This window comes from Achroia grisella, unplaced genomic scaffold (assembly GCF_030625045.1).
Source record: "Achroia grisella isolate CSIRO2021 unplaced genomic scaffold, CSIRO_AGI_Agris_v1 utg770, whole genome shotgun sequence".
NCBI classification, from domain to species: domain Eukaryota; kingdom Metazoa; phylum Arthropoda; class Insecta; order Lepidoptera; family Pyralidae; genus Achroia; species Achroia grisella.
Genome location: NW_026713016.1, coordinates 4,712 through 76,800, shown reverse-complemented (window position 1 = coordinate 76,800; position 72,089 = coordinate 4,712). Strand labels below are relative to the sequence as shown.

At 35.6% G+C, this 72,089-nt stretch overlaps 2 protein-coding genes across 2 annotated transcripts; one reads left to right on the top strand and one right to left on the bottom strand.

Moving 5' to 3' along the window:
• Positions 1-16,842: 16,842 nt before the first annotated feature.
• LOC131850488 (uncharacterized) lies at positions 16,843-48,668 on the top strand. The gene is made up of 7 exons (XM_059200720.1): positions 16,843-17,071; positions 40,378-40,521; positions 40,887-41,048; positions 41,633-41,809; positions 42,065-42,208; positions 46,062-46,306; positions 48,600-48,668. Exons 1-7 carry the CDS (start codon positions 16,843-16,845, stop codon positions 48,666-48,668), a joined length of 1,170 nt encoding a protein of 389 aa, XP_059056703.1.
• Positions 48,669-66,346: 17,678 nt separating this feature from the next.
• LOC131850458 (heat shock 70 kDa protein cognate 4-like) lies at positions 66,347-71,418 on the bottom strand. Its single transcript, XM_059200679.1, is given in 3 exon segments — positions 66,347-67,604; positions 67,606-68,210; positions 71,402-71,418. Coding segments are annotated over 2 exon segments (1,701 nt in total). The 5' UTR covers positions 68,158-68,210; positions 71,402-71,418; the 3' UTR covers positions 66,347-66,455.
• Positions 71,419-72,089: the final 671 nt, after the last annotated feature.

Genomic DNA, 72,089 nt, shown 5'->3' with positions numbered 1-72,089 from the left:
CTGGACATTTTAGTGAGAATGACTACTCATTCCACTCGACCACGTCACAGCTACAAGTGTGTTTCAATATATAGTGAGTTTCAATCTAGCTGATACTAAAAAACTGTGTGACAAATGCCAATTAATATTTCTGACATAACTTCTGGTGATAAAAACTTTAGAATATAAAATAAATTTCTTATTCGCTGGTTACAACAAAAACGCCAGTAAAAAACAAAAATTAATCTAAAAGATGACGTTACGATTACCCCTTGTAATATTGGATCCAAGTCAAGTGGACAAGCCAAATCTATAGAGGTCGCAGTGTTACAGGTCTTAGCACCTGACAACGGATGCGATACAATTCTTTTAACCTCTCCACTTGATACTATAACACGCATATATTATACATATGAACCTTCATTTGAAACAACCTATCTAATTGCTAAAAACTGCGTTGTTGTCGTTGACTTTGTTTTATACCATCTACTTCTTTTAAATATATATATCTCAAAGGTGACTGACGTAGTGATCTATCAACGCACAGCCCAAACCACTGGACGGATCGGGCTGAAATTTGGCATGCAGGTAGATGTTATGACGTAGGCATCCGCTAAGAAGGATTTTGATTAATTCTATCCCCAAGGGGATAAAATAGGGAATGAAAGTTTGTATGAAACTTTGTCAATTTTAAACCGATCGGGCTGAGACTTTGCATGCATAAAGCTACTATGACATAGGCATCCCCTAAGAAAGGATTTTGATAAATTCCACCGCTAAGGCGGTAAATTAACGCGAGCGAAGCCACAAGCAAAAGCTAGTGTAAAGATATAAACGCATACAAGTCATATTATGTTATAGAAGTATACAGGTATAATATTATGTTAAACAAAGTATAATCCTTTAACAAGGCAATGGTAAGATGACCTTGTTACAATCTGTGCTTTCGACCAAATATTGAGAATAAAGTGAAACGAACTCGAAAGATATTTAATTTAACTTTTTAATCTTCATTAAATAGAATTTTGAACAAAAATAATACAATCAGAGAATAATTATTGAACCTCGACTAGATAACATGATGATTTTATTAAATATTTGAAATATTTGTAGCATTCCCAAATTTAAAAGCTCATATATAGAAAGATTCTTTTGCTACCAAGGTAACCTCCAATACAACAAAATAAATAAAATATTTATTAATATTAACTCCTTAACAAAATTTATTTATGTTTATTTTATGTAAAAAGTGTCTCAAAACCTGGCTAAAGAACTTACGTTATGACGAAACAGAAAACTTTATTCTGTAAATACAAATTATACTTTAAATACTATAAAATGGTTTGATTACGTGGTTATCGGCATATAATAAGTTATTTATTTTATTATTTAACTGGCTTTATGTCTTTTTATTATTTCCTTTTTTTTTATCGAATATGTAATGTTATGTTAAGTAGTATGTATGTTTTTGTGTTGTGTAAAAGTAAATATTAATAAGTGAAATAATATGCACCCTGGGAAGGTATGTGACATCTGAGATACAGTATAATTTTATACTAGTTCAGATGGTACAATTACACTTATATGTTAAAGTTGTTTTGACTCTTATGTACAACTTAATTAAGTAACACAACCTATAACTGCAATAAATATTATTATTATTATTAAACATTTTATTTTATTTTTTTATTTTATTTATTTTAGGTAATCAACAGCTTATACAATTTATAGACAATATATAGTATTACTTAGTTAGTAAAGCCAATAACAGATACCTCATGAATTTATCTTTAATATTAAAGTTATATTTAAATTGGTTATATAAAACAATACAGTTACACACTTAAACATTTAAACAGGTCAGAACCAAAGATAAAGAACAGGTAAGGATAAGTACAATTAGTAAATCACGTTACAATATAATGCATAAAGTCATCCATATGTACGTACTGTATGTGTATAAAAATGTGTTTCTCTGTCAGTTAAAAAGTATCATCTTGACATTCTGAGTGCTTGCTATAAATATTTGTTACTAATAGGTGGAAAACATTACGGACGTTCAATTGACGGGTTTTCAAGTTCTCTACTGAACAATAAGTTTTGGACATGTTTTTTAAAAAGTGGTTTTTTAAAACGAAAAAGGTCTAAATCCGAAAAGTAGTTATTGTACATGTAACTTAATCTAGTGATAGTTTCGTTACGAGTGTAATTCCTGCGGTAAGGTGGAGTATACAGAAATTTTGTATGTCGCGTACGTTGTTTTGGCGTGAATATGCCTAGACTATCAAGCAATTCCGGACAATTAATGTGTGAATTCACTATATCATATAAGAGCGTCATATCTAGCATTACACGTCTATTTTCCATAAACATTATGTACGCAAAAAGAATGACTAACCTAGCATTGTAATGAAAATATCAAGTACTAAAACAAGCAAGAAGTGCCTACTTCTACAATAGTTGAAACTCATTTGATAGTCGGTTCAACACAATTGCTACATAGTAGATAAAATAAAGAACTGCGGAATACAGTTTTTATAGTTCGTGAAGCATCACTCACCTATCGCAACCAACGCTCAATAGCACAAGAACATTTTATCAATACTTTCCACGATAAAATATGGGTGGGTTGTTCTACAGACCTATCACACGGATATGACTCACTTTCAGAAAATCCTAATTTAGTAGGCAGTCGTTTGCAAAGTTAGACTCTATTCTATAATAGAATAGAGTCCGTCTTCCCGAGGAAAAGGATTTCTATTTTTGAATCATATGCTGATGATATTATTTGCTTAGATTTGAAAATGGAATGTGTTTTCCCGCTCTGACAATAATGCCATAATTTAAAAAATAGTTTGTATTACCAATAAATAAAATGAATGAACCGTTTAAATTTGTAAACGTAGTGATCACTTACTCGGAATTAATACCGTTTAATTCCAGGTGATGTAATAGGTTAGTAACTGAATCGTAAATGAATTATTGATTATACTCGTATAGTTGCAAATTCCCAAGAGTAACGACGACTAGATGTCTGCGTACGATATTACAATAGAGAATGGAATATTTATGTGTTTCCAAAGCCACAAAATAGATACTATTTCGAGCTTCGTGACAGATTATGTAAAGCTGTTATCTATTTCGTGTAGCGTGCCACGTAAAATTTAACACCCAGTAAATATTGGTTTAGCTGTTTTGGGTTATTCACCCTATTCTTTAGCTATTTCAATTACTATGATCTATGATATCAACCCTTTGTGTATGTATTTATGTGAGAGATAATTAATCATAACATATAGACACAAACTAACACTATAGAACGAAATAATATTTCACGTATACAAAGTATTGCCCTTGTTCAGGTAATAAGCTAGTTGTATTATTAGTATTTGCATATTAATTAAAACTAAACAATTGTTAAAAAAACATTTTTCAACACACTTGCTCGGTACTCAGCAAGTCCGGTAGTTCATAAACACGAGTATTATAAATATAAATAGTGAAGTTTTTTTATATATTTATCATAACCTTTATTCTTTAATTCTTTAACCGTACTTTTACTTTTTTTTTTATTTCAAAATGACGGCGCGCGGTGGCTGTCGGTAGGCTGCGCATTGATTTAAAAAAGTAAAAAGGCGGGAAAGCAACAGTGTGCACAGTTTCAAGTTTATTTAAAATAAAAGTATATTGAAAAACGTCGTACGATATACGTGCGTGTTTAACACACTATGCTCTACTACGCTCTCGCCCTCGAGTCGGGCTGAAATTCCACCTCGTGTGTTGTAACCATCATAACGCACTTATATCGTAATATACTATTATAAGTTTTTTTATACAATTTAGACCAGACTAATATAAACAATCATACTCTTAAATACAATTTACTATCGTATGTTTTATCGATATATAGGTGTTTTTACTTGCTATATTATATACTATATACTTATACTAAGTATCGTAACACTTTCAGTAGCGCTGGTCAAGTTTCCGCACTGAATATTTATGATCTCACACATGCTAGCAGGTAGCAGAATATCGGCTAAGGGTATCAGGCGGTATTCAAAACTATTATAATATTGGCTGGAAAGATTTGAGCTGTTTATCATATAAATTTTGACATAAATTCGAAATATAGTCTGTTCATTGCTTACGATCTTTCAAACATAAACCGGCACAGCACTGTGGTAGTCTTTTTTAATAAAATTATGAACATGTAATTTAACATGTAACTAGCTACCTAAATATTAATATCGAATACTATAAAAATATTATTCAAATTCAAATTCTTTATTTTTTTTTTATTTATTTGAACGACCAACAAGACATACACTATGAGGTTAGAATTATTATCACTTGCAAAAAGTTCAGGTATATAATGTTGACTTGATTACTGGTTGCCACGGCATGCGTAAATTTTTACAGAAGTTTTATGTATACATATTTATGTTTTTTTTTTATTTTACTTGATATATATATATTTCATTATATATATTATTATTTGTGAAGTACAGGTTATTTTCACGTTGTTAATTTACGATACATTTATACTCAATACGTTTACGAAAATATCATGTATGCCAGGAAACAGTTTTAAAAGAGTTAGTGATTATACTAATAAAAGCTTACGTACATAATAATAACTAATTTTACCTAAATGCCTTTTAACTAAAATTGGTAGTTCATTTTATGGTAATTGCGTAAGGTTTTACAACAAACTACGTCTGTTCTAAACCTGCCCTGAAAAAATGGTTCAGTTCTCGTATAAAACACTTTCTCTGTAAAAATGCTCATTATAAAATTGTTTGTAAATGTATTTATTTGTAAAAAAAATCGCAGCGTTGACAATATTATCAGTTTGCACTAAGAGAAACCGCTAGGCACTCAGCGTAGCGGTTTCTACGTTGATTATCGCATGCCTCTTACTTGTAATTGTATAATTATTTATTTAAAAAAAAACACATTTATATCTATATAAAAGATCATCAACACACAAGTTTCTTGCCTATTCTTCTAGTGACGAACATGCGTACCGAATAAATGATACGATTAAAAATATTTGATTGCAAATTATTACTATTTCTATTTCTATAAAAAGAATTGGTTCTTAATTTGATAGCTCTATCATTTTACATTTACAGTTAAGAAACCTAATTCTACTTCCATTTAATATGAAGCCTATTTAAAGATACTCCAGTATACCACTTTAGTAAACGTATAAATAATTACAAATTTCGACCTTACGACTTATGGAAGTGTAATGTTATGTGTAGTAAACATAACTTTGTAAATGAGCTATTCAAATAAGCAGCGAATATGGCTGCATGATGCATTGCGCCATTTGGTTACCCGTCGCACTGCAGGGCCCGATATTAAAAATGTTATTCTAGACTTTCTGCCCTTTAAATTAGAGCACATTTTTACAGCGCGATCATGAATATCGTTGGATTTTTGGATGTGGGGCATGGTAAGATTATGTCTTTAATATTTATAGTGCACGTACCTGTGTTGTGAGTAGCTTTCCGCTTCGTAAGTATCACGTTCGAGTAATTCAATTTTGTTCAACCCCAATTTGCCAGTTTAAAATTTACTACTAATACTCTATTGATGGATACTATCGTTAACAAAGTTAATTGAAACGACTCTACTCAATTTAATATAATAGGCCTCGGTAGTCTAATGGTTTAATAACGTTGACAAAGTTAATTCTAACTACTAAATTTAATTAATAGGAAGACGGCCCAAGTCTAGTGGTGTAGCATACCGCCTTCATTCCGATGGTCGCAGGTTCATTCCTCGTACGATACGAACAGTTGAATTCATTAATATGATTGTTTGTATTGTTCTAAGTGTTTTCTATATATGTTATGTAGATATATAGCAAAAATATTTAAGTATGGGCCTATGTCCAGCAGTGGACTGCAGTGGACTGATGATGATGACGATTTAAGTATTTCTGTCAGTTGTAAGAACAGCCCCGGGACCTCCGGGTCCCCTTGGCTCAGGGGTTCGTAGTATTCTGCCCATTCTGCCACCCCTTTTTAGGTCTCTGAACGTGACAACATTTACTGCAGACTATCTATCTAGTAGGAGTAATACGATGGTCGCGGGTTCGATTCCTCGCATGACACAAATATTTGTATTCATGAGTATGATTGTTTGTGTCGGTATGGGCGTTCTCTATGTATAATATGTATGTGTTTACGAAAAAATTATATTTATGTATTTTTATCAGTTATCTAGTATCCATAACACAAGCTTTAACTTGGGTGCTATAATAGATAGATTGTAATTGTCCCGAGATTATCCTTATCTGTATATACATCTATACATACATATAAATAAAATTAGAGTATCAGTTTGTAATATTGAAATAACCATTTTTTACTACATGCATATGAATATAAATACGTTACATACACCAAAATAACATTTTTACCATTTTTGTCTGTCTGTCTGTCTGTTTGTTCCGGCTAATCTCTGAAATGGCTGCACCGATTTTGATAGGATTTTTTTTGGCAGGTAGCTGATGTAATAAGGAATAACTTAGGCTACTTTTATTTTAGAAAAATGAAGTTAAATTCAGTCGCCTGTACCCGCGACTGAATTTAACTTCTAGTTAATATAATAATGATGCTGAAATGGGCCGTATGCTTGTCTGCCACTATAGTAGTATATAAAAAAAACAGCTAAACGAGCCGTGACCATTTTAGAAATAGGTGCTTTGTTACTCACATCGAATGAGGGCGACCGCAACGCCTTCGTAGCACCAGCTAATTGGAGTTATTCACGAGAAACTTTGCAAGTTTGAGTGAATTTAGATTTTATTGCACCAATTTTCTATCGTCTTAGTATAATTAAAAAAAAATAGGGATACTCATTTGTAACTATAATGAAAAACAGTAACAGTCTCGTAAATTTATTTCCACGGCCTCGATGATCTAGCGGATTAGCACACTTACTTCTGATAGTCGCGGGTTCGATTCCTCGCAGGGTGCAAACATTTGTATTCATGAGTATGGTTATTTGTATTGTCTGAGTATATTATGTATGTATTTACAAAAAAAATCTATTTATGTATATCAGTTGTTTACCCATAACACAAGCTCTGCTTAGCGTGGGACCAGATGGCGCTGTGTTAATCATTCAGGGTTGTTTATTTATTTATTTGGGATAACAACTTACATTACTACTGCATTTACATACTCTTATCTATTTATAGTAATCCACGTAAATATTATTATTATAATTATTATACCCTAACTCGCCCCGGCTTCGCACGGTTGTACATGAAATATATATATAAACCTTCCTCTTGAATCCCTCTATCTAATAAAAAAAACCGCTTCAAAATCCGTTGCGTTGTTTTAAAGATTTAAGGATACATAAGTACGGACAGACAGCGACAGCGACTTTGTTTTATACTATGTAATGATGAAGAGCACAACGATATCACGTTATCACGTGACGCCCGTGATACTACTCACGCGTTGCCATTTCAGAGAAATAAGATGAAATACCTGTCTTAATCTCACCCTACAACTGAGACACAAATTGCAAAGCAAGCTGCTAGACGTCTGAAATAAGGGAAAACAAAGCTGAAAATCTGAAAATTTTAAGTCTACTTCAATAGAAGTATTAAAAAAACATAAATAAGATAAACTTCAGGAAGCCACAATACATATATTCGTGAAGCGAGAATAGCGAATAAAAAAAAGCAAAAAAGTACATGGACCTTCAGTCTATGGATAATAAAGGCGTAAGTTAATAAGGAAAGACCTATATATATACCTATACATATATATCTTCACTAACTTTGTTCGTTATGTACATCAATAAACTAAATGACCTAATAAAATAAAGTTTACATGAATTGCCCAAAAGCCTACTCGCGTGACCAAAACTAGGGAGTCGACTATTCAACAAGCCCACACGATCGCTAATGCCGTGATAATTAGCCACCATAAGTGGCAGTTTACGTGATTCTATAGCAGAATTACAGTATAGAGATTATATCGAGTGAATCTATCGCGGAATTACAGTAGAGAGATTATATCGATGAATCTATTGCGGAATTACAATACAGAGATTAGATCGAGTGAATCTATCGCGGAATTAAAGTAGAGAGATTAGATCGAGTGAATCTGTCGCGGAATTACAGTATAGAGATTATATCGAGTGAATCTATCGCAGAATTAAAGTAGAGAGATTAGATCGAATAAAACTATCGCGGAATTACAATACAGAGATTAGATCAAGTGAATCTATCGCGGAATTAAAGTAGAGAGATTAGATCGAGTGAATCTATCGCGGAATTAAAGTAGAGAGATTAGATCAAGTGAATCTATAGCGGAATTAAAGTATAGAGATTAGATCAAGTGAATCTATCGTGGAATTAAAGTAGAGAGATTAGATCAAGTGAATCTATCTCGGAATTAAAGTAGAGAGATTAAATCGAGTGAATAAAATAGCCTATATGTTATAGGCTATTGAAAGATAAAAATATATTATGTGATATAATAATAAATATCAGGTAAGTGATGCAGACGAAGTTGCGCGGGTCAGCTAGTATATTACAATTCCGCGATAGATCCACTTGATTTGAATTACAAAGAGTAGATCAACAAATATTGACCGAATTCTTCCTAAAAACACTCAGTTAAGTTTTTTCTTAAGCACCTGCAACACCACGGGAATTGCATTGCCGATCTTATAAGAAGGAAGAAATTATTTTCTTGAAAGTTCAATATCATATCGGTTCGGAAATACCATTGCTGATGCGGTGATTCCACATTATGGATGTGCAGTGCAAAAATTTTCTTGAAAAATGCACGGTGGAAGACCGCCATTCATCCTAATAATCGGGATTGTATTTTAGTTTCTGGCGGGTAGAGTGATGGTGAAATTCAGCAGCTGGTATTAATCCGATCAATTTCGCAGAACACTCTCCGTGATATATGCGTAGAAAATTCACAAAGATGCAATATCTCGCCGCAAAGTCATTGGGTCCAGTCTATCACAAAGACGTTGATTACAATATAAAAACTATCTAGTTAGTTTTTCGGAACTGAACGGATGGACGAAACGGACTCCTAATTACTCATCTTAGATAACTAATAGAGACTGTAGACTCATTAACCACAAATATAATATAATACGTCAACAAATAATCAATAATAACAACTTAAAAATTTTAACTAACCACTACACAAAAAGAACTCCAATAAATAACCCATTATGCGTCAAATTTCCTACAACAGATAACAAAAAGTTGCTTTAACTGACTGACGGACTTACTGAAAGAGAATTTAAGACTGATTTCTTTGAAGCGCTATAAACAGATTATCAGAAATTCTTGTTAAGAAGTACTTCGTTTACGTCAGCTTTTAAACTTAAAAACCGCATCATAATCAGTCAATTAGGAGATACAATGCCACAAATACAGTAAACTTATTATATACTAGCTGTAACCGCGACTTCGTCCGCGTGGAATCTAACTTTAATTTTCTAAAATAAAAGTAGCCGAAGCTACTCCTTATTACATCAGCTACCTGCCAATGAAAGTCCCATTAAAATCGATCCAACCATTTCAGAGATTACAAAAATTGTAAAATATGTTAATTTGGCATATGTACCGTATTTACATTGATATACATGTAGTAAAAAACGGTTATTTCCATATTACAAACAGACACTTCAATTTAATTTATATGTGTTAGTTTATAGTTATTTAGAAGCTAAGTTCATGCTGTCTCGACACCTCGTTGTCTATATTATAAAATGTTCAATCCATTTAAAGTTAGTTCCAATAAAGAAGTAGAAGCAAGCACGTGAAAATAAATAGTACAAGCAACCGAACAAATGACCCTATTGTAAAGAACAATATGTATACACCAATATTTATACTTCTAGTGTTAAAAAATGAATGGCATAAAGTGTATGTACTAAACTATAAGTATACTATAAAAGAATGTACAATTAACTGAACATTTCTGATAACAACAATAATATTTTATATTTACAGGTCGATCACGCCAACCTGTTGAATTATGTTGTATTTAGGTATAATAAACTCTAATTAACATAGTACATGTTAACAAACTCGATAAGATAAAATAATAACAACATATTTCTGTAATTCGAAACATTTTCCATTACATAATGCTCGTATTTATTGAAACGCGTGCTTGAAATTTTAGTAATACTTCTGTAGGATATATTTATATGTTAACACTAACTGTTCCCGCGATTTCGTTCGCGTGGAATTTAACTTTTAAATCTAAAATAAAAGTAGCTTAAGTTACTCCTTATTACATCAGCTACCCGCCGATGAAAGTCCCGTCAAAATCGGTCCAGCCATTTCAGAGATTAGTCGGAACAAACAGACAGATAAAAATTGTAAAAAATGTTATTTTGGTGTGTGTACCGTATTTATATTCATATGCATGTAGTAAAAAACGGTTTTTTCAATATTATAAATAGACACTAAATTTTTTTTATATGTATAAATTGTGTACTTACTGCAATAACATTCAAAATCGAGACTTTAAATGTGAAAAAAAATACACTATATCATTGGTAGATCCAGAGAATGTAGATCTTGAACCTTGGAAATAAACGCCACAAATTGTGATTTCAAACCACCAATAGATACATACTTGTATCTCTGGTAATATATTTTTCACCACCGTACCACCCGCCAGAAACTAAAATACCATCCCGATCGATGCCATTCATCCAGATGCGATGAATGGCGGTCCTCCACAATGCGGTTTAAATTTTTTTGCCACGCACAACCACATTGTGGAATCACCTACTAGCAATGGTATATCCAAACCGATATGATATTAAAACCGTATTCCTTTTTAAAAGGCCGACAACGCACTTGCAATTCCCCTGGTGTTGCGGGTGCTTATGGGCGGCGGTAATCACTTACCATCAGGTGAGCCGTATGCTCGTTTGTCCCCTGTGTTTTAAAAAGGCATACTCCGCTCTTTCTTTGTATAAACTACTAGCTACTCGCCCCGACTTTGCACGGATGTACATATATTATATATAAACCTGCCTCTTGAATCACTCTATCTATTACAAAAACCGCTTCAAAATCCGTTGCGTAGTTTTAAAGATGCAGACATAGGGACGGACAGACAGTGACAGCGATTTTGTTTTATACCATGTAATAATGATACTTATAAATCTTAATAAAATTTGTCGTGCAGATATATAGATATTACGAGAAATGCAATAAGCTATCTTTTTTATCTTTTAAGCTGTTAATTTGACATTGCAAATGAACAAGTCAATTTATTTAGTCATTATGTGTATAGATAATGCACTGCTAGTGCGTCATTCAGTACATAGGGACGGACAGACAGCGATAGCGACTTTGTTTTATACTATGTAATGATAAGTGTGCGAAATTTGAAACACCACCGTCCACACAAAAAAATTTTGTACCACTTTTTATGAATAGCGCATTCATAAAAAGTGGTACAAAATTTTTGTTTCTCATTTATAATTTTATTTTCTCATTGCTTTCTTGATTTAATTGATTGATTTTAGAAATATGAAAGCGTCGCGGTTTTTGTATTGATTGCCGCATGCATTCTTATGTGAAATGTGAATACTATAACTATCAGATGGCAATTGTAAGTAGCTTTGACGTGGTCTAGTGTTTTGAGTAGTCATGCTCACTAAAATGTCCAGACTTGTGGCGGCGTGGTGGGCCGGGTCATTGGGCTCCCTAAAATATGGTTGAGCGCAGTGATGGCTGGCTCATCCGTCATACTCGTGAACGGGTGCTGCTTGTAGGGACTGGTCTGCTCTAATCACTATGACTGATTTCCTCTTATTAATTGTTTATCCAGTTGGTTACATATTCAAATTTTTTTTACTTTTTGAGTATTTAATTGAATTAGTGCTAATTGGTGGTTTGTATTCACACACTTAAACTTAAAAATGTAAAGTAATAATAACATTATTTAAAAGAGCAACACGCAAGTTTCTTGCTCGTTCTTCTTGTGATGAGACAGCTTTCCGAACGAGCGGTAGATTAAAAAAAATGTAATGACTATTCAAAAGTGCTTCAATGTAAGTATATTTAAATAAATGATTTTCTATTCTATTCTATTCTATAATGATTATGTTTTTGTCCGAAACACTCGGTATGACCAACGTACAACTTGCCTGCTTTATATGACTAGTAATATTTGCTTATTTCGCTACGAACTCTATATTTTCGTATAATCCTAGATTAATATTACCTAGATATGTAAATCACCGCCATTTTGTAGGTCAAGCTACATTTTGATAATTCCCATAACAATAAAAATACTAACTAAATGACCATGCCCCTGGCCTTGTACATTATTTAAGCTGGTACCGACAGAAATTAACGAAAACAGTGAAATATTGTTCATTTTATGTATTTATACATTAACTGATACAAAAAGCAGTCTTATCGATATGCAATTTTGTCCTAACTACAATTAGGTGAATAGAAAAAGTAAATATAAGAAAAGGACAGGTAATATATATATTTACATATCCCCTCCGATCGATCCCCCGTCCAATTCACGGGGATCGATATTACGACGGCCTGAGCCGAGGTTTGAACCTCTAGTGGTGCCCTCAGACTAAAGTCGTATCAGTCAGGCGGGAGTTGGTCTTCAGCCGCTCCATAAGTCCTTCCGCGGATTTGGAGTGCCATCTGCACTCGCCCCCTATCGTCCGGTGAAGGTGTAAAGGCCAACTGCGGCCAACAGCATTATAGTAATCCATAAAAAAAAATTACATACATAATATGCTTTCTTAATTAAGTTTTACCATGTTTTACATAAATTTTAGTTCATATTATATTATTTTCCTTCATCATCATTATATGTTTGTTACTTTTAGCTTTCTCCTACCTGTACCTGTTCATTTCTCAAACCATTTCCCTATGGTTACCAGGAAAATTTTGCTTTCAGCAATAAGGCCGCCTCATTGTAACGATACATATCTCCTTTAATATATTATTTTATATTATTCTTTACTGTGTGTTACTAATAAAGTATATTCTATCTAACTATAAACTTTATACAAAGTGGCCAAAGTGTGGTTAGGTAACTCTATCTCAGGAAACGTCCTATGTGGTTATAGTCCACTCATGCATAAACGAAATGTCTGTTTTAGTACACACTCTATCCTGAGGATACTATTTTAAATTCTTGCTTTCGCTCTCCATAGACTTCCATGCCCTTTATAGCGTTTTGTTTTAAATTCTATTTGTTCCTTCCTTTCTCCACTTGAACTCGAAAAGTAGTGAGTCAAATATGTGCAGTTTTCTCTTTTTCCTTCACACTATTACATCACGGTGTTCTGAAGTTTTGGCACCGTCTAATCTGTTCGGGACTGCAGCCGTGTCGACACCATTCCTCATAACGTCACTTCTTATCCTGAGGAGAATAAAACCATCGCTCCTAAAAATATCCTTCAATTCTTGTCCCTGACGGACCTAGCGCAATAGGTCTCAGCAAGTCGCAGTGTTACAGGTCTAAAACATTTTGTAATAAAATGAAAGGAATAATAAAACTAGAATCATAAAATCGACTTCACCTTAAAGGAAGTGTGTCCACACTATAAAATTACAATTATCTATATTGTTAGATATTCGAAATTCTTCAGTAAATGTATGAAATGATTTTTTTGCTTGCTCTCGTCACAGAATAGAAACAAATGTTTATATACACTATTAATATATAAATATATATATATATATTATTATTATTCGTTATATCCCTATTCAGAGACCTTCCGTCTGCCCTCACCCAAATTTTTTTCTTGTTTCGTCACATAATAGAGACAAATGTTTATATACACTATTAATATATAAATATATATTTCTATTATATTCTATATTATTATTATTCGTTATATCCCTATTCAGAGACCTTCCGTCTGCCCTCACCCAAGGGCGCTAGCAATACTTTCAATCAAATTTTTGCCGTAAATATTTACGTTCCGCTCTACTCGACTTACTCTATTATTACAGTAAACATAAAGGTACATATTTTTTGTTATTCTGAAAATTCATTACAATTCCAATGTTATGCATTTTTTTTTTCAAAATTCTTTAGTGTCTTGGATAGTCAATACAAATGAGCAAAAGATGAGTCTTTTTTGATTAAAATTCTGTTTTTTATTTACATGTATATAACTCTAAAACAACAGACGGTGAATTTTGACATATCATAAGAATCTGTATTAGACCTACATGAATAAATATATTTTTAATTGAATTAAATATTGCACCAATTTAATATACTTACAGTTATTATTATAAACTATTACATTCTTTCAAGTATTAAATACGTAGCTTACATTTCAGAGATCATGACGGTCTCGGTAGTTTAGCGGTTTAGCACACCGTCTTACTTCCGACGGGCACGGGTTCGATTCCTCGCACGGCACAAACATTTGTTCATGAGTATGATTGTTTGTATCGATCTGGGTGTTTTCTATGTATAATATGTATGTATTTACGAAAAAACATCTACGTAATTGTATCAGTTATCTAGTAACCATAACACGAGCTTTAGTTGGCTTAACTTGGTTCTAGATGGCGCTATGTGAATTGTCCTGAGATTATTATTATTGTTCTTACATTTTATATTCTCGATTTTGTTTATTATTCTTATCGTTGTGGTCTCATTAACTCAACTTTTGCTGGTTCTTTACTCTTTATGGCGTATATTATTATTATTAATTATGTATAATATATCTATACATATAAATAAAATTGGAGTGTCTGTTTGTAATATTGAAATAACAATTTTTTACTACATGCATATGAATATAAATACGGAACATACACCAAAATAACATTTTTTACAATTTTTGTCTGTCCGTCTATCCGTTCCGGCTAATCTCTGAAATGGCTAGACCGATATTGACGGGACTTTTTTTGGCAGGTAGCTGATGTAATAAGGAGTAACTTAGGCTGCTTTTATTTTAGAAAAATAAAGTTAAATTCCACGCGGACGAAGTGCGGGTACAGCTATATTTTGTATATCTCCCTTTGATGGATGGTTAAGCTTGTAATTGCAGGTGAAAATCACCAAAATTTTTATTATTATTATTAATATTACTAGTTTCATCTAGGGATTGAACGAAAAGGGGTAAGGAAGATACAGCCTTAAGTAGAAATAATAAGTAGGTCAAGTTCCATTTTGATAATCCTGCCAACAATAGAATGAGTAACTGTATAACCCACCTGTAGCCTTGTACATAGCATTACTAAACTCGGTACCGATAGGGATTACCGAGGGTCGTTCGTAGGAATAACATACCTATATTCATAGTGCTTTATTAAATAAGGTTACAGTAAGACCTCGACCGTAAATCCAATCATCATTCTAGAATAATATACTTTTTCTAGAACACGATTTTTATATAATTAAAATGGCGATCCAACTGAGTACAATGCATACCTACATGAGCGTAACCTGTAATTTTATGAATATAATTAAATTTGAAATTTATTTGCGTATTATACAGTTGGATATTCAGTAATAATTTTTTTTTTTTTATTTATTCAAATAAACTTAATTTAAGCACTTTTGAATAGTCATAACAATTTGTTTTTTATCTACCACTCGTTCGGAAAGCTGTCTCATCACAAGAAGAACGAGCAAGAAACTTGTGTGTTGCTCTTAATATTATTGGCAACTGTTTAATTGCCCCAATTTACGGGCATAAAAATGTTGAGTACTTTATTAAGTACTAGCTACTGCCCCGGCTTCGCACGGGTGGACGTGTATTATATATATAAAACTTCCAGTTAAACATACATAGGGACGGACACAGCGAGAGCGACTTTGTTTTATACTATGTAACCAGATACTCGGCGTGGCTTCGCATGGGTGTACATGTATTATATATATAAACCTTTCTCTTGAATAACTCTATTAAAAAAACCGCTTCAAAATCCGTTGCATAGTTTTAAAGATTTAAGCATACATAGAGACGGACAGACAGCGATTGCGACTTTGCTTTATATAATACTATGTAATGACTATTTTGAATATTTTGAGTATTTTACTGTCATTCCCCAAACTCATTAAATCAAAATAACTTTATTCATGTAAGTCTATTACAGACTCTTATGATATGTATAATTTACCTTCAGTTCACAGTACTTTCGAGCTAAGATTATCATTATTATTGTGATTATGATGATTATTATTTTATTTATTTATTCATAAACACAATGTACTTTATTTATAAATAAATAAATAAAATAAGTAATTAATAAAAGAAGAATTGATAAGAAACTAAGCTTTTAATTTTTTCAAAAAAGCTTGTAAATAGTTACTATAATACAGGTTTATTTTTTAATTCAATTAATGTAGTGATCTTTGGCATATCTCTCTCGATAAGAAAACATATCAAAACCGTCCGTCGGTAGCTGGAGATTAAATGAAGTGTCATTCGGCAGTAATAATCTAGAAGTCTTTTACAGCGATATAAGACTTTCAGTTGGTAACTGCTGACTGGTTACTAACACACATACACCTTCTCCCCTCCGATCGAACCCCCGTCCAATTCAAACGGGGATCGATATTACGACGGTCTGAGCCGAGGTTCGAACCCCTAGTGGTGCCCTCAGACTAAATTCGTATCCGTCAGGGAGGAGTTGGTCTTCAGCCGTTCTATAAGTCCTTCCGCGGGTTTGGAGTGCCATCTGCCGCCTATCATCAGGTAAAGCAGTAAAGGCCAGCTGCGGCCATTAGAGTAATCCGAAAAAAAGCTATATATAGTAGGGATGATACAGAGTGTGACTTGGTTGCAGCGCACCCCGAGCCGTGGCAGCGCGGTGATGTCGGCATGGAGGTGGTGGTGCCGCTGGCGCTCGTGTGTGTGCTCGCTGTGAGCGGCGCGCCGAACGCGACGCGCGCCCGCCGCCCCGACGTGCCCGAGACCGGGCACGACCACACGGCGTCCCCCGCCGCGCCCGCCCGCCCAGCACCCGCCCCCGCCCGCCCAGCGCCCGACGACGACGACGAACTCCTCTCGCAAGCGGACTACTACGATGAGGAGAAACTCAACATATCCGGTAAGTCTGATTGATAATAACAGCTATCTGATAAAAGAACGTGTTAACCCTTTACACGCGTTCTTTTATCAGATCAGGAGCGCACGTGATTTGCGCGGAAAACCAACGCGCGCAATTTTAAGTGATTGCTTTTTACTATTTCTTGATTACGTTTCACTATCTTTTAAAGTTTTATTTTTAAAATTTAAAATAACATCTTAGGAAATAGATTATATCTTCCAAGAACATTTTAAAATATATGAAATATTAATAACTTTATAATAATGCCATTGTTCCATAATCAGTTGTCCACCATTTTGCAATTAAAATTAAATATTAAGAACAAAAAGGCACTAATAAAACACACATAATGGAAGAATGCTGAAATACGCTCACTCAGGTATACATTTTACCTGAACATTCTTTCCTGGGGGAAAGCTAATGAGATAATAAAGAAGATACAAAACTTAGAAGCAATTTTTTTCTGTTTGATATAAAAAATAGATTTTTAACAAAAGACAAAATACAAATAATCTGATGATACTGGATAAGAGTCCATGTTTCACTTATAAATAAATATTTCACTTTAGTGTCAAGTTCAGTGTGTAATTACCAAATTTACATGGCGCCTTTATATCTGAACCAACTTTATCATCTTTATGTCAAACAATAATATAGTTTTATACAGAATAATACTGACGATAGAAATTTAATTTAATCTGTGAGCATATATCTAGATAAGACAACCAGTAAATAAAAGTAAGAATACCCTTCTAACTGACAATTTAGTACATTTTATATAAGCTAAGATTCAAAGTATGGACGCAAACAATGAAGTTTGGCAATAGATACTCCTTACACCGAAACCTTTACATTTGAATAAAATATTTCTCCAAACCAAAGATATAAAAATGGCGGTGTATTACCTCTAAAACAAACCGTCCCAAACTGCATTATAATAAGTCCTGCATGTTTTACTTAACCCAAGTTTCAGAGGTAATGCAAGGTCTTCAGTTTTGGCAAACAGCCAACGAAACCAGCTGACTTGAGCAAAACATCCCCCCAATAATGTCTAATGAAATCGCTCAATTGAAAGCAATTTTGTGGAATGTCATTTATGACTTTATTGCTTGCCGACAATACTGTTGCCACCGTTCGAAGGACATTTCAATTAATGGCTATCGATTTTGTATCCATTTCGTGCGATCGTTAAATATTGTACTGTTTGCAAAATATTATTTACGCTTCAATTACATTGGTATTAGGAGTTGCTAACTTAAATTTATTACTAGTATTTACATAACCTAATTGTACAACTAAGAACCTAAAATTAAAAAGCTAAAAAAAAATTATATGATGACCAAAATATATTATTAAAAGGGGTCCCTTTAGGCAACGTTCCGAAGATACTGGCAGCGTTCCCTCTTTGAATAGCTAGACTAATTCTTTGTCCAAGGTAGCTGCCAGCTCTTCGGTCTTCTGTGATGTCGACTAACCTTTTCGTTATTTCTTCGTTGCTAACTAAACGTGGTCTCAACTTTAAAGTATTTATTTAATTAAACATATATAAAAGATAAATGCAAACGATTGTTACTTATATAGCCTTAAACGGAGCCTAATTTTTCACATATAACCTGCTAGAATTTTCTGTATTTTATTAAATATCTTATTTGAGCTTATTCCTAATTAAAAAACCGACAACGTACGTGCTATTCACCTGGTGTTTCTCAAGGGCGGCTGTAAACACTTACCATCAGGTGAGCCGCAAACTCGTATCTCCCCTATGCTATAAATAATTGTCACATATAATCTTAAACTTGTAAAATTCTACTTTTGTTTTTAACTGGCTACACGCCCCGGCTTCGCCCGAGTGTACATATATTATATATATAAACCTTCCTCTAGAATCACTCTATCTATTAAAAAAACCGCTTCAAAATTCGTTGCGTAGTTTTAAAGATTTAAGCATACATAGGGACGGACAGACAGCGACAGCGCCTTTATTTTATACTATGTAATGATAATGAAGCAACAGTGGATATATTTTTATATAATAAATGTAATAATCGCGATTAAACATATTACGTAAATGCGCATTGCATTAGTTCATTATTTATATATACCGTAATAATTCAGTAAATAAGTACAGCGAATTAAAATCAGTTTCCTGTTGTTTCTCTTAAAATACAGGTCACATCACGTCTAATTATAGCTGTAACTGAATCAGATAGAACGGGATTTTCCTTGCTGTTTCAGTTACCATTTCCTTTTCTACCGACTTCAAATACCTAGACTATCTTAATAAGTCTGAATTCTTTGAAAATCAAAATATCTTTATTCATGTAGATCTATTATAGACTTATGATATGTCAAATCTACCGTCAGTTCGTAATGCTTTCGAGATGAGAAGAACTCACTGACACGATTCAGGTCGTATTCTTTTCAAATATGGTTGTACACGTGTACAATACAGATTCATTTTGAAATTAAAATTTGGGAGAATAGAGTGACCTTGGTTTACCATTTACTTGCAGTTTGGCCGTCAGCTTATTACGTATTTAATGTCTGCACAAATACTAAATGTCGAAGTTCATTCATTCATTCATAATTTAAGAGCTGTGCTCTTGTCGGTGGAGCTCCCGCCACCTTCCACGATCTTCTATCAGTCCCTTTAGCTGTTGATACGACACGACTCCAACTTTTTCTTTAACTAGGTAGGGAAAAAAATAAAATTATAATGTAAAAATTTGACGTTCATAAGCGGCTAAAATGTCCTACATGAATAAATGATTTTTGAATTTGAATTTGAATTTGAATTTGAACTTGCTTGATATAGCTGTGTCTTGGTCTTCGAATGTCGAAGTAAATAACCAAAAACAATGTTTTCTTCCACGGAATGGCATAAATTAGATTCTCCCAGCAAATCCAACGGACTTAACAAATAGGTTTGTGTAACGCAAGGAAACAGCGACCTAATGTACAACGGCTTTGGCAGATAAGATACGAGGCTTCGACCCCAATAACTGGGCCGTATCTCTGGGAACATTTTGGATGAACCTAAAAAACATAATTAAAAAGTTAACTGCTGTTTATGATCTATTAAATTTGTTTATGCGTAACATTTATGAAATTGGAGATTGTGGAAATATTGTACACATATAACCTTTATTCTATCAAAACTATACAGTAATTTTTTTTCGACTGTATGTTTCTCCTCTTACTTTTTCTAAACCACATATCGCATATTCCTACGAATTCGTGCTATTTAGTAGTTTCTATTCATACATTATCTTTATGTCAAGGTAACATCTAATTAAAAGAGCAGCAAGCAAGTTCCTCATCCATTCTTCTTGGTTAAAGCTGAATTCCAAATGGATGGTAAAATAAAAAACATTACTTACAATATTGAAAATAATAATAATAATCTCAGTACAATTCACACAGCGCCATCTAGACCCAAGTTAGGCTGGCTAAACCTTGTATTATGGATTTTAAACAACTGACACAAATACATAGATATTTTATTTCAAAAATACATACATAGTATATATATTAAATACCCATACCGACACAAACAATTATGAATACAAGTGTTTGTACCGTGCGAGGAATCGAACCCGCGACCATCGGAAGTAAGGCGGTGTGCTAAACCAATAGACCACCGAGGTCAAAATGTTAAGTAACTCCTGAAAAAGTCTAATAAATTGTAACTAGGCCATATCGATCACGATTAGCGGTCTAGCACAGCGTCTTACTTCCGATGGTCGCGGTTTCGATTCCTCGCACGATACAAACATTTGTATTCATTAGTATGATTATTTGTATCAATCTAAATGTTTTTTATATATAACATGTATGTATTTACAAAAAAATGTAATATAAACTCTGCTTATCTTGAGACTAGATGGCGCTATGTGAATTGTCTTGAGATATTATTATTTATGTATTTGTTTATGTTTGCACATGCATATACATAAATTTATATATATTATTATTAGTATACACTAACACGTTAAACTTAACCTTTTTTTTTATACTACTATGGTGGCAAACAAGCATACGACCCATCTGATGGTAAATGGTTACCGTAGCCTATGGACGCCTGAAGCACCAGGGGTGTCACGTGCGCGTTGCCGACCCTTAAGAAACCTTAATATACCCTTCTTGAAATAAAATACTTTTTTTGTGTAGGTGTTCAAAAATGACATCTACTTATTTTAATAAAGATTTTTGTTTTACGCTTTCATTTATTATCAACATTTCTTTACAATGCTTAACGACAAGCGTTAAAATTTTACGTCCGTTTGAATTACAAAAACATGCCATTAAACCACAGTGAGAGTCGTAAAACAATATTTAACTATTGTAACTTTAAATTAAGTGTTACGTGAACCACAGAGTTATAATTATTAGTTTGTATCTGTGACCACTAATTCGATATAAGGTAGTAAAGGTTACGTTGATTGCTGGTGTTTAATATATACCTATATACATATATACCCGGGTCACAAGTCCGGGGACAGCTCGGTGTTTCCCTCTCTGCCAGACAATGGACCCTGCTCTCGCACAGAAAATCCATAGAATGGATCTAATCATCGAAAAAGAAAGGGCTTTTAAAATACAACTGGCATAATAATTTGTGTATACGATATCCAGATAAGACTTATAGTGAAATATAAAAAACAATGACTCGGTGGTCTAGCGGTTTAATATACCGCTTTACTACCTTTGGTCGCGTGTTCGATTCCTCGCACGGTTCAAACATTTGTGTTCATGAGTGATTGCTTGTATCGGCCTGGGTGTTTTCTATGTATATTACGTATGTTTTTACAAAAAAAATATCTAAGTATTTATATCAGTTGTTTAGTACCTATAACACAAGTTTTGCTTAACGTGGGATTAGATAGCACTGTGTTAATTATTCAGGGTTATTTTTTTTATTTAGTTCAACACGGCTATTTGGCCTCACAAGAAAAATACCTACGTGGTTAATTGCAGTTCAGACGCAAAGTTAATAAAATTTCTGGCCAAACCAAATATTTAAGGTCGGAGAAATTTGCATAATTTTATGTAAAAGCAACGGGCCAAAAGTTAAACAATTAAACGAGGCGCTTATAATTACTCTGCAGTATTACAGGAGAATGCTGTAACAGCAAATATCAGAAGGTATTGTCTCTTGGTATATTTTTTTTATGTAATTAGAATAGCAAACAAACTGACGGCCGGCCTGATGGTAACTGTCGCCTATAAACATATACAGCACTATGGAAATCATGTATAGAACGGCCGCGACACCACTTATGCTATTTTACACTATTTGCTATTTTAGAGGAGCCACTCTGTAATCTTCTGCTCCAGGATTATTTAAAAGAGCAACATAAGTTTCTTGCTCGTTCTTCTTGTGATGAAACAGCTTCCGAAGAGCGGTAGATAAAAAAATTGTTATGACTATTCAAAAGTGCTTAAATTAAGTTTATTTGAATAAAGTTTTTTCTATTCTATTCTATATTCTGCCCTGTAATTTTACTACCTTCATCAAATCAAATCAAAATATCTATAATGTGACAATAGACCTACTATTACAGACTCTTACTATATATCAATACTACTGTAGTAATTTAGACCTAAGAAGAAATGACAAGGCAATCAGCTCTTATACTTTTCAAATGAGTTTGTAGATCACAAAAATTAAGATTCATTTTTAAATTCAATTAGGGCTACCAATATTAGGACTACCAGCATATGATATTTTATATTATATACCTACATTTTTTTTAATGGTCTGCCCACATAAATCTCTTTTTGCCCAATGGTTGACTGGGAGAAAATACCTTAAGATGTTAAGTCCCCCATATGCATCTATATTTGTGTATTTGTACATTAGTTTTAATAAATAAATATGCTATATTACATTTAAGTCAAAAATATCTACTGAATTATTTTTTAAATAATACATTTTTCACTAAGTATCCTGAGTTCTAGCCAACTCATGCCTAAACGAAATATCTCCTTTGGAAAGTACACACTCTATCCTGAGGAGATAAAAACTATCGCTCCTAATGTGTGAATTGTCCAGCTGTATTGTTAAAATTATAATAATAATTATTATTGATTTATTTGCATGCATTGTACAGTTTCGGTATTACTAACTAATAAAAGTACATGCAGCACCACGTAGGGGTATGCAAATATTTAAATGAAATCATAATTAATTTAATATAAACTTATTTAGTCACATTTATAAATATAACTATCCTACAAACAACCACAAATACATGAAATTATTAATTAATTAATGTCAGTTACTAATAACAATTTATATAATACTAGCAGATCCGACCACGCGTTGCTGTGGCTAAGGTTCTAGAATAAAATCATGTTGAGACTACTAATCGAGATGTAAGTATTCTATCTTTTAAGTTAGATCAAATTGCACACAATGATCTCTCTGGCGGTATCGAACCACTTAGCTTGAGGCGAGACTTCGCTTCGCTTTGCGTGTTCTACCGAAAATACAATGGTCTGTGTTCTGAAGAAATATTCAATATGATGTCCACAGTTACCTTTTACCATCGCAGCGCAGGCCATCGACAGGGAATTCATCCCCACACGCTAGAACCTAAGTGATCTCGGACAGTGCGGTTTCAGAGGAGCTTCCTCCGGCGTACATTTAGATTATGGAATGAACTACCTGCCGAGGTTTTCTCATGAGACTACAGTATAGGGTTTTTAAAAAGGGTATATTAAGGCTTCTCTTTCTTAAAGTGGCAATGGGCAGGGCACATAGCTCGTAGGACAGATGGCCGTTGGGGCAGTAGAGTGGCGACCACGGACCGGAAGACGCAGCGTGGGAAGGCCTCCAGCAAGGTGGACCGACGATCTGGTCAAGATCGCGGGAAGGCATTGGATGCGAGCAGCGCAGGACCGATCGTCGTGGAGATCTTTGGGGGAGGCCTATGTCCAGCAGTGGACGTCTTCCGGGCTGCGATGATGATGATGATGATGATGATATTAAGGTTTCTTAAGGGTCGGCAACGCGCACGCAACACCCCTGCTGTTTCAGACGTCCATAGGCTACGGTAACTATTTACCATCAGATGGGCAGTATGCCTGTTTACCACCATAGTTGTATAGAAAAATGTGCAAATCAAGTTTGCAATCGGTTCAGTAGTTTAATAGTCCATCGCGGACAAACAACGCGACACGTAATTTTTATATATAAACACTAGCTGTCCCAGCAAACGTTGTTTTGCCTTAAAATAAAAAAAAAAATTTGGGGTGGACTACCCCTAACATTTAGGGGGATGAAAAATAGATGTTAGCCGATTCTCAGACCTACTCAATACGCTCACAAAATTTCATGAGAATCGGTCAAGCCGTTTCGGAGTATGGGAACGAAAACTGTGACACGAGAATTTTATATATAAGATAATGTCATCCATTTTGCCGGTCACTGAGTAAAAACACTTAAAAGCCAGATACAAGCCTGGCTTTTAAGTTAGCGAGGCCTTATATAATACGTTGCGATTTATACAGCCTTTTCGTCCCTCTGTGAAATAGATAAAATATTTTTTATAGCCAGCAATAATATAAATTTAATAAAGTGACAAGAGTAATTCGGGTAGGCTTTATAGCGCATCTGCCAACTTTGGCGCTTTGCCAACGGTCCTTGGCACCTATACACTTGCCAAATGACAACCAAGTATAGTGTTACGACGGTTGTATCGTACCTACATATTTTGACGGATTCGGCGATCTAACGCTTTAGCACACCGCCTTACTTCCGATGGTCGCGGGTTCGATTCCTCGCACGGGACAAACATTCATGATGTATAATTGTTTGTATCGGTCTGGGAGTTTTCTATGTATAATATGTATGTATATACGAAAAAAATATCTATGTATTTGTATCAGTTATCTAGTACACATAATACAAGCTTTAGCTAGCTTAACTTGGGTCTAGATGGCGCTGTGTGAACTGTTCTGAGAATATTATTATTAAATTGAGTTTATATGAATAAAGAATTTTCTATTCTATTCTACTAAGTCTATATCGTGGTAGGAAACAACTGAGTAACGACTCTCAGAATCTGATATATAAAATTCTCGTGTCACAGATTTCGTGTTTATACTCCTCCAAAACGGTTTGACCGATTTTTATGAAATTTTATATATTCAGTAAGTTTGAGAAACGGATACTATTTATTTTTCATACCCCTACCCCTATATAAAGTGATAAGGGTTGTCCAACGCTAACATTTTTTTATTTTTTTATTTTTTGGACAAAATTTTTATATTTTTATAATGTGACATTAAAAAATAGATGCAACCCTAAATTTTCACCCTTCTACCACCAACCCCTATTTTTTAAAAGCGACATTAGACATTTTATATCGCAAACCAACGTTTGCCGGGACAGCTAGTGGCAATATAAAATTAATTGAACAAATGTAATACACACTTTAAGTAATCAAGGAATCTATAAATAGAACCCTGACAATAGTCGCTAAGTGATTTCGATCGTTAAAACGGTATGACGACTGTGGGAAAGAGAGAGGGAATCCTGGTTTATTAATATTTAGATACTTCAGCCTACAATTTTCTAAACCAATTAAGAACAAATTGAATTAAAATGTTCATCTCAAATTAGGGACTTGCGATAATTATTATATTGTTGTTCCTAACTGTTTCCAATAAAGTAGGTTTTTGATCTGATTCAATTAGATTTTTGTAGGTGTATGTGTTCAGGTCAAAAGCGCCTGATATTTTTTAATAGCACCGAGTAGTCGCATTGCATACATGCTTGTTTTTTGTATACTGCATCATTTTTATTTTTTTCTTATGTATAAACCAGCTACTCGCCCCGGCTTCGCCCGGGTTTACATGTATTATACATATAAACCTTCCTCTCGAATCACTCTACCTATTACAAAAAAACCGCTTTAAAATCCGTTGCGTAGTATCTTTAAAACCGTGCGAAGCCGGGACGAGTAGCTAGTAAAATATAATTGAAAGCGATTTTATAATTTCCGATTGAAAGCGATGGTATTCATTTGTTCACTTATAAACTACTCAAATACTACTAACTTAAGTACTAAAGTACTACTAATTTGTTTTGAAAAGTATGAGGCCAAAATTTTTTTATAGTCTCCTTATTATACTTTAGCCACATGGAATTTACCAAATCCATCTGATGAAAAAAAAAATCCGGTCTGAAAGGGTTAGCAGGTACAGACAAGAATCTTTGAAATGTTCACTGTAATATATGCCCCAAACGTATATAAACGTAAGTGATAACATTCTTTACCAGTTGCCACCTTTAAATTTTCTTATAACCTCCTTACGAGTATGTACGTCCGTCACTTTGTGCTATATTGCAAATTTCTCCTTCATGGGAAGCGGGAAATTAACTGGCATTCGGGAAACGCAAAACGACACATGTCACTGTTGCACGCTATTGAAATATGAACTTTAATGTTAACAACTCACAATGTATTGTCTCGTGAAGTTGCACAGGTAGTCATTTGAGTGGGTTGTGCGAGGTATGCTTTGTTTGCTAGCACTGAAAAAGGCTTGATGAAGAAAACAGGAAAGTGTCTTATATATACAGGATAAGTGTATGTTATATACTTTTTATAATGAAACATCATGTCATATTGTATATTAAAATTTTTTGCAAACATTTTCAATTCATTCAAAGACATTTTCTATGTATAATAGATATATGGGTACATATAGGTAAATAATAACCTATATCTAAATATATATAACTCAAAGGTGACTGACAGTGATCTATCAACGCACAGCCCAAACTACTGAACGGATCGGGCTGAAATTTGGCATCCAGGTAGATGTTATGACGTAGGCATTCGTTAAGAAAGGATTTTGATTAATTCCACCCCCAAGGGGATAAAATAGGGGATGAAAGTTTGTATGAAACTTTGTCAATTTTAAACCGATCGGGCTGAGATTTTGCATGCATAAAGGTACTATGACGTAGGTATCCCTTAAGAAAGGATTTTGATAAATTCCACCCCTAAGGGGATAAATTAACGCGAGCGAAGCCGCGGGCAAAAGCTAGTGTACCCATACCTGTTATATGTATTGCAATATTTTATATTACTCGATATGTAAGATATGTCATAAAATCTGAATTTAAGGATTTTTATTATTAATGATTTCCACTTATGTACTGTACTATAATAATATTATGAACAATTGCTTGAACTATAAGCTGAACTAATTATACTAAGAATCATTACCATATATACCATACCTCCTGAGAGGTCCCTGGATCTGAATTTTATACTATCGTTATATAGCCAATAACAATAATGCTTTCAAAATAATATTGAATCCAAAAAACTTTATTTTAGACATGAGTTTTTTATAGATGATAATGGAATTATGCATCCGCCTACGCTAACGGTTTAAGCTGGCGGGGCACCAGTGAAGGATGATAAAATGAGCACGAAGTTTAGTTAGCACATCTTGGTAAATGGCAATTTACCACCATGGTTTCCAGAGGACACCGGGTTAATGTTAATGGTTATTAGTCCACATTTCTAACAGCCCCCCTCCAACTTCCCCCTGAATACTGGTGTTAATATTACAAATTACGTCACGAAACTGTACCTAGATATTGTCTTTATAATAAATAGCCTCCTTTAAAGATAGGAAAGGAAGGGTCAAAGGGCACTCAGGTAAAATGTAAACTTAGCACATTTCATTATGATGTTTACAGGCCTAACTAAAATCACGTAACCATTAGCAAGGTACCGTAAGATACACGAAGTGCCTACCTGAAATCTGTCCGCAATTACGCAAAAACTCAAATTAAATTTTGTTAATTAAGGCGTTGTCACAATTAGACATTTCGAAGAACACAAATTTTTATATTGATGTTTTATATGTAGGAAATAACATCTACCTACTTCCTAAGATATCTTACGAATACGGATACTCATAACTCGTCCGTTACGTAAAGCCAAGCCTCCGCAACTCTACTTAATGAATTGCCCGGCCAAGAAATGCCGTTAGCGCAGGCGGAACTACGATTCTATAGTCAACTACTATAGAATCGTAGTTCCGCCAAGTTAGCCTTATTAAGGCTAACTCACGCAATAAACAATGGCGTTGGAATACGCGACAAACTCCTGCTACGTATCTCATGTAACCACAACGACGAAAGTACATTGAAAGCCCATAATAAAAGTGCATTTTATAGTTAATAAGTCGTACTCACAAAGACATTTAGGTAGCACATTATTTTTTTTTTTATTTTAGCAATAAGCTAAAATTAAAAAAAAAACTTCACTATAATTGTGAAACTTGTGGGAAACAAGATCAGCGTCATATTGTATTAGAATATGTTCGTAATACATCTAAAATATGTAATATAACTATATCATTCGAGCTCTGAAATTAAATATGTCAGATATAGGTCTATTCCATGGTTTATAAGCAAAGCCAGCTTCGGATCTAGCTAAGGGCTTGATTTGTTATCGTATTAATTTATGTTGATTGTTCTTCTTTTTGTCATTTAGTATAGGAACGTCACATTTAGTGAACAAAACAAAAAAAAAATTAATAAAAAAAGATAGGACACTTGTTAGTATTTAATATATTTAATAAATATATTAATTGAGTTTCTTGTCAGTTCTTCTCATCTCGAAATCATTCCGAACTGACGGTAGATTGGACATTCATAAGAGTCTGTAATAGACCTACATGAATAAAGATATTTTGAATTTGAATTTGTATCTATCACTCACACCGGAAATAATAATATAAAGTTTGATATTATATTTGAATTTAGAAGTCACACGCTAATATTAATTACTATAATTTTAGAACAACAACAAAACTCATCAGTCGAAAATTACATCGGCAACATTTTGACAGATGTTTACGCGGCAAAACGCGCTGCCGACCTGACGGTGTTGCCACACCAGATTATAATTTTAGTCACATTTTAAAATATTTAAAATGGCCTACTAAAACGACAAAAAAAAATAACATTGACATCATATGAATTTTAAATATTAGTTAGCTGCAACTTCGTCTACTTTACACTTACATGATATTTATCATTATATTTCGCCCAATTATTGTTATTGTAAATTTTCATCGAAATCCGTTCAGTAGTTTTTGCATGAAAGAGTAACAAACATCCATCCATGTTTCATAATCATAAACTTTCGCGGTTATAATATTAATAATAAGTAATTAATTGACACATTGTTTTAATCGGATCTCGAACATTCTATAAGTTTGTCTATATACCAACCCTATCTTCCTATCAAATGATAACGAAATTATATATCTACTAATCATATACTTATACCTACCTTCTTAAGCACAAATAATGAATGACATTGCAAATTTACAACTTTGCAATATCATTATTATTATTATATTTTTTTATAATACCTAATCGTTATCTGTGAATTTAATGCATTTAGATTGTTAGGTATATATTTAATTATACTATTAATTTTTAGAACAAATAAAATAATGTTCCAAATTTAAAAACACCATTTAAGAATATTAACGATATTTGAGAATTTAATGCATTTAGATTGTTACGTATATATTTCATTTTATACAATTATTTAATATAATTTAGATGAAATAAAATAATATTCCGAATTTAAAATTAAAATTTATAAATAATACCGTTATCTGTGAATTTAATGCATTTAGATTGTTAGGTATATATTTAATGATACAATTATTTACTATAATTTAGAACAAATAAATAATGTACCGTATTTAAAAATAAAATTTAAAAATATTGTCGTTATCTGTTAATAGATTGATAGGTTTTCATTATTCAATTACCTACTATAATTTAGTACAAATAAAATAATGTTCCACATTAAAAAAAAAAACAATTTAATAATAATAATAACATTAGACAATTCACTCAGCGCCATCTAGTCCCAAGCCAAGCAGTGCTTGTATTATGGGCACTAGACAACTGACAGATATATTTAGATTTTTTGTAAATACATACATAATAGACAAGTAATCAGACCGATACAAACATTTTACACTATAATACAATTGCACCATGCGAGGAATCGAACTAACAAGGCCGTCAACTCTCAGCTCATTTGCTAACCCAGTTTTATGAAAAAGGAAGTTAAATGAAGGCACATAAAAACCAAACTGCCTACCCACTATAGTTGGGTGCAGCGGTTTCCGATCCATCCGCTCCCCACGCTAAAGCCCACTTCTAAACATGAACTGGTTCATAGTATTTTGCTAACTTTTACTTGAACAGCCTGTACGCCGCTGTATTTATAGTTCCGTAGTTTAAAGTTACAAACTAACACCTTATCGCAACTTCCATTTAACTAGATCGGTGTTCTCATTAGGTTTCACGAGTAACTAATCTAATATCAAGCATATATAGTGTACTTGTTAGAGTAGAATAGAACAGAATAGATATTAAATAAGCTATATCTCCGATGTATGTATCACTTCACTACATAGTATAAAATAAAGTCGCTGTCGCTGTCTGTCCGTCCCTATGTATGCTTAAATCTTTAAAACTACGCAACTGATTTTAAAGCGGTTTTTTTAATAGATAGAGTGATTCTAGAGGAAGTTTATATGTATATAATACATGTACACCCGTGCGAAGCCGGAACGAGTAACTAGTCATTACATAGTATAAAATAAAGTCGCTGTCGCTGTCTGTCCGTCCCTATGTATGCTTAAATCTTTAAAACTGCGCAACGGAATTTGAAGCGGTGTTTTTAATAGGTAGAGTGATTCTAGAGGAAGCTTTATATATATAATACATGCATAATATTGTAGAGAAACACTGATAAATTTAGACGTTTCTAATGTGACGTCGTAAACAAACAGGTGCCGGGTGAACCCACCCGCAACCGCTAGTCTTACGTATAATAATAATAATAATCATCACCATTTCAAGACAAAAGACAAGTATGACAGATATATAGAAGTTTTTTTATAATTATAATACACTGTATAAATTTGTTCCTTTATATAAATGAAATGAAATGAAATGATATTTTTCAGTAGAAGAAAAAACTAAAACACACATTAAACAAACCAAAAAAAGAAATAACTAACAATGCGACAATTACAAACATTAAATCTTTAAATAAAGTACACGAACTATATAATAGATGGCGCTGTATCATAAGTATATACGCGCTATGATTTTTTTGTAACTTCGTCAAGGTGTAATGATTTTTATATCAACAAAATCCACTGCGATCGATCCCATCAAATCCCTCGTCGGACTATATCCCTAAATGTAATTACACCTGCCCAAGATCAATGTTGCGGACCACGAGTCGGCATCAAAAATATGTAAATAAATTTTGTGTATAAATTTGTATTTTTCCAGTGTTTTGACTATTGTTTAGGTTAGATATTGTTTGTAATATTTGTAGCGGCATAGATATATATTGTGTAAATTTTAGGGATCACAGCTTTAGTGTAGCCTGAACATGTGGCATTTAGTCGCACGTGGTTTTTTGTAGTTTTTTGTATTGTTACTATTGTATTTAATTTTAAATGTGTGCGTATTCGCTGTTCCGGCCCGTCGGTCACCGACATGTGCAGGAATTGTCGGGAGGGTGGGACGGCCGACGCGCACAGCTCGGCGGGGGTGGGGAAGGACGCGCTCGGGCGCCCGTAAAAAGCGGGTTGGTTCTCGATCGCGCTCTCTTACGCATACGCCACCGACGAAGAACCACCGCCGGCGCAACGACCAAGAAAACCCCACTCCGGCCGGCCGACCCATAGAATAAGAAACAAATTGAAATACAGTCCACATATTTTGAAAATCGAAGACCTATATATATATCGCAATATATCAAGACCGAAGATCACCCAACGGTGCGACGAATCGCCGTGGAAGATCACCCAACGGTGCGACGAATCGCCGTGGAAGATCACCCAACGGTGCGACGAATCGCCGCGGAAGATCACCCAACGGTGCGACGTACCTCGCCGAGGAAGATCACCCAACGGTGCGACGCTAGCAGCTTACCGAATTTAGCTGCCGTCGTAAGGTGAAAACTTGAGGGTGCAGCGAGGATAGGATAAATAACGTCTACGCCATATAGGATAGATAACGTCTAAGCGGTGTGTCCGCGGCTCACATCTCTTACCACCTAACGGTGTCAAACGGTCGGAGTGTGGGTTAACGCCATTGAGCGGTGCAGTGGGTGGTGTGTCACTGCCGGTTGTTGCTTGTTACCGTGGCGCAACCGAATAGCACTATTACGCCTGTACGTGTGTATCGTATAGCGGGGGCCGGACTGTAGGCACTGCCAAAGGGGTCGGAAAGTCCGAACCGGCCCTGAGCGCCCCGTCTGTACATACGCACCACTGCGGGGTAATTCCTACCCTCCTATCCCCATAGTCCATCCCCTCGGGTGTTATCCTGAGGGATTGTTAGGGACGGTTAGGTAGGTAGGGACCGGTAGGTTAGGGGCTTGCAAGTGCCAGAACACGATGCCGACTACGAGAAGCCAAGCCCCGGGAGCAGAGAAAAAGACCACGCGGGAAAATGAACAGACAGAAGCGTCCCCTTCAGAAACCACGCAGATGTCCGCGTCCGCCGCGCCGTCGAGCGCGCCACAGGCACAAGCCGCCCGCGCCGCGTTTACCTCGGACTCCGCACCGGCGCCACCGTCGCAGCCGCCGACGACAGATGTACGTCCGGCCCGGGCCGCGTCGGTGCGATCGCGCCGCTCTACCGCTAGCGGTATAGCTAAATTAAAGAGGCTGGAGTACGAGGCAGCGCTACAGATGGCGAAATTACAGGCTGATTTAATTAGAAAGAAGTTGGCAGCCGATGTCGCCGCGGTACATGAAGAGACCGATAGAGATAGCGTGTGCTCCGAGGAAGGTGCCGGCCTGCAACGTATAACGGATTGGTTTCAACGTACCGAAGTACGGGGGGAGCAGAGAATTAATTCCCCACCGCCTACGCAGAAAGAGCCAACAGAAAGGCAAGCTTCACCGCCGAGGACGCCGAAGCAAAGACGGAGGTCCCCCGCTCCTGAAGCCGGGATGCAAGAAGGATTCACCCGGTTGGCCAAAGCTATTGAACGAGCCGTGGACGAACGAGCGGATAGGGTAGCGCCGAGGCAAGCCCAAGATCTCCCGATCTTCAGCGGCGAAGCAAGTGAATGGCTAGCGTTTAAGGCGGCCGTAGACCAGTCTACAAAGACGTACAGGATCACACCAGCGGAGAACCTGGCCAGGCTGAGGGCCTGCTTACGTGGAAAAGCGAGAGAGACAGTCGCAGCGTTACTCGTATCCGCTACAGAACCATCGCAGATCATGAGGACGTTGGAGCAGCGGTACGGCCGGACAGAGGCCATCATCGACCGCGCCCTCAAAGATCTGAGAAGGATGCCGGTAATAGGAACATCGACAACAGAGGTGATTGACTTCGCCATTAAACTACAGAACATCACCACCATCGTCGCGGATATCGACAGGGGGCGAGATTTCTACATAATCCCGCGCTTGAGAGTGAAGTGTCAGAGAAGCTGACCCCTCACTTACAGGTCCACTGGTGTCACTACGCTGAAAAAAACAAGGAGGACACTAGACCTACGATCATCAAGATGGCAGAGTTTTTAATGAGCGAAGCCGATCTCATGACCCGACATCTGCGAATAGCATCACCAACGAGACGAACGAGCGCGCTACCCACGAAGCAGCCCCCGAAGCAACCCACTAGGCAACCCATACCGAAAGCAACGATGTCGGCACCTCGGCGACAGATGACGGATTATACGCCGCCGTAGAAAAGAGCGAACAGAGTACCGAATTTAATTGCGGCGCGCACACGTAACGCCGAAGTGTAAGAAGCTGAACGACATGTCGTTATCGGACAGATGGGAGTGGGCGAAAACAAATAAGATATATGAACAGCACGCACAGAAGGTTCAAGTGTAAGGCACGCAAATGTGGTGTGAGAGAGTGTCGTAAGCCACACCACGCCCTGCTGCACCCCCAGAAGAACCGCCGAAGCGGCAAGAGGACACCGCGATTACAGCCGCAGCACGCTTGCCAGAGAACAGCCAAGTGTTGTTAAAGGTGTGTCCCATCATCGTGAAAGGCAAGACGGGACGCGAAGTAGAGACGTACGCGATGCTAGATGAAGGCTCGACGGTTACACTCATCGATGCGGAGATCGCAGAACAGATCGGAGCCGAAGGTCCGACGCGATCTCTGAGAATTCAGGGAGCGGCCTCGAGCTGGCACGAAGCCTCAAGCCGAGTGGCTGATGTCATCATCAGAGGGCGACACCATACGGACGAAGAACACTCGGTGAGGGCGCGTACGATCCGGGATCTCATAGGAACGCAGCGAGTGAACCCGGAAATACTCGCGTACGGACACCTGCGACAACTCACTTGCGAGCAAGTGTGCTACGAAGATGCCAGACCCAAGGTCTTGATCGGGTCAGACAACTGGCATCTGATTGTTACGCGGAAGCTGCTCACAGGAAGGCACAATCAACCCGCAGCGTCGCTGACACGACTGGGATGGGTCATCCACGGAACGGTACCCAGAAGTGTCGTGGAAGACGAGGAACATGTCCTCCACGTGCGGTTGACACAGCGCAACGCCGAGCCAGACATGCGGCATATAGAGGGCATAATAAAAGCGCATTACGACATCGACGCGTTGGGTATATCGTCGAAGAGATTACCCATTGCCAAGGAGGAGCGCGCCGTCGCCACATTCAACCGCACAGCGACGAGAGTGGATGGGCGATACGTCGTAGGATTGCCGTGGGAGAGAGATAACGTCGCTCTACCTCCCAGCTACGACATGGCAGCGAGCCGACTGATAATAGAGCGGCGGATGGATCGCTCTACGGAATTCCGGCTGGCGTATACCGCGGAGATAAACAAGTTGTTGGACAAGGGTTACGCCGAGAAAGTAACCGACGACCGGTTCAACAACGACCGCGCGTGGTACCTTCCCCATTTCGGAGTGACGAATCCGAATAAACCCGGAAAACTGCGACTCGTATTCGACGCCGCGGCCCGTTCGAAGGGAATGTGCTTGAACAACGTACTGCTGGATGGGCCAGATATGCTACGGTCGCTTAACGGTGTGTTATACCGTTTCCGCGAGAAGCCCGTAGCTATCACGGCGGACATACGAGAGATGTTCCTGCAGATTAAGATACGGGAAGAAGATAGAGCAGCACAACAGTTTCTGTGGCGAAGATGACAGGATTAACCCGCCGCAGAAATACGTAATGACCTCAATGATTTTCGGGGCGAGGAGCTCACCGTTCATCGCACACAGCGTTCGAGACAGGAACGCGGCAGAGCACCGAGAGTCGCACCCGTCAGCGTACACCGCCATAACAAGGAACCACTACATGGACGACTGGGTCGATAGCTTTGACTCAAGAGGAAGCAGCCCGCGCCATACGAGAGGTAGTAGAGGTTCATGGCGGGATAGGATTCACGCTGGCGGGTTGGAATACAAACCGACCGAGCCTGCTAGAGAATGTGAGTGAGGACCAGCGAGCGAGGACGCCGAAGGAACTGAGATTGCCGCGATGGTATGGCACGAACGACAGCCAACGGTCGCAACTGCACGTATTCACGGACGCAAGCGAACAGGCATATGCCACAGCCGCGTATTGGAGGACGGAACGCGAGGATCGTAGCGTTAACGTCGTCCTGGTAGCAGCCAAAGCGAGGGTAGCGCCCATGAAAGCGCAGAGTATACCCCGGATGGAGCTTCAGGCAAATTTGGCCGCTGACGTACTGAAAACGTCGTCGCGCGGCCGAAGTCTTCCTTACGGTCTCGAAGAAGACGCTACATTGGACTAAACGACACCGCTCGATACAATCCACACGCGGCCCGCCGGATGGCAGAAAGCGCCGAACATACAGAACCAACACAGTGGCGCTGGGTACCGACCGCCCACGACGTAACTAACGACGCGACCCGCGCGAGATATACAATACGGACCGCCGCCGACAGATCGGTCGGGCCGGCGCTTGTATACGCTCCAGAGAAAGAACGACCCAAGGATTCCCGTCCCTGCAGAGACGGTAGCCCGTGCCCGGGCGAAGGCAAAGCCCGTAATGGACAGAACGCGGTTCTCCTCATATGACCGAGTGAGGAGGACCCCGGCACAGGTGCTGCTGCTCGCAGACGAATGCAGGCGACGGGCATGGAAGCTGGGCCGGGAGCGCCCTGCCGAAGCGGGGAAATGGGTCAAGTGGCGTTGCGGTGAACGCGTACGGACGGACAGACGCGAGGGAATTTTTCGAAGGCCGACCCGAAGGCTGGTGGTCCTCCCTAGGGATAAGGGCTGCGAAGATCTGCGCCGGGGGAGGCTGTTGCGGACCACGATAGTTATGTAAATAAATTTTGTGTATAAATTTGTATTTTTCCAGTGTTTTGACTATTGTTTAGGTTAGACTATTGTTTGTACCATATACCCTTTGTAGCGGCATAGATACTGTGAATTCTATGCCCGCCCATTGTCTTAGGGATCACAGCTTTAGTGTAGCCTGAACATGTGGCATTTAGTCGCACGTGGTTTTTTGTAGTTTTTTGTATTGTTACTATTGTATTTAATTTTAAATGTGTGCGTATTCGCTGTTCCGGCCTCGGTCACCGACATGTGCAGGAATTGTCGGGAGGGTAACGGCCGACGCGCACAGCTCGGCGGGGGTGGGGAAGGACGCGCTCGGGCGCCCGTAAAAGGCGGGTTGGTTCTCGATCGCGCTCTCTTACGCATACGCCACCGACGAAGAACCACCGCCGGCGCAACGACCAAGAAAACCCCACTCCGGCCGGCCGACCCATAGAATAAGAAACAAATTGAAATACAGTCCACATATTTTGAAAATCGAAGACCTTTTAATTGTGTACCCCACAATCAATAAACATATTTCAAATAAAATAAAAATAAAAATATATTCAAAATTTAAAGTTATACTTATGGATACTAGACAACTGATAAAAGGACTTACTTACATTCTTTTTGTAAATTTTATACATACGTAATATACGCAAATAAGAGATATTATCTATTTAAGGAAATCTATCTTCTAAATATATATATATATATATATCTTCTAAATATAAATATAACTCAAAGGTGACTGACATAGTGATCTATCAACGAACAGCCCAAACCACTGGACGGATCGGGCTGAAATTTGGCATGCAGGTAGATGTTATGACATAGGCATCCGCTAAGAAAGGATTTTGATTAATTCTACTCCCAAAGGGATAAAATAGGGGATGAAAGTTTGTATGAAACTTTGTCAATTTTAAACCGATCGGGCTGAGACTTTGCATGCATAAAGCTACTATAACAAATGATCCCCTAAGAAGGGTTTTGATAAATTCCACCCTTGAGGGGATAAAATAGGGGATGAAAGTTTGTATAAATCTTCTTAGATTTTCGACTGATTGAACACATCACATGTCACAGAGTTGCCATACTTTCGAAATGGGTTAACCGATTTTGATTATTGTTTAAAATTAGGATAAATATTTATTTTTCTTTTAGCATTAAAAACATATATAACCTTCAATTGTCACCCTTTTTCGATTAACCCCTATTTTTTAAAAACGATATTAATTTATATGGCAATACAACGTTTGCCGGGTCAGCTAGTGTACATATAAATATATTACAATTGACAATAAACAGTAAAACCCATCGGAATCCCGGGGGAAATTTAGGCATTTCAGTTTTGGTACCGCAACGAATTTAATCATAATGAATGTTTAGAATATATAATAGGGGGTTTATACCTATGTAAATTAGAAGGAATGAACGCAGCCTAAACCAAGTTTGTAGTCATAATGGTGTAGCAGTGTAGTTGTCTGCCTCACCTAACTGTTGCAGGTTCAATCCTAGTACAATACAAATAATTGTATTCATAAATATAATAATAATAATCTCAGGACAATTCACACAGCGCCATCTAGTCATCAAGTTAAGCTAGCTAAAGCTTGTGTTATGGGTACTAGATAACTGATACAAATACATAGATATTATACATAGAAAATACTCAGACCGAAACAATCGTACTCATGAATACATGTTTGTGTCGTGCGAGGAATCGAACCCGCGACCATCGGGCGTAAAGCAGTGTGCAAGACCGCTAGACCACCGAGGTGGTCAATATGCCTGTTTCCTAAAAATTTCTGTTTGTGTTGATCTGATTGTTTTCTGTATATATTAATACATAAAGCAATAAGCAAAAACTCTGTATACCTTTTTATAAAAACTGCGCGGACCGATGAGTGTGAAATTGCGTAAACTTATAGTTTTCATAGAGAAGGATTACGGGTGCTGCTTGTGGGGACTGGTGTATTCAGGTTGCGAACACTGATAAAATTTTTAGTTCTTTGTGATAGCATATGCTGGTGGTCACTCTATCCTCCCAAATTTGAATTTTAATGACTGTGTATTATTATAAATATGTTCCACTATTATTTGAAAAAAATACGAGCTGAGTTTGTTGTCAGTTCTTCTCATCTCGATATCATTCCGAACTGACGGTAGATTTGACATAACGTAAACGACATGGCGCGGACGGATGAGTGTGAAGATGAAGTGTGTGATGTGATGTGAAGATGAGTGTGAAATTGCGCAAACTTATAGTTTTTATAAAGAAGGATCTTTGTGATAGCATATGCTGGTGGTCATCCTATTCTCCCAAATTTGAATTTTAGTGACTGTGTATTATTATAAACATGTTCCACTATTATTTGATAAAAAGACGAGCTGAGTTTCTTGTCAGTTCTTCTTCGATATCATTCCGAACTAACGGTAGATTTGACATATCATAAGAGTCTGTAATAGAGCTACATGAATAAAATATATTTTGAATTTGAAAAATTTGAATTACAGAATCCTAATATTTAATTTATACATTAAATCAACAAAAAAACATTACTAACTATAGTATACTAACTATAGTCAAACACAAATATATAGAATCTAAATAATGTTCAAACTTATAATTTAAGTTAGTTAGGGTCATATTTCGCCCACTGGCCGGCAGCTAGCATTTATTATTCTTTTTTAGGCAGGTAGCTAATGTAATAAGGAGTAACTTAGGCTACTTTTATTGTAGAAAAATAAACTTAAATACCACGGAGACGAAGTCGCGGGTATAGCTAGAATAAAATAAAGAGTATAAAAAAAGAGCAATATTATTGGTGACTGTCGGTGCGGTGTGTGTATAATAAAAATAGTAAATAGTTCAAAGTATAATTTGATATAATCTTAATTAAGTGGTAAGGATTAATCGAGAAAAATATTGATAAGAAAATTTTGGCATACAGATACATGCTAAAGCACAACTGAGATAAATGTTCGACATCTAATATCGAGTATAAGTTCTCTATTGAGAACACGCCACCTTCTCGTATATCGGTCCCATGATCTCCTTACAAGGAAACATAAAACCATTCCGCAAAGTATCGACCGTGAAACAAACGATTATTGCTCCGTTCACAATTTATTGTATCTATTTGTTTGGATATTGAATGACTGGTAAGAATATTTTAGCAGATATGAAACTTAATAAAGAGAGGATTCATAAAATCGGATTTTAGTTTTTTTATTTTTTCAGCCCAATTCATACAACACCATGTAGTCCCTAGCTAAGCAGAGCTTGTGTTATGGGTACTAGACAACTGATATAAATTCTTTGCTACACTATTTTTATTTGTAAATAAATACATGTTATACATAGACAACACCCAGATACAAACAACAAACGATACAAACAATCATACTCATGAATACAAATGTTTGTACCGTGCGAGGAATCGAACCCGCGACCATCGGATAGTAAAGCGTTGTGTTAAACCACTAGACCACCGAGGCTGTCTAATTATAATAATTATTTTCTCATTAATAATAATAATGTTACTACACTCGCGAGCAACCAAATCGACTCAGCGCTACCTCTGCATTCAAACATTGTTTTAAGTGAAAGTATACAACATTTTAATAAAAATTATATGTCATTTAAAAGCTTGTAATTTCAGCTTCCATTTTTGTCTGTCTGTCTGTCTGTCTGTTTCTTCCCGCTAATCTCTGAAATGGCTGGACCGATTTTGACGGGACTTTTATTGGCAGGTAACTGATGTAATAAGGAGTAACTTAGGCTACTTTTATTTTAGAAAAATAGTGTTAAACAACACGCGGACGAAGTCACTGGTACAGCTAGTATATAATAAGAGCGATGCAGACGAAGTAGCGCGGGTCATTGCAATTGTTTTTTTATGGTAATTGTATTTCTTTTTAGAGAGGGGCATGTACCTGGGCTCGCCGTGCGACACCACGTGCAACCCCAAGTTGGTGCACGTGTACTGCGAGCCGAGCACGCAATCGTGCCAGTGCGACACCAAACACCCCGTCGCACTCGGCGTCACTAAGGGATGCGCCAAACGTTAGTACTATACCAGTCATAATCTTATTAATATTATTATAAACGCGAAAATTTCTAAGTATGGATGGATGTTTGTTACTCACGCAAAAACTAAGGAATGGATTGATGAATTTTTGCAGATTTGATGAATCTTTACAGTAACATAGCTTAGCCTCGCTTAAGCATGAGAATAACATATAGGCTATAAATTTCATGCGGATGAAACTACATCAAAATACATAATATGTAGTTCCTCGAGTAACAACATAATCCAGTAATAGAAAAACATATTACGCCGACCCCATATAAATGGGATAAGCAAGAAGCAAATGATGATGATGATGAGTAATCATTCAATAATTTAGAAGGACTTCTTTTAACTTTAGCCAAGAAACTCGGAGAGCAGTGTTTCTACCGTCAGACATGCCGAGCCTTCGATGCGCACGCATCTTGTGTGCAGGTCAATCATAATGCATACTGCCAGTGCGACCCTGGCTACCACAGCACAACCCACTCTAGACCCACACAAAGAGTCTTCTGCACCGAAGGTATGTTATGACCTTATAATTGGATCTACATAATCAGTCACTTTTTCTACTGTAATAGTCAACCTTGGGTTTTTGGGAGTTGAATTATAAATAAGCCGAATACTGACCTAATGAAAAGTGGTATTAGCCTAATATAGATGAATCATGAATGCGGGTGGTAATTCTCGTAAGTTGCTAAGCTGTCAAGCCTCTCTAGTCTAAAATATCATTGTTATCTTTCCTCTCACACCGGATCACAAAGCTACTTACAAAGCACTCTGCAAGCCTTTAAGATAGAGGTCTAACAGACCCACAAGACCTTGAGGGTAGACACACACTCTAATAGACAACAGTGTATAAAGTCTACTTCGATTAAAACGTGATTCGTTTAATGGTAACTTCAAACCGGATCACAGTTTATAAAGCACACTGCTAGCAGAAATTAATGAGATAGAGGTTTAAAAGATCCACGAGACCTAGAGAGAGAAGATTAATAGACGACAGTTAACAGTCTATGTACTTTGATCGAACATATGAAGCGAACATCGCAGTCCATGAAAGCTTTATATACCCTAGTATAAGCTATGGCACCCACCCATTTTCAGATCTGGTTCTGCTGACGGCGGACATGCCGACGCTGCTGGGCGTAGCGTCGGGAATCTTTGTGCTAGCTGGGTTGCTCTGCATGGTGCTGCATCTGTATACCAGGGCGCGATATCACCCCACGCATTTAGCTGATGCCAGGCTTACGCCCCCATGTTTGTACTCGCTCAATGACACAGGTAAGTCCAACTGTAACAGGAGTAAGATATTTCAGAGTAAGTTCTGTTATAGGTTGCGATTAGGCAAGATAATAGCAATAACATCTTAATTCTCCGGAATGGCAACACAAGTCACATGATAACATCATTATGATGTCCATAGTTAGCTATTCATGTACCCTATCATTAGACGCTTACAGTCAGGTGGGCCATCAAGTTGTTTGCCATTCCAACATAAAAATGTATTGAGAAGAGTTTGTTATTGTACGTGCGCAGGTGGAACGGTGAGCGGGACGCGTGCGTCGTCCCGCGCGTCTTCGCGCAGCGGCTGCACGAGCGGCACGCTGGAGCTGGAGTCGTCGGCGTCGCGGCGCGCGTCGCGGCGCGGCGGCGGCGTGGCGGTGTCGGCGTCGCGCGCAGGTGCGGCGCGCACGGCGGCCATCTTGCTAATCTCGCGCCACCTGAAGGCCGTAAGGCGGGACGGCGGCGCGCACCCGCCTAAGTGCGCCGCCAAAGGTGATCTGGATAATGTATGCAGCGCGCGGTCCCATTTCTGCACGTCTCGGTGTTCGGGTGTCGGTGGACGACGCGGCCTCCTACAACGCCCACCTGCCTCTGTTATTCCTACCCCTGATCTCCCAATATATCATCATCGATGGTTATATTGTTCTCTTCAAAGATAATTTCTGTGACGTCGACGCTGACATAGAATTCATCTTTGAAGGTGATTCGAATCTTGATAGTCTTGACAAGTCTTACAAAGCTGACATCACAACAGAAATTGGGTTAGTTACAATCATAATACGTGTCGGTCGTAACGCCAGTAGTGGAACGTTGGGCATTGGAGGATGTCCGCGCGAGCGCATGAGACGTACCGGCGACGCCCGTGTCCGTTAGATGTTGCGTTTTGGTGTTAGCGGCCACGGACAGGCGCTAGTCTGCGACTGCTCGACCACAGTGCGATGTTGAACCAAATATGCTGGAATATCACAATGTAGGCCCTCACTCTTACAAATGACTCAAACTGTCATTATGTCCTTACCCTCCTCCGGAAATTGTTTCTTTCCTCTAAGATTCCTATAGTGCTTCTTATCATTAAGATCCCATTGTCTCTATTTCCATATTTTCTAGAGAAAAATATGTTGCATCACATATTATGATTTAAACCTTTTATTCTTTAAACTAGTTTACTTAGACCTTTACCAAGTAATCTCTATATCATACATCAGTTCCAAGTAGTTTTGCTCCAACTACTGCATTCTATCTCAATATTACCCAAGTAAATTACTTAATACCCAAGTAACTACTTGAATTCTCATGACATACATTCGTATCGTCAGACTTTATAATTTCTTTTAATTGTTAGATATGTTTACGTTCATTTTCTTTCTCTAGAACTGAGACCTGGCATATTTGGGATACATCAACGTAAAACCAGACAGTTTTGATGGTATTCTCTCGTAAGTACGCTTGATGTGTGAGGCTTTACTCGTGGCATTGGCACTCTATCAAGAAACCTTTGGGCTATTGGACAAGTGAGTCGCTTCTATGTGGTGTCAGTCGTATGATCGTGTGCGCTCTTCGCGCGGCGCTAGCAAGATGGCCATGGTCCTCTCATCCTTCTATTTCTTACACAGTCTATTAGTAAATGTTATGAAACTGGTCAAGGTTGCCTTAGCCTATTCGACTTTCATAATGAGCCTTACAACCTATACCTGGACATTATGAGGTCTGTACAATTAAATTCTTTATTATATTCTTCACTTCACATTTTTTTAGTATTCACATGGCATAGTACCAAATATTTAATTACAATTATTACAGAAAGATCCAAAAATTATTATGAAATAGTTTTTGGTTCTGTGTCTTGAAACTTACATTTGCAATTACTGAGATGATTGTTCTGTGAAAACTATAGCATACTCAACAATGTTATAAAATAGATAATAGATACGATTATATAATAATTAAAAGCATACCAAGATACTAGAGCTCCGATCAAAATTACATTGCATTGTTTACTTTAGCTTTAACGGAGTAGTTTTTACCATTATCTACCATCCATCCATCAGTAACCTGTAAAAAGATTGTTTAACAAAAAAAAATATTCTTCTTTTTAAAAAAATAAATAACTAGATAGATTTATTAATATTTCTGAAAGAAACGATAAATAAATAACCGTATTTTTAACGAACCAATGTTTTAGAATCTATCACAAATATTTTTATGTTAACTAAAAACACTAAACGGGGTTCTAAAAAAGTTCATTTCTAAAATTGATCTAACAGATTATTTTACCTATAAGAGACAGATACAGTGTATGAATTAGTTCCAAAACATTACAATATCATACAGATAACGGAATTATTGATCTTATTCAGACTGACGTCATTATGGCAGCTGACGCCAGATTCTCCTTGATTCATTAATCTTTGCCAATTTACTAAATTTGACAGAGATTAATTAAGATTATTATAAAGCTAGCGATATCCAGTTATGATTCTGAAATCAAATCAAATCAATATGAACTGATTTATAATACTAGTGAATTTAAAGTATAATTATGAGTAACTGATAGCTTTTCAATGGATGGTAATTGAATGGCGCATCAGTCTGCGCTAACTTACACTGGTGGGACACTAGTGGATGTTTATAAGATGAGCATGAGGTCAGGTCAGTTAGGCCACACAATTCACCAGGAATTTATTGCAATGGTTTCCAAAGGGAATCTCGAGGGAGGTCATCCTAACACGGTACATTGCCAGCAATAGGGTCATCTGTCCACATTACTATATACTTTTCCATCTGTATTTGCTACTACATGAGTTAGACTAAAGAAAACAATGACATCGGTAGCAATAACTGCTATAGTTTCTACAGAAGAACCTCATTAAGAATGGCCAAGGCTTCAGTTTCATGGTTTCAGCACGTACGCTTCACGCTTCGTCAACCTGTCTACTTAGCATTGGCTATGCATGGGGACACAGAAGTAAATGAGGGTAGTAGCAATATTATTATTTAAGATTAGCAATCACAGTAATTAATCGATAAAATAATTGAAATAATATTGAATTAATCAAATTTATCATAAAATCTTTTATAGTCAATCAATTATATCATACTAATAATAAGTTATTCGTAGAACTCAATAAAAATAAAACGTAGTAAGATCCCGTGATTTTTATTAATTACTAGCTTCACCCGGCCTTCACCCTTTACCCGGCTTCGCACGGGTGTACATGTATTATACATGTAAACCTTCATCTTGAATCACTCTAACTATTAACCGCTAAAAAAACCGCTTCAAAATGCGTTGCGTCGTTTTAAAGATTTAAGCATACATAGGGACGGACAGACAGCGACAGCGATTTTGTTTTAATAATGACACTTATAAATCTTAATGAAATTTGTCGTGCCTGAGAAATCCAATAGGCTATCTTTAATTTTTTTAAGCTGTTAATTTAACATTGCTAACGAACAACTCAATTTTAATTATGTGTATAGATAACGCATTGCTAGTGCGTCATTCAGTTCGTTGTCACTGTACTGAAATTCATTTCCAGAATAGTCCAGATCTGATATTTTTCTATCTCAAGCTGACAGAAACTTTAATTAATATAGAATTATTCCATTTGGTCCTTACTCATTCACTGACATTTAGAAAGAATAGATATTTTATAATAATTTGTTCGTAACTCATGCTATCTTAGAAAAAGAATGCTAAATAAAGACTTATTATTAAACTAAAATATACGACCTTCTTTTATTTCTGTGCAAATTGTGAGCGTTGCCTGTAACTGACCATTCAGCGTAACACTGTAAATATCTACACCATTTTCATAATAATTACTGTATTTAGGTAATACTTATCACTTAGGTACATACTTTCTAAATATACACATTATATTATGTATTTTCGAATGTATAAAAGAAAGTGGCTTCATATTTCTATACACTTACGTTTCATTATTTAATTTAGACTAATTTAATAATAATCACTTTTTGATATTAATGTAAGTCAGTGCTAAAACTTTTTTATTAATATTGTAAAGTTTGAAGTTAACCTATATATGCTTATACACTATATATGTACATATATAATATTTAGATACACTACAAGTTTTTCTATATAAAAGTAAATATAAAAAACATCATACTCTCTCACTAATGCAAGTAAAAACTCAATTCACCAAGCTATGCATCTTCACAAAGAACAGAAGTAGAGCAAAATAGAATATTCTCCATGAGACACATATGCTGATCTTCTCCACAGGTTCGCGACGTCCAAGTATAAGTTCTATGCAGAGCAGCTCATCTTCTATCAGGAGTTATAGCGCTAAGAAGTGGGAGAGAGAGAGGGAGCAGAAGGAAAGGCGGCAAATGAGCATGCGTCTCGCTCAGTTGCACGACAAGATGGCGGCTGGGCGGGAAATTCCGAAGCATGCACCGACGCCGTCGCCTCGCTCGCCGAACAACTCCACAGATGGGCTGCTGCCTTCTGTATGTGAAATTAGAGAAGTAAGATCATCATCGAACCTTTCCTTCTTACTATTTACTCAATTCATAGCAATGGAGCTCTTGCCACTTCCCACGATCTTCCATCATTCTCTTTATATATTGATATGCCACATTACCAATTTCGCCCTTAATATACAAGTATCTTTTTATACGTGGGGAATATCTCTCATGGAGACTCCGTCACAAAGTTTTTGTTTTAAAATTGTTCAAAATTGATAATGAAATGGGTGCACCATTTCATTATCTATTTTGAACAATTTGTCAAAATAACTCGTCTGTGATAAAGGTTAACTCTGACAAAGTACCAGTGGAGTTTGATAATATGAGATGAGGTTAGGTCAGTTAGCCCATCGTAACAAATTTGCCAGAACTTTTTCACGATGGTTTCCAGAGGCAATTGCGTGGCTAAACATTGCTAGTAATGGGTTGATTAATCTACATTTACTAACAATTCCTTTCCCCCTACCCCTCACAGAGGTTGTACGGACGAGTACTATGACACTTCTATTCACTTAAAACGCCATAGCATTCCTTCGCACAGCCATAGTGCCCGGCACTAGTCGCCAGGTCGTCTTAGGAATCCGCGACCCCAGCTCGATCGACTCCATCGACTCAGGAGTCGATGGAGGTTGTAGGGACGGCTGACTTGAACCTAATATCTTAATAATATTATAAACGCGAAAGTTTGTAAGTAAGGATGTTTATTATTACTCTCTAACGCAAAAACTACTGAACGGATTTTGATGAAATATTACAGTAATATAGCTTATGTGTCAGAATAAAACATGTGCTATATTTTATATTGAAATTTAACGCGGGTAAAAGCACGGTCACAGCTAGTATACCCAGAGATCAAAAGGATTTCGCCACAAAGATAGCGACAGATATTACTTTACTATAAAAATATATATATATATATATCACCATTATTTTTTTATACAATCAACAACTGTATTTCATCACATTGCAGATACTATCTTATTAATATGATAAACGCGAAAGTTTGTGAGTATGAATGGATATCTTGATGACATTTTACAGTAATATAACTTATACTCTACTATATCAGAATAACATATAGGCTATAAATTTCATGCAGATGAAACCGCGGGTAGATCTAGTATATAGATACTTGAAAGATACTATTATTTACCTTATGATACTATCGTCAACCGACTTATCTATAAACATATTATCTACCTGCACTAATGGGTATTATAGAGTGCCATTTTTGTAAACATGTCGAATATACCTATTACCATAGCAACTGGTACACCTATATACCTGTTTACCTGTACCATAGCACACCATAGGAAATTCAGTGCCACACCCTGAAACTTAAGTGGTCTCAAACAGTGCGGTTTCTGAGGAGCTTCCTCATGCGTGCATTTAGATTGTTAAGCGGTAGATTAAAAAATGTAATGACTATTCAAAAGTGCTTCAATGTAAGTTTATTTGAATAAATGATTTTCTATTCTATTCTATTCTATTCTAGAACTACTGCCGAAGTTTTCTCTAAGACCTCTATCAAGGGGTTTTTCAACAAGGGTATATTAAGGTTTGTTAAGGGTTGATAATGCGCACGGGACACCCCTGGTATTTTCACAGACTAAAATCGTATCCGTCAGACAGAAGTTAGCTTTGAACCGCTCCATAAGTCCTACCGGGGGTTTGGAGTGTCTTCTCCTCTCGCCCTCTATCGTTCGTGGAAGCTGTAAACGTCATAGAGAACGTTGTAGCGGATTCGATTCCTCGCACAGTACAAACATTTGTATTCATGAGTATGATCATTTGTATTGATCTGAGTGTTTTCTGTTTCTATGTAGGTATATTATGCATGTATTTACTATATACATATGTACATACATCTATCAGTTGTCTAGTACCCATAACACAAATTCTGCTTTGTTTCGGACTAAATAGCGCTGTGTGAATTGCCCAAAAATATTATCTATACATCTATATATATAAATAAAATTGGAGTGTCTGTTTGTAATGTTGAAATAGCCGTTTTTTACTACATGCATATGATTATAAATACGGTACATATACGAAAGTAATATTTTTTACAATTTTTGTCTGTCTGTCTGTTTGTTCCGGCTAATCTCTGAAATGGCTGGACCGGTTTTAACTGGACTTTTATCGTCAGGCAGCTGATGTAATAAGGAGTAACTTAAATTAAATTAAATTATAACTTTTATTTTTAAGAACAAAAAAAAAAAGTTAAATGCCACGCGGACGTAGTCGCGGGTGCAGCCAGTTATTAATAAAATTAATGGTTGTTAAATTGCAGCTTGCGTCGAATCCAGATCAACAGCTGCAGGGCGTTGACGGGCCTTGTTCCAGCTCGTCCCTTTACTGACAGCAACCCGAAGACGCGTCGGTCTCTAGACTCCCTCGCCTCTGATGGTGTGCCAACCATCGCCTGGATGTAAACACAGATCTTCAATCAAAATCCAACTAGGACTACCCAAGTGCATTTGTGTAACATATATATAGTTTGGACCATCGAAGTGATCTTCGAATATATCTTAAGAATATACGTGAATTTTGAACCCCCGTTTAAAAACTCCATAACGATGAATAATTAGTCTATAGTTTGAGTCCCACGGACTTAGGTTGAACGCTTCGTGCTTTTAGCGTAAAGTTAATTAATATTAGAATGAGAGACAACGTTGATATATGCTTCAAATAATTTTCGTGTCGACATTGGTATTGGAAAAGGAATGCTGTCAATTTTTGCCTATTATATACCTTAAAGCTCTTTTATTTAGACAAATTTTTAACTATCCAGCTTCATTATTATGACTTATAAAAGACTGTATAGACACTGATTTAAATAAAACACGACCTTCAAATAATTCAGATAGAATCTATTTTGTCAGCACGAAACTTGAAATGTGTTGTTTCAAATTATTATTATACTAGTATTTAATGTATTTATGTATATGTGTATAATTAAATTATTGCTTTTATATTTTTTTCTGATTATTATAAATACATACAGGTTCACGATCTTAATTTGGTATTTAATTGCAAATTACCAAAATCAATCTGACTTCATGTTTAATTATGGAAAAAATATTATACTCTGCCGCTTTTCTTCTGTCGTCATTCTCCTATTTCGTGTTCTAATATAAATTGTTATAACTTATATCTGAGATAATTTTATCTTGACAAACAGTGTATTATCACAATGTTTTAGTTAAAATTGTGCAACGTTATATCTGGCAAATACACTCAAACGTAGATTACACGAATGCGCGAATTCCGTTGCCTTGCTATTACAAGATATAAAAAAATCACTTAATAATGATGGTCCCACAGAGCAATTTATACTACTCCATATTATAAACATTTGAAATATAAAGAATAAAAGAAAACAACAGAAGCAACTGAAAAGAGACTGGATCAACAGTCACTACTATAAATATATAATTTCCTTGTTGAGATTTTGTAAAATCCCTATTTTAGGAAGATATATTGCAATTTAAAGTACAAAAAAAAGGAAAGTAGCAATTAAAATGAGACAAGATCAACAGTCACTACTATAAACATTGACTTTCCTTATTGAGAGTTTGTAAAAACCAATATCTTAAGGAGATATAACATTTGAGGGGGAAATGTTATCACTTAGTAAGTTGGGCTAAAAAGGACTTGTATCCAGAGCCGTAAAATATATTGATATAAAAAGAAATGTTATCTGACAACACTTTAACCGTGACGTTAATAACAATGGTGCCGTGTGCAGTAGAAAGTTCCAGTCCAGATGAATAAATAGATTTGTCGAGTCTGCAGTTGCGGGGTATTAATAAAGTCCAGCAATTATTTATATGAAACGGCCAACTCTGTCTTTCAAACACTTGGAAAATGTATTGCATACTAGCAGCTAACCGCGATTTCGTTTGCGTGGAAATAGACTTTTTATTATTATTATCTACTACATATAAATAAAATTGAGTGTCTGTTTGTAATATTGAAATAACCGTTTTTTACTACATGATTTAAATATAAATACGTTACATATACAAATACATTTATTACAAATTTTATAATTATGTCTGTCTGTTTGTCTGTTTGTAACGACTACTTCTGAAATGTGTTTTGACGGGACTTTTTTTTATATATAGCTGATGTAATAAGGTTAACTTAGGCTACTTTTATTTTAGAAATATTTATTTAGACAAATAAAGTTAAATTCCAAAAGTCGCGGATACAGCTTTTATAAATTTTTTTCTGATTATTATAAATGATAGCAAGACCTAGGATGTAGAGCACTTGCCCAGAAGAAATCTGTTCACCATAGTAGTATTTCTCCAGGAACACAATAACTGGAAGAGTTAGGTTTTATCATTAAAATTTAAATTAAATCTAAAATAATAGTACCTAACCCAAGTTACGATTATAATATTAGCTATCTGTAAAAGTCCCGTTAAAATCTGTCCAGCCCGATCGTTTTAGAGATTAGCAAGTACTAACAGAAAGACGGACAAAAATTGAAAAAAAATTTTTTGTAAGTACCGTATATACTTCTACCGTCATACGTTTAATGAAAAGCTGTTAATTTGAAATTACAAACGGACACTTGCAATTTTATATATTTGTGTAGATTGTAAAATACGATGTGCTGTGATGCTCACCTTGACTGACTTGGGAGATAACTATGTCATATCCTTCAGCCCCGGTTTAGCCTACTAACAAGAGCATTAAACTGTCTGAACCCGATAAAATCATAAAGATAAAATACTTTTTTAATTTATCAAAGCCCAAACGAAGTATAAAATTTGTCATTATGAGAGCTGTTTTTTTTTAATTCACACTTAGAAATAGAAATAGAAATAGAAATAATCTTTATTCAAATAAACTCATTACAAGCACTTTTGAATAGTTATATTTTGATTCTAAAAATAAACGCAGACTCATCACAAGAAGAATGAGCAAGAAACTTGTGTGTTGCTCTTTTTAATAGATGTTTTTTTTTATAAATAATTACAGTATAACAAGTAAGAGGCATGCGATAATCAACATAGAAGTCGCTACGCACTCATTATTAATGTAATCAGATAATATTGTCAGTGCTATAGATTTAAAGTTTTTCTATAAAAACATTATTATCGTTAACGAATTCTTCAATTTTATAGTAAGCTTTTTTGCAAAGGAACTGTTTTATTTGACATTTAAATCTTTTTTCTGGCAGATTTATAACAGACTCTGGTATTTTATTGTAAAACCTTACGCAATTGCCATAAAACGAATTACTAACTTTAGCCAAACGACATTTAGGTAAAATCAGTTTGTTATTGTTACGTAAGCTTTTATTAGTGCAATCACTAACTCTTTTGAAACTGTCTATATTCCTTCTGGCATAGATGATATTTTCATAAATGTATTGAGAAGCAACGGTGAGGATATTTGATTCCTTAAAACACTCTCGCAATGACTCCCTGGAACCCATACCATAAATGGAGCGAATGGCCCTCTTTTGTAAAGTAAATATTGTATTTATATCAGCTGCTTTGCCCCATAACAAAATACCATACGACATAATGCTATGGAAATAGCTAAAATAGACAAGTTTAGCCGTTGCCACGTCTGTTAATTGTCTAATTCTTCTTACCGCGTAAGCGGCAGAACTAAGTCGACTCGCCAATTTAGTAATATGAGCACCCCATTGCAACTTGGAATCTAATGTGATACCTAGAAATACAGTATCGTCAACAAAATTAATAGATTTATTGTCCAATACGATTTTTGAATCTACCGGCCTTACAGTGGGGAAGTAAATTTGATACATTTAGTTTTATTTGCATTTAGTAGCATATTATTTGCCGTAAACCATTTTAAAACATAAGAGAGAGAACCGTTTACTTCGTCCATATCATCAATATGTCGATTGACTTTGAATACTAATGAAGTATCATCAGCAAACAGAACTATGTCAGCTATCTTTTCTACCATATAAGGAAGATCGTTTATGTAAACTAAAAATAAGAAAGGACCTAGAATAGAGCCCTGAGGAACACCCATTTTAATACTAGTTCCCTCAGACTTTACACCATTTATTTCAACAACTTGCATTCTATTATTTAGATAGGATTTCATCATGCATAGTGCTTCATATCTAATACCGTAATATTCTAATTTGAGTAAGAGTGTTTCATGATCAACGAAATCATTCTTTTTAGACACAGAATACACCGATAGCATCCTGTGACCTCTCCCAACAGTCAAAAATGTGTTTCATTAAAGCTACACCAGCGTCAGTAGTTGATTTACCGGCCTGAAACTTGCCGACTGTGAAGCAGTCTATTTATTTTAAAGCAAAGCATCTGATTGAGCATAATTTTTTCAAACACTTTACTTAGTACTGGTAAGATAGAAATGGGCCTATAATTACCTACTTCAGTTTTATCCCCTAACTTAAAAAGTGGAGTTATTTTACTATGTCCCAGAAGAAATCTGTCATTAAATTGGGAAAAACACCGTCAAAAATACATTTATTGAAGATAGTTACTAAATAGCAATTAACAGCAATAACATCTATAGCGGTGTTAATAACTTTAACAGACATGCCCCAATGGTCTTCAGTATTTTTTAAATTTAATTGTTTAAATGTTTTCGTAATCTGTAAAATGTCAATAAATGTAAATTTAAATGTAACCGGACACGAAGCAACATTGTCAATAAGGAATGATTTAGCTGTACTTGGAGAAGAGTCCAAAGAGGACAATGTCAAATACTAAAAAAATTTTTCAAAAATATTGACTATTTCTTTTGTGGACGTCATAGTTTATCATTATAATTTAACGTAAAATCATTATATGGACTTTTAACTTTGCCAGTTTCTTTATTAATAATATTCCACACTGTCCTAATCTTATCCTTGGATTCTTTAATTTTTTTATTTAGATAATTAGACTTTGCTACATTACATACCTTTTTAAAAGTTTTTGAGTATCTTTTTACATAATTTACGAATGTACTATCGAAACGGTATTTTTTTTGATCATATAAATCAAATAATATATTTCTACTTTTAAGAATTCCTTTTGTAGCCCATTCTGAAAATTTTGTTTTGTTACTAACATAGTTTTTTTGTTAAAAGCATTATTATACTCGTAAAAACAAAATTGAAGAAATCTGTATAAAGTTTGTTTGGTTCATCAGATTGAGGACAAAAATCTAATTTACTACGAACTGATATTTTAAATTTATTGATCTTATAACTAGTCAAGTCTCTTTTTAATAAATTAATTTTCCTAATTTTGTTTACGTGATTTGGAAAAATTACTAATTGACCACAGTGATCAGAAGGAAGGTTGTTTAATATTATTTTATCTAAATATTCACTGTTGCTAAATATGTTATCCAAACAAGTAGCAGACGTGGCTGTGATACGAGTGGGTTCGTGGAAGACATTACTCAAGTCAAAAGATTGAAATAAACTCATTAATTTAGTTTTTGTGGTGTTATGTGATAAAATGTCAACATTGAAATCACCACACACTATAAATTTTTTGTTAACTTAAAAACCGAGACCAAAGGCCTCTTGTAATAATGCTACAGGCCCCGAGCCGGTTTAAGTCTGTCCAAGCTTAATGTAGTTATTTCAAAATTAATACTTCTTTTTATAGTCTCAGGTATGGGAAACGGGTCACCTCTGACTCGTAAATGGAAGATTTGGTCGTGATTTAGTGTTGGGAAAATCCATTATGACTTTATTCCTTTTTAAATGATTTCCTTATCAATATAATTTGCAATACCTATTCGAACCTAATATTAAAGATTCCAATTCTAAAGCTGGATACTATACTCATGAAATTGAAACTCTTTTACAAAGTAACAAAGTCGAAATCTGAAAACATCATTTAGAATTTTCATATTAAAATAAAGATTATAAAAAAAAATTCTAATACTGACTCGTCCCGGCTTCGTCGGATGCAAATAACTGTGTGAAATGATATTATTAATTGATTTATATTTATATAATATATCTAAAATTATTTATGTATTAAATATTTTACAAATCTATCTACTAAAACTTCTGTCAGAAATATGCTTAATTTATATTTTATTCTTTAACTTTTGTATTAAAGCCTACCTATAATAATTCTGTTATCTAATATCTGTGTATTTTTCAACACACTTGCTCGTAAAGTGGATATTATTTCACCTGTTTTCGATACATAAAGCAACTCAACACGCGTGCTTTATAAACGCAAATAGTGAAGTCATATTCCACACTATTTGCTATTTTTCAAATTTCAAACCGAACGCCGCTGAGTTCAAACCAGTACGCAAGGCAGCGCTGATTTAAAAAATAAAACGGCGGGAAAGCAACAGTATCTTCAGCCGGTAAAGCAGTGCGCTGATTTAAAAAAATAAAACGGCGGGAAAACAATATTGTGCATCACAGTTTTATGGTTGAGTTTATTTAAAATTAAGTGTGTTGAAAAACGTCGTACGATATACGTGCGTATATAACACCTCGGCTCTATTACGCCTATAAATCTATATCTGAAATTACGCCTCGTGTGTTATAACCATCGTAACGCACTTATATCGCAATATACAGGAGTGCACATAGATTTCTTTTATTCGTTAATTTTATCATTAAAGTCTAATACATATAATGATTCTATAACATATAAGTATGATTATAACCTATTAAATAAAATAAGAGATGAATCCCTAAGAGCTTTTATGTATTTAAAACTGAGCACTGAATGTAAGAGAAATGTGAATAACATATTGTATCGAACAATGATAATGATTGTATTGTAATTAATAATTAGAAATGCATCAAGGAAGTAAAGTCTGATAATGGAGTTAAATAGGCTACTATTTAGAATAGATGATAGTAATATACCTAGTAACATTGTGTAATCCAACGGGAATTATACAAATAATTTAATATAGGGGGCCATTCATTAATCACGTGATCTTTTTTTAGCATTTTTTTAACCCGCTCCCCTCCCCCCTAACTTCACGTGTATTTTTAGTGCCTACAAAGATTTTGTTTTTAGTATCTTTAAATACAGGTAAAAACTATAATCTTATTTTATTCTGAAATTAAGGACCATGATTGAAATGTCCAGACTAGGTTGTAGGTTAGTTTTGATTGCCATAAAAATAGAAAAAATAAATACACGTGATAGACTACTACACTCCCCGTCCCCCCTTGTGATGTTTTCGTGCTTTTTGTCAAACCCCTCCCCCTACTTTCAACCCTCACGTGATTAATGGACAATCCCATAGGCCTGTAAAAACATATCGTTTAAGTAATGACCGTACGTTCCGCTTTGGGCGGGACAGTACCAGTTTGTCTGTCCCGTTTTCCCAAATAGAACAGAAACATCCCATATTTGCAAACCAACATATTTGCTGAGCGATCCTGGGGCCAGGTCCAGATCTGCCATTGAATACTGATTTGATTGATTGATTCCCTCCCTGAGGCAGAAGAAAAACTAATTTGTCTCTACTCGGGTCAGTAGAAAATCTTTTTGTTTTTGCTCCACACGTTTCCTACATTGTGAAAAACTTATTTTACACACATATCTACATATATAATTGATGGCCTCGGTGATCTAGCGGTTTAGCACACCGCTTTTCTTTCAATGTTCGCGGGTTCAATTCCTCGCACGGTACATTTGTATTCATGAATATAATTGTTTGTATCAGTCTGAGTATTTCTTATGACTATTATGTATGTATTTACAAAAAAATATGTATGTATTTATATCAGTTGTCTAGTACCTATAACACAAGCACTCCTTGACTTGGGAGTAGATTTGCTTGAGGGAATTGGTCGGGTTACGAACACTGATTACACTATTTGCTTTTGATAAAATTACAATAGCATATTCTGGTGGTCACTCTATTCTCCCAAAATTGAATTTTAAAATGAATCTGTATAATCAATACATATTTGAAAAGAATACGAGCTGAGTATCTTGTCAGTTCTTCTCATCTCGAAAGCATTCCGAACTGCCGGTAGATTTGGCATATCATAAATCTGTAATATACCTACATGAATAATGATATTTTGATTTGATTTGATTTGAAAGATATAAACATTATTTATGGCTGGCGCCTACATTATCTGTTTTTATACAGTGTAATATACATATCTGTATCACACTCATGACTCAAGTTACACACTGACGATGATAATTGCGTCAACAACGTTAAATAAAAAAAATCATTTTCACAATATTATTATTAGATGTAGTGACTAAACTAGTGACTAAACTATAATATTGTGAAAACGATTTTTTTTATCATACCAAATTAATACAAATCTAAATATTTTACTATGACTAAACCGACTTTTTTTGTATTCTCATACAATGTATTCAGACATTTTCTTTCATACTAACCTTTTCAATTGTCGCAAAAAAGCCCTCCGATCGATCCCCCGTCCAATTCAAACGGGGATCGAAATTATGATGGCCTGAGCCGTGGTTCCGAACCCTTAGCGGTGCCCTCGGACTAAAGTCGCATCCGTCAGGCGGGCGCCTTCAGCCTTCCGCATGTTTGGAGTGCACTTGCCCCCTATCTTCTGGTGAAGCTGTAAAGGCCAGCAGCTATTCTAATGCCCAACAGCATTAGAATCCAAAAAAAAAAGAAAAATTAAAATCGAAATAAAATTTTGAACTTTTATCCGTTATATCACGAAAATATTGTGTCCGTAATAAACGTGTTATGTTTTTATTGTAATCATTTACTGATAAAGGCAATAACAGAATAGCAGAGAGGGTGGACTTACTGCCGACTGAGTTGAATACCGCTTACTTTTATTATAAGCACGTTGTAACAGTTCATTATTTGAGACAAATAAATAATATTATTATTATATGTAATAGAATTACATAATACAAAATTGTATAGAACAAACGTAATACTCAAGAGGAAAACTTAATTCTTCGTTTCTTGTTAAATAAATATTGATGATTAATTTAAAAATATGAAATACAAAACCACTAAATTTATATAAATAAAATAATACAAAACTGTATCAAGACGTTAAATATTTTAGTAAATTTTTAATTTAATTTAATTTAATTGCTTCTGACATGGTACATAGAGTAGGTGTTATTAAAAATAAGAACATAAGACATGTGATACCCGGTACACCGCAATTACATTATTATAACTAAAATTACATTGTAATAATTAGTTAAAACTAATAAGATTAATTCACTTACTTAATTACAATTTCAATACACTTATGAATTACATAATTAACATGTTCAGTATACTCAATCAATACATACTCAATTATACTCGTATAAGTAGGTAGGTATCGACAACAGCGACTGCTGACCCTCTTAAAGATCTTTCTCTGCACCATATTCAACCTACTATCAAGTTGTGTGAAAGATATGAATAAAAGGAGAGTATGCTGAGATATGATGGCTAATAGTGATCAGTGGAAGAGGATAACATACTGCGCCGACCACAAATATATACATATATACTTATTTTATTTATTTGAGCGACCAACAAGATATACACTATGAAGTTACAATTATTATCTCTTGCAAAAATTTCAGGTATATAATGTTGACTTAATTACTTGTTGCCACGGCATGCGTAAATTTACAGAAGTTTATTGTATATATAGGGGTTTTTACCCCTAGGTCATCCAATCATCACTGATGATTCAAGCTACTTTCATACTTTTGTCCACCAATGGCATTCAAGGAAGCAAGCAGAAATATCTTTTATTAATTTAGAATTGTGCCATGTACATGGCAGTCAACAATACAACTTTCGAGGTTCATTCGAAGACCTGCAAAATCCGAGGATGACGAGACGTCATTTTATACCAAATCGGGATACGATTAAGTCTAGATATGGTGTACTACGACCTCATGTACCTTTATATAGGCACATACTTTAACGTTTGCGAAGTGGTGGCCTTTAGGTATATATGGATTTATAAATCACTAGCAACTTGCCTCGACTTCGCACGGTCGAGAGTAATTTAATAAAGTAATCAAAATAATACAAATCTATTAAATAATGAAATTACTTTCTGCAAAATAACACCTAATTCGTTAAAATATATTTATACCTGCGTAAATTTCATTAAATAACACATGAAATCTAAAAGATATGTTAGCATTGAATATTTTTTCTATGACGTAAATCCAGTCATATATTTTACAAAGTATATAAAAACAACCATGACCATAGCCTTTTATAGAACAATACGATCAAGATTACTGTAAACAGATCTTTTGACTTTTTTGTTTGCATAATTATACGCTGAAATTTATCGCAATAAATGGCCTACACATGATACTAAAATCATAGGAGTAGTGTTGGAGAGCGCCATGGGTTGCTTTTCAAATTGCGTCGTGTGTAGCGCACTTTATTAATTCCATCTTTAGTGCCCCTGATGGTTTTTTTTATGGATGATAATAGAATACTGCCTGGAAGGTGATATGATGAATATGAGGTCATTTCAGTTAGCCCATCGTGACAAATTCACCGAAAGTTTATCACGATGATTTCCAGGGAACAACGTGGAGGTCAATCTGACATGGTACATTGCTAGCAATAAGATCATTAGTCCACATTACTAACAATACCCTTTCCCTCCCTGCCCCTAATATCGATGTGTATAGCCCGTTTTAATTTATAACCCGATTAACAAATCGAATAGTCAAAATAACAATGTAAGTTAAGTAGTTGGTTTAAGTATTAGATTGAAGTGAATGAGATGTGGCGCAAGCCAGGCCTTATTGATCAGGGATGTCGCAAAGTATTACAAGTGTACCCGTAGTATAAATTAGTGAAATCATTTTGTACTTGTATAATGTAAATATATCTTACAATTACAATTAGGACCTAAGTCTAGCGTTTGCTTGCCGATTATTGTTAAATGTAAACAATTAAGATTCGTTATTACTGTACTCGTGATAATTAATTGTAGGGTACCTTGAAATTGTCCTGTTGTTTTGTAAGGGACCATATATAAATTACCGCACATTTTATGGGACGGGAATCGTAGGGATGAAGTGTGACATTGGTTGACAATGGGTGAGAAAAGTCCTTAACTATATTTATAATACATTTTAAAATTTGATTTATTTTAATTACAAAAATTACAGACATAATATTAATGTTGGAACTGCTGTTTTGATTTTACGCGTTAACGGATGGGAATGGTAGGGATGAAGTGTGACATTGGTTGACAATGGGTGGGAGAAGTTCAAGTAGAGTCCTTTATAACCTTATTTATAAAATACTTCATTAAAATTTGATTCATTTTAATTAAAAGAATTATATATATATAAAATCAACTTTGGAACTGTTTAATTTTATGCGTTAACGGTTGGGGATGGTAGGGATGAAGTGTGACATTATGTGACAAAGGGTTGGAGATGAGCGAGTGTAGTCCATTATAATTAATTTATAATCTAATTCATTCGATTGATATTAGTAACAAAAATATTTGATATTGTATTAGTTTTGGAACTGTTGTTTTAATTTTATCATTTATCATGTAAACAATTAGAAAACATGTGCAACGTCAACACTAAAAGCAATTATGTTATTTGTGCTAATAGTAAGAGAACAATTTCACAAATCGACAGAAGAAAGCGGAACTGTCGTAACTTTAAAATCCCAAATTCACAAAATTTCTTTCAGATTCTTTTATGGTATTATTTTGTATGTATTTAACCAATTTTCAACTTTCTATCTCGATAAATATATGACCTTTCAAACACTTATTTGGCTCAGGTGTAAAGTTTATTTTAATAAGTTACGACAATTCAACTTTTTGCGTGGAAATGTGACGAGCTGTGACAAAGTCGAAGGGGGGATAAAAAAATTGTGACGTGTAGTTTATGGATGGTCCTATAAGCACAAACTGCGATTAAATAAACTGACTCGAAAGTTGTTTAATTGTGTTAATGGCTGTTTGCATTGTCGAAATAAATTGTCGAAAACATTTTTTGTTCGTTCAATGACTTTTTATTTATTTTTAGGGTCCCGAACGGCTTATCCAAATATTTTATTAAGTATACCTTTATAGATCATATTTATTTAATACTAGCTGTTCACGTGATATCGTCCGCGTTTTATACTGACTTTGGAGAAATAAAAAAAAAATAATTAAAAATATATTCAATAATCTAATTCAAAATAGCCAAAGAAAAATGTTACATCGTCCTAGCTTCATAAATGATGATTTTGTATACAAACTTTCATCTTCCGTTTCAACCCCTTATGAACCTTTTATCACATTAAAAAGTAGCCAATGTCAATCTTCAGGGTCCAGAGTATCTCTGTGTACCAAATTTCATTCGAAATCGATCCAGCAGTTTTGACGTGAAAGCGAGACAGACAGACAGACAGAGTTACTTTTGCAATTTATAATATTAGTAAGGCTTATTTGTTTGGAAACATCGGAGATAAGATGAAAGGCATTTTTCAAAATATGTCGAAAACTTAACGGCGTAATATATATAACGCTACTACAGACGGACAAACTCGAATAACAATTTAATTTTAGTATTTAGAAATAAAATTAATGTTTATTCAAATAAACTTAATATAAGCACTTTTGAATAGTCATATTTTTTGTTCTACTACTCATTCGGAACGCAGACTTATAACAAGAAGACCTACCAAAAACATGCGTGTTGCTCTTTTAAACATATATTCTTCAAAATTACATTTTTAGGAATTTTGTCTGAATACATACTGCCACATAGCAAAGTTGACATAAATAAATGGATTGTTACTTGAGTAACAAAACAAATCAGTCATAGTTATCTGAGCAGACCTGGCGTTTTTTATGCGAGCCCTAATGACATAAACCCGATATCTTATCTATACATATAAATAAAATTGCAGTGTCTGTTTGTAATACTGAAATAACCATTTATGATTATAAATACGATACATACACCAAAATAACATTTTTTACAATTTTTGTCTGTCTGTCTATTTGTTCCGGCTACTCTCTGAAATGATTGGACCAATTTTGACGGGACTTTATTGGCAGATAGCTGATATAATAAGGAGTAACTTAGGCAGATTTGTTTTAGAAAAATTCTTTTATTTAAAAAAATAAAGTTAAAGTCCACGCGGACGAAGTCGCGGAAACAGCTAGTAAAATATATAATTACCTCAATTGTAATCAATACATACCTGTACTATCTATTAAGGCCACGAAATTACTGAATGTTATAATTTACAGGTAAGTACCTACTGAACGACGCCGGAAACATGTGTTCTTTTTTAAAATGAAATGGCAAATAGTAATTTTTATAGCATAGGGGAAAAACGATAAACATGATTTATTCTTTTTTTATAAACCAAAATGTTAAATAAGTAATTTGTGAATAGAGGTCAAACGAGCTTACGACTCACCTGATGCAACACTAAGATTTTGCCTGTGTTGACCCATATGCGTTTTGTATAATAGATGATAATGGAATGGTGCACCCGCCTGCTCTAACGGTTAATACTGATGGAGCAACAGTTAAGGATGATAAGATGAGCATGAGTTCAGGTCAGTTAGCCATTGTGATATTCATTAGAAACTTATAGAACGATTTTCAGAGGATAGTCATTTCATTGCCTCCTTGTCATCCGTCAACCCTTCATCCCCCCCAATCGATCCCCCGTCCAATTCAAACATGGATCGAAATTATAACGGCCTGAGCTGAGGTACGAACCTTTGTAGTGCCAACTGTAATATATGCTCTCTCCTAAACTACACCACTAGGTACAATCTTCAACCTGTCTCTTCCAGTTGATACTCAGATCCCCTTATATGTTATCACTTCACCTAGATGCACCGCAGCAGAGCAGATGCAAGGAATAGGATGCATAAAAGTACCTACGCAGACGACTCTAATCTGATTATTAAATCAGAATTATTAATAAGAATTATTAAATTGAGTTGCAGAACTCAGAAAATGCTGACTAATTGGGGAATTTCCCGATACATAACATAAATACCTAATATATTCTAATCCTTGCATCTTCTCTGCTGTGGTGCATCTAGGTGAGCACCGCAGCAGAGCAGATGCAAGGAATAGGATGCATAAAAGTACCTACCCAGACGACTCTAGTCTGATTTAATAATTGAGTTGCAGAACCCAGAAAATGCTGACTAATTGGGGAATTTCCCGATACATAACATAAATACCTAATATATTCTAATCCTTGCATCTTCTCTGCTGCGGTGCATCTAGGCGAGCACCGCAGCAGAGCAGATGCAAGGAATAGGATGCATAAAAGTACCTACCCAGACGACTCTAGTCTGATTTAATAATTGAGTTGCAGAACCCAGAAAATGCTGACTAATTGGGGAATTTCCCGATACATAACATAAATACCTAATATATGTACTAATTCATGTAACTACAGTTAATTTCTAATAAACATTTTTGCAACTCTTTGTCGAAAAAAGAAAAATTGAAGAGTACTAAAGAATCGACAAAAATGCCAAAAAAGGGGAATAAGTGAGGGAACATGGCATCCGTCTCCTTATACACATGATCAACACTACGGACCTTAAAAAAAATATGGTTATAAAAAGTATGTATATAAAAATCACAACACAATGAATATTCGCTTCGGAAATGATAGTGGACAAAAATAGTGGGACCCTACTCTTGTCCACTATCATTTCCGAAATGTATGAATATATATGAATGTATTTTTTTATTTATCATGTTTTACGGCTCTAGATACAAGTCTTCTTGAATCCAATCTTAACGAGTACACTAAACTTGAAGTTTTACAATTAAAAAACAAAATTACATAAATTAAAGTCAATGTCCAACAAATAGGGTATGTATGTTGCCATCTCTTACGTTCAAACCGGAACTCATTAATCGCAAATTGCTGTCAGATAAAATAAGCGCCATATTTACCAATATGAATAATACTTAATCTGTGCTTTCATCATGTTCTATATAGTTCTACTTTTGCCGTGGGAACAATAGCGTTATCTCTGGTTGTTTCCGACAAGTAGGTACTTATTAATAATTAGTTTGTTATCATCGAAGATAATTTTTATATCTACCTACTGTAATTAACATTGAAAGTTACGTAAGATGGCACGTTGTCGTTAGTGCTGTGGGTAGAGGAGAAATTGAAAAATATTACAGGCATATTAGACAGCGTAGAGAGAACGTTCGTAACCAAAATTTCGCAGTCTGTAAATTTTCCAACGTTACAACACTACTTCCCTTGTCCAATTCAAACGGGGATTGAAAAGTAGGACGGCCTGAGCCAAGGTTCGAAACCCTAGCGGTGCCCTCAGACTAAAGTCGTATCCGTTAGGCGGGAGTTGGCCTTCAGCCGCTCCATAAATCCTTCTTCGGGTTTGGAGTGCCATCTGCACTCGCCCCCTATGGTCCGGTTCCAAAGTTAGAGAACAGGAGAGGGTAAATATAATAAGTAAATTATATGATCTTGATTAAAGACAAATCAAGAACATTCTAAACATATCATGGCGCCGTTTCGTCTCGTACCAAATTCATTATAAGATTCTATTTATATGTACATAAACATGTTTTTAATAGATCGTACCTTTCGCAGTCAATACCGAAGATCTGCTCAGTTATTTTCGTGCAGACACTAAAATTAAATCGTACGGATACTAAAATAACTCGGTTGCTCATTCAATTCTATAGCGCCAGTTAATTGTATAAGAATACCGATGTATACAAAATGTATATATAAAGAGCTCCACCGACAAGTGCACGGCTCTTAAATTATGAATGAATATATATATATATTCATTGTGTGTGTCTTTACATAATATAAAATGAAATCGCTATCTGTTCGCTTAGATCAACTACTTACTACTTAGATAACTCAACGGATTTAGCAATAGATAGTGATTCAAGAGGAAGGATTCTTGTAGAATATATATGTATACACCTGTACGAAACCGGGCCGGATAGCTAGTATATTATATAGTCGGTTGCCTATATTATGTAATATTATCTTATTTGTGCCTGTCTAACCTTAAGAGACACAAAGCCTCTATGTCTTTTATATTAATTTTTCCTGTACCTCATGCTGTTTTTGTAAGTGGTTCTAAAATATAGTCGAACGCAGTAATGGCGTTCAATGTAAGTTTATTTGTATAAATTATTTTCTGTTCTATACTATTCTATGGTGAACAGAGTTTATCTGTTTATATAGTTTATATATTTTGTAAGACCTCCCGATGTCTGGATGCTGTTGCCAAACACTCTACTCTATTTTCAAACTTAAAATAAGACTCGGCCTCTTGTGAACATCATATTTTTATCACTAACCCTACCTTCCAGTTCGGCTAGCAACTTAAGTTGAGAACTGGCAAGAAACTCAACTGGTACATTTTTTAATGTTATTTTTTTCAGATTCAGGTTAGTTTTAATATTATAATATCACATATAATTTAAGTACTGTATATGTATAATACATTTAAAATACAAAATATCAAAAATACTTTGATCACCTGATATAGGGTAGCAGGCCAATTTTGAAGTCTAATATTCGAATCCTACCTCTATACTTTGGTAATAGATGTAACTTGTATTTTTCTATTTATTAAATAGGTAACAATGCCGGTTCTTTCATTGACTACGAAATATGAGAATATACATAACGTAAATACCCTTAACACAAGATTTGCTTAGTTCAGAACTAGATAAAATTACTAGGTGAGGAATAAGTTTATCTACGCATAATACTAGCTGGTCCGCGTTTCACTCGCGTTAAATTTCAATAAAAAATATAGCCTACATGTTATTCTGATGCCTAAGCTATATTACTACAAAGTTTCATCAAAATCCGTTCAGTAGTTTTTGCGTCCATACTTACAAACTTTCGCATATACAGAAAATAATAAAATATTTATACTTATATTATTAAGATTAAGATCTGTATTATATTCGTAAATTTATTTATCAGTTTCAATCGAGATCAATGACAGTTTCAGATGTCTGAACCGGAATTGCATCGGGTTTAGTTTCAGGCACAGATAATATAATATTACAGTTTCAGGGTTTCCAGAGTATATATATGAATTCCTGAGTATATAGGTATATTTCAGATTACATATATTTATTGATTAATAATATAAAAGGAACTGCGTAGATTCTAATCGCATTTGGTAGGTATATAGATTAGATATTATTTTATTCTAAAATGTTCTATTCTGCAAGGACAAAAGGTTGGTACCTAACTATAAATATGATTGCTTTTGCACATTACAGATAAAAAAAAAGGTAAATTTTGTATGTCACGAAGATGAAATTAGAGATAACAAAATAAATACAATCCATTTAAAGTACTTTCATTATTTGGACATTATTGCGTTGTAAATGAATCGTATATTTACTTCTAATTTGATAAAGTAACAAGTATTACCTAGTACATTTTATGAAATCAAAGAGCCTTGATCGACTTATATGCTCAATGTGCATCATTGCGTATTATTTACGAGGTAATATAATAACTGAATGCTCCTAAACTATACATATAAGAAAATAGTATAAGATGAGACTATCAGAATCTAAATCAATGAATATATAACTTCTGCCTTTGAGCATCTGTGCACCACTAACCTCAGAAACGGTTTAACCGATTTCGATGTAAATTTTCATTAATACTAGCTGAAATATAAATATATCAATTTTCATAACAGATAGAAGGGTGAAAATTTAGGATTGTATGTATTTTTGTATGTTGTATCATAAAAAAATTAGAACTAAAAATTTTGTCTAAAAAATAAAAAAAATTAGGGGTGGACTAGCCCTAACATTTAGGGGGATGAAAAATAGATGTTGGCCGATTCTCAGACCTACTCAATACGCTCACAAAATTTCATGAGAATCGGTCAAGCTGTTTCGGAGGAGTATGGGAACGAAAACTGTGACACGAGAATTTTATATATAAGATAAGATTTACTTAAAATCATTTCTTTTATTCAAATTATAAAGTTACAAAGGTATACTGATACATGGTAGCGGGTTCATGTTGCTAGGAATATAAATGAAAGGAATCAAATAAGTTTATATTATGTATATTCGAATTAAATTACGGTTGCTAACATCGCAATCACAATCAGCATAACATTAGCGAGGGATGGTACATGAGAATAAGTTGTGGAATGTGTTTAATCGACCTCCTCGATGGTGGGGCCGGCACCGCCACCGGGGGCAGCGCCACCAGCTCCGGGTGCTCCGCCAGGGAATCCGGGCATGCCACCAGGCATACCGCCGGGCGCTCCGCCAGCGCCTTGGTACAACTTAGTGATAATCGGATTGCAGACGGCTTCCAATTCCTTCTGTTTGTGTTCGTATTCCTCCTTATCCGCCAGCTGGTTGGAGTCCAACCATTTGATGGTATCGTTGCATTTGTCTAAGATTGTCTGCTTGTCGGAGTCGCTGATTTTGTCCTTCAGCTTCTCGTCCTCCATTGTTGACTTCATGTTGAAGCAGTATGACTCAAGAGCGTTCTTAGACTGGATGGTATCCTTCTGTTTCTCGTCTTCGTTTCTGTACTTCTCGGCGTCGTTAACCATGCGCTCGATCTCTTCCTTTGAAAGACGGCCCTTGTCGTTGGTAATGGTGATCTTGTTCTCCTTGTTTGTAGACTTCTCTACAGCAGACACATTGAGGATACCGTTGGCGTCGATATCGAAGGTGACTTCGATTTGTGGGACACCGCGGGGTGCGGGCGGGATACCTGTCAGTTCGAATTTGCCGAGGAGGTTGTTGTCTTTGGTCATGGCACGCTCACCCTCAAAGACTTGGATGAGCACTCCAGGCTGGTTGTCAGAGTATGTTGTGAAAGTTTGAGTTTGCTTGGTGGGAATGGTTGTGTTGCGCTTAATGAGCGTGGTCATGACACCGCCAGCAGTTTCAATACCAAGAGAAAGTGGGGTTACATCGAGCAACAGCAGGTCCTGTACTTCCTCGGACTTGTCACCGTGCAGAATGGCAGCCTGGACAGCTGCACCATAGGCGACGGCCTCGTCGGGGTTGATGGACTTGTTCAACTCCTTTCCGTTGAAGAAGTCCTGTAGAAGCTTCTGGACTTTCGGGATACGGGTGGAACCACCAACAAGGACAATGTCGTGAATTTGAGATTTGTCCATTTTGGCATCACGGAGGGACTTCTCTACAGGCTCCATTGTAGATCTGAAGAGATCAGCGTTCAGTTCTTCAAACCGAGCCCTAGTAATTGAGGTATAGAAATCGATGCCCTCATACAGGGAATCAATTTCAATGCTAGCCTGGGTGGATGATGAAAGAGTTCTCTTCGGCTCTCTCACAAGCAGTTCTCAACCGACGGAGTGCTCTCTTGTTGATAGTAAGGTCTTTCTTGTATTTCCTCTTGAATTCTTGTACGAAGTGGTTGACCATTCGGTTGTCAAAGTCTTCTCCACCCAAATGTGTGTCGCCAGCGGTGGACTTGACTTCGAAAATACCATCCTCGATGGTCAGAATGGATACATCGAAAGTGCCGCCGCCAAGGTCGAAGATAAGAACATTTCTTTCACCGGTTCCCTTTTTGTCCAGACCATACGCAATCGCAGCTGCGGTTGGTTCGTTGATGATTCGGAGAACATTTAAGCCAGAGATGGTACCCGCATCTTTTGTGGCTTGCCTTTGCGAATCGTTGAAGTAGGCTGGAACCGTAATGACTGCATTCTGCACAGTTTTACCGAGGTATGCCTCGGCTGTTTCCTTCATTTTTGTAAGCACCATTGAACTAACTTCTTCAGGGAAGAAGGTCTTATCTTCGCCTTTGTATGCGACCTTTATCTTTGGTTTGCCTCCATCACTGACAACTTCGAAGGGCCAATGTTTCATGTCAGCCTGCACGGTAGCATCCTCGAATTTACGACCAATAAGTCGCTTAGCATCTGAAACAATGGAATGGCATTTGTTATTATAAACTGAACAATAATATAAAACCATTATTTTTTTATTTATTGTTTTCTCAGATTATTGTTCTCAATCAATATGTTCAGAGACTCTAGTCTAGTATATTGGTTATCATCATGAAAATTCATACACTTAATTACATACACTATCAACCTGCCCCAGCTTATCACCTATATTTCTATTAGTTCAGTTATACACCTAAACCTTCCTCAGAAATGAAACTTCCATGTATGAAAATCCGCACGAAAATCAGTTAGGTCTTTTTAAGATTATTGGCTCACATGTAGATAGACGCGGGAAAGATATATTATATATATGAAATTTGAAGTAGCGTTATTCGCAATTTGTTATTAATAACCGGAAAGAAAACATTTGAACTCTTGAAGTGCATATTACTTAGCATTATTTTCAAACAAGGAAGTTGATTTGTTATTTACACAACAGTGAATAAGAATGACGTAGTTGATTATGATGTATACTCAAAATTACGTGATATTTTATAGTAATACCTCGTCAGTTGGTCTGATTTAATACTTAGAATGAAAGAGGACTAATTACCACGTAATAAAATAATGTTTTTGTACAAATTACTATTTCATTGCGGTTTGTACAATTTTCAGAAATTTCAAAATGTTTACAAATAAAAAAAAACTATTAAAAGTAAAACTATCTGTCTTACTTAATAAAATAGCTTATTATGAAACTACGAAGAATTAGTCACAATTTCAATGACAGATCAACTTCCTTGCCGGTATTAGTCATCATTGAATCATTAACCATCTGGAGGTAAGAGCTATACAAATTATAATTTTTTTAGGTCGCGTTTCATCTTTCCGTTCTAAATGTGAAAGTTCGTAAATAGAATCCACAGAGTAACTTCATCTTTCATGATAATTTATCTTGAAACTTCGGTGGTCTGGCACACCGCTTTACTACCAATGGTCGCGAGTTCGATTCCTCGCACGATCCAGCAACTCATGGAAACATTTGTATCTATGACTTGTTTGTATCGGTCTTGGTGTTTTCTACAGAAGAAATATAAATAAAGACCGTGTCATAAACTGTACTTAGCTTGGGACTAGATGACGCTGTGTGAATTGTCCAGAGATATTATCATTATATTATATTACATTTAATTTCTATATCTGTATGTGTCGTATTCAACAATTTTGTAATGTTAACAACTGAACAATAAGAAATTTATGAAAATATATATGAATATTTCATTCAGCTAAGTAAACTATTGCGTCTACATAGCCTTGTTTCATTTGTAGGTTAACGGGTTACAAGGCTGACTAAAAAATCAATAACCCAGACTACCGAGTTGTGTGCCAATGACACTGCCGCTAACTACGAGTATGCTGTACATAATTTTATACAACACTCAATAAATATAGCCATTACAACAATTGTTTATTATCCCTATTCCAAGACATAGGTCTCAATTCTTTTATTTTATAGGCCAGGGGACAATCGAGCCTAAAATGATTACCGCCGCCCATGAGTTTTTTTTTCAATGGCTTCCACTATGGTTTGTGATTTTACCAATGTTAGCGAGGCTCAGAGCTGTTATTTAACTTTTCTAACTATATCAATTAAAATTAAGACTGTTTCATTTTGAAAGATAATTATGAAAACAAGGACAACACAAAGTCTCTCTATTCATAAGTGGATTTAGTCTTTTAACAATATCATCATACTGGTCACTTATTACAGGATTTCAATTCTAATTTTCATTCTCATGCAGACATGTAATTATTTATCACCACACCGTTTTGGATGAACAAGAATGGTGGATACTGTAACTCCATCATATTATAGTGATGGTATTATAATATCTGCTATAAGGTGAATTGGAATTGTTAGTAATGTGAACTGATAACCTAATAAACTGATAGTGCCGATGGTGGACATATCATTATCATCCATAATAAAAATCTGCTTATCAATTCAAAAGGTATATCTATATATGTATATCACTTCTGAACAATGACCTATATGGAATTTGTTGCATATAATCACTATGAAATCAGTAATTCAATGTCACATTCATTACAGTAAATACATAACTAGAGGTCATTTGTAGGGGAAAGTTAATTTTCAAGACTTAAAATAACTATTATAGGCAAAGAGTGGAATTATAATGTATGATGTGTTATCATATTATATAATTGACTCCTTAATTTTTTATAACTAATAAATACCAAAGAAATTATTATAAAAAAAGAATAAGTAATTAAAAGGTTATCATATAAAGAATTTAACAATAATAGTTGAGGCTGTTCTGGACTACGTTGTATTTTTAAAGTTGTGAAGGTATGTTTAAAAACTGAGTTGTGGTTAGTTATATGTGTATTTGTGAAGGAAGTTTTGGGGTATTTACCATCTGCTACTACATGTCAGGAAAAGGTAAGAGGAAAATAGCAATATATATTGTTCAGTCTTATGTTATTATTTGCTCTATAATTTAGTAATCTGCTTAAACACTTTTATTCATTGTAAATAAGTAGAAAATAAAAGATTAAAGTATTCTTTATACAGTAGAAAATCAAGTCCCGTCTGCTGTCTGTTTACTTAGATATTTCAAAATACACAACAGATTTGAATGCCGTTATTGCAATTGATGTAGTGATTCCAGAAAGGTTTATATATACAATATGTACACCCCCATGCAAAGCCAAGGTTGGTGTACCTCCAGTTATTAGTATTAATCAATTCGGCTCCAATTTCTTTTTATAGAACAAATAAAATAGTTATTTGTTGAGAAATAAATATAGTTCCTTTTGTTTAGTTGCTATATCTCCCCATCCTTTCATTTGTTTGAATTTCTACCTGTGCTACTCAGCTTGGTTAACATTTCTACAACCAGTCCCCTGAGGGGAAGGATTGTCAGTAATGTGGACTGTAAACTCCAAAGTGGTATTGTTGTTGATTGAACTGTTGATCTCGTTGTAGCAATGTACCATGTCAGGTTGACCTGGTTCCAGTTGCCCCTGGTAACCATCATTTTAAATTCATGGTGAATTTGTCACAATGGATTGACCTGACCTAATATTCCACTGGTGCCTCACCAGCAGATACTATTATTGCAGGTGGATGAACCAGTCCATTATCATCCTATAACATACATTCCTCTGTACTGATGCAGTGATGATCATTAGAAACTCACCAAAGATGGTGTTTAAGTTCCGCTAGCCACCTGGTTCTTGGCAGCATCTCCGATGAGACGCTCGGTGTCTTGTAGGCTTCCTTATGATGGGGTGTCCTGTTGCTAGTGCGTTGGCTATGATTTCCACCTTGCCGTGCTGGAACACACCACGCAAAATGCAGTAGTCTTGCTAAGTCGATACTACCTGCGGGTGCTTTGCCGCTATCTAAAAAGTATCATTCGGAGCTTTTACTAGCATCTATTATTGAAAATCTCTGAGGTATATCTGTGGTAACATCTAAGAGAAGACACTAAAATTTTGTCTTTAGATCTAAACAGTAAAGTTTAAAATAAAATTGCAATGTTTTATATCTGTATGGTACTACTACCTACATCAATACCACTATAACCGTACGTCTTGTTACTATGCTTAGTCTGTTATCAAGAAAATAAGCGTATAATAATCAGCGCGTAATCAGCGGCGAGCAAACTGCGGTAGTGACGCCGCAACTGATGTAACTAAGTGCGATATAACTCCAATGTCATTTAACAAGAATTTTACTAGAACTATCAACGCGGAAGTCGTGACAATGGATGGATTGATGGAGGACTTTGCTACTTTTTCCAAAAAAAAACTACGGGTCATTTAAATGAAACTTAGTACGCAGACAGATAATATAGTAATATAACGTACAGGATTACATTCTAC

Bases quoted from the DNA above. Each gene is read 5' to 3' on its own strand.
- LOC131850488 (XM_059200720.1), top strand. From the start codon at position 16,843: ATGGAGGTGGTGGTGCCGCTGGCGCTCGTGTGTGTGCTCGCTGTGAGC. The intron at 40,522-40,886 runs GTTAGTACTATA...TTTTAACTTTAG, and splicing joins CACTAAGGGATGCGCCAAAC to CCAAGAAACTCGGAGAGCAG. The intron at 41,810-42,064 runs GTAAGTCCAACT...GTACGTGCGCAG, and splicing joins GTACTCGCTCAATGACACAG to GTGGAACGGTGAGCGGGACG.